We start from the raw sequence: 72,089 nt of genomic DNA, 5'->3' as shown, positions 1-72,089 counted from the left end.
AAGGCTATGAGGCAGCTAATGATGTTTATATAGGGGAAACCCCAAAATTAGGGTTTTCTTTATACATCACTGACTCGCCGAGTCAGGCCTTCCGACTCGCCGAGTCGGTCCCGATCCGTGACCGCGATTAAATGCCTCCACTCGACGAGTTGGACTCCCAACTCGCCGAGTCCATGCACCACAACCCTAAAAATTCAACCATCCCAATAATTCCTGGATCAGGTGTTACAAGTCTCCCCCACTTGAACTATACTTCATCCTCGAAGTCTGCTGACCCAAAAACACCCGAGTAATGCTCTCACATCACCTCTTTCTGCTCCCAAGCGATACACCACCTTGCCCATCCGGGCCGAGATCCTGAACGGCCTGTATACCGAGGCCCCATCTTACCTCTCTTCCGAAACCTGATAATCCCTTTCCAGGGAGACACCTTCAGCAACACGAAATCCAATAATGAACGACTTACTTGCAACCTGATCATATCTGCTTCATCTAACAGCTGAAGCCTCGGGGTGGTCTGTCTCCCTGATAGACTGCCCACATTGAATTATCAACGAACTGGTCCCACCAGAAAACCAGTCTAAATAGAATGCTTCCCACTTGCAGTTCCTTGAGGCTTCCTAACAACGAAATCACCGATCAACTGCGACTACCGAATAACAAGCAATTCCGCACACAGACCCCAAATCACTGAGGTCGCTCCTACCCCTCTTGCTGCCACATGGCTGTTTTCTAGAAGAACAACTGGGGACCTCCCAGGCCCCAACCTGTCTACCAACTGTCTGGGACACCGTACACCTACTCGATTGTTGAGCCAAACCACACTTAGCAGTCCCCTGCGACCTCTGAAGGATACCTCGTCTAACCATACTGCCCTATCTCCTTCAATCCATTTGATCCATATGATCTAGATAGGATAAAAACCTGTCGCCACTAAATCCGACGCAAAACGGTGAATACTACTAGAATAGCTGTAGTCTTACATCATACCCAATCTCCTTCGACCTACCATTTCTTGATTCCGACATGTCGTGGCTCTATTACAACTAGAGCCACTCGAGACACATCACAATGAATTAAACCATCATCAAACCAACCCGTTCACCAACCTGGAATTCTGCCCTCGATGCCCTTGTCATATAGATGCCCCACATCCGATCTCGCTGAAACAAAATCCTACACGAATTCCGATTTGGGTTCCTATCCAAATCCGAATTGTTACTCCGCTCCTATCAAGAGTTCCTCGAATCGGCATTTGCATAATTCCTCATGACTTCCCGTCATCCTTTACTCGACCAATTAATAAATACCCTTAGCCAATTCCTTGAGACTTCCAGTCTTGTACCCGGTCCAAATACCAGGTTATTATGAGATCCTATAACAGGGCTACCCAGCCGCAGCCCTACAGAAATGTTGAATCATGAAAAGTGACCCTCTTTATGAATCAACTTATGTGTATACTTGATATACCAATTGTTGTCATTTCCATTTCTTTACTTTTCCGCAACTAACTCTCTAACTATCTAAGTCTAACTTATTAATATTATTGTTGAGCTTTTAGATCCTTCGAGATAAACTATTCCGCAACTATACTTGGTCTAACGTTTGTTCAAGTGTGTCTCAAATTTTTTCTCTCAACAATTGGTATCAGAGCCATAGTGGTTGCTTTTTGAAAACAAAACTCTGATTTTCAAAGGGCCTTCTATACCATTGAATCTCATTTCTTAAAAAACTTAAAGAAAAAAAAACAAAGACAATTGGCACAATCGTTCGCTCAAAATGTTTCCAACAATGTTGGTGGTTCTAATCGAGCCCCAATACGGGTAGCAAATGAATACCATCATTGGTCTCAAAGAATGGAAAGATACTTAAGGAGACTTGGTAGAGATGTATGACGATCCGTAGAAGAAGGACCACATGTCCCAGTTCTTACACCAGTCCAAACTGACGGTGCTACAGCCAGACTAGGAGGAGGTCAACCAGTCATGAGCCGTCCCACCAAGGATGATCTCGATAAAATGGAAAATGATGCTGTTGCTTTTTATGAAATCTCTTGTGGAGTTGCTCCTGACAACTTCGACATTATAATAAATTGTCAATCCGCAAAAGAGATATGGGAAGTTCTCAAGAACTTGTACGAAGGCTCAGAACAAGCACAAGACAAGAAGCTGACAACCGCACTCAATGAGTTCAACAATTTCAAAGCTCACACTGGCGAAAGTCTAGAAGACTCCTTTAAAAGGTTCAACCTTATAGTCACCAAATTATCAAATGCTGGCACCATCCGCAGAAACCATGAAACAAATCTTCAGTTTCTTAATGGCTTGGGAAGTAGGGATGTCAACGGGACCAAACGGGAGCGGAAATGGTTGCCCCCGCCCCCGCTCCCGAAATCATTTGTTGCCCCCGCTCCCGGTCCCGCCCCCGTATCCATCGCTTACACAACCCCCGATCCCGCCCCTCGTTACCTCCATCGCCCCCGGTCCTGCCCCCGTTCCCCCGGTACTCCCGGTTTATAAACTTAAAAATGGATTTTTTTTGCTAAAAAATTGCTTTGTTTTAGGCTAAAAATACTATTTTTAATAACTTTTGTATATAAACAAACATGTAAGCCCTTGATAAATCAAGAATTGATCAAACATAAAACATCACTAAAGTTATAAATATATATATATATATATATATATATATATATATATATATATATATATATATATATATATATATATATATATATATATATATATATATATAAACGGGGCCCCCGCGGGAGTACGGGACGGAAATACTCACTCCCGCCCCCGGTCCCGAAAATAAACGGGAGTTAATATCGCCCCCGCCCCCGCTCCCGCTCCCGAATTTTTTAAAAAATTAGTCCCGTATGGTATCGGGGTCCCGCGGGGGTTTTTGACATCCCTATTGGGAAGACACTGGACTACGGCCAAGATGATAGTCCAAGGCGATAGAAAGATTCACTCTTTGTCTCTCTACAAGCTCTATGGAGAACTGCAAGCATAAGAATCCACCGTACTCAAAGACTGTGCTGACTTCGGAGGACCACTTGCTCTCATAGCACAAGCTCCACCCAATCAATCCTACTCTCCCTCGTATGACACTGCACCGCAGTCATACGAAACTGATTCAGATTATGATGGTGAAGAAGAATTTCAGAAGGCTATTGCTCTGGTTAGCCAACAGTTCAACCGTCTACCACCTCATTCTTTCCGCAAGAATCAACAGTTTAACAAACCTCCATTCAATCGTAACTTCAACCTGCAGAATAACCATCCTCGATATCCCAAAAGTTATCATCCACCACCGTAATCTCAGAATACTCAACCAAAGGAGGTACCGCAGTCTATCCAAACCATTGACTTCGGTACTCCATCAGAAAACAAAAGTGATATTGAAATTTGTCATAAGTGTAACAAAGAAAATCACTTTGCAAAAGGTTGCAAGGCCAATGTAGTAAAAGACAGAGCATTCTACCTTAGAATGGCTCAAGAACTGGAAGATAAAGAAAAAGCAAGGGCATACGTAGCCCATGTCAAAAGAGACCATCAAGTTTGGTCATCCGGAGATGAAGATGAAGCCATCAGCAGTATCAAAGGAAAAGGGAAAATCTGCATGCTGGCAACTGCGGATGATGATGGGGCTACAAAGGTGGAAAATAACTACTGCTACATGGCAAAGGATGGAACTCTAAGCATCGTCGAACAGGTAAAACTCATGATCCAAACTCTAAACTATAGCATGCATGACTGTCAACCTTTCATAGATAATCTTAATGACACATGTGCTGCCGTCCTTACAGACTATAACAAAGCCTTAGATGAGAAGAACATTGCGTCCCAAGAGATGTTCCATGCAAGAGGACGAATGGATAACAAAAGACTCAAAATGGCTATGTTAGAAAAGGACTTAGAGTTAGAAAAAGATGCAAGAATGTTGAGTGAAACACAATTAGAGATAGCTTTGAACCAGAGAGATTTAGCTCAGAGTGAAATTGTACGCTTAAATCTTTTAATCGAAAAATTGTTCAATGAAAGAGAAGCTATTGAAAATTTGGTAAATAATGGAACCGTGGACAACACATACAATTGGGGTTGGTCAAATGGATATCCTACCGCAATGGATTCCTCACCCCGGTTTAACAAAGACAGACTGTATGTCCCTCCAGACCGAGAATTTCATTTCCCATTCAATGACAAGACTTTTCCCGAAGACATCAGAACACACTTCGGTAGACTTCATAATCTAAGCAATAATTGTGTCATTGAGGAAATTGTGCCTGAGGTTTCGGGTCACACAAGTGATCAAATTCCTATCTGTGGCACCATCTACCCAAATTCTCAAACCTCATCCGAAGTTGATGAAGAAATTGTTGTTGAGGGTCCGTAAGTCTCGCAAAACTTTCCATCTCTGCCCTCAGACCGCAGTGTCACTCATTGTAGTCAAGAACCACAGAAGTCACACAAAAGTCCCACTGAAGTCCCAACTAAGACTTACTCTGCGGTAGTCAAATCATCCCTACCGCAGTCTTCGAACAAAAGTTCTGCAACTCTTCAACCAATTCATCACGAATTACCCATAGAAAACTTTGAAGTGGGTCAATGTTCTCAAATCCATGAATCTTCAAGTTCTGATGACTCAAGTCCGGGTTCCAGGAAACCGCAGTTGAACACCAAAGACTATGATTCCCCAAAGTCCTTAGCTAAAAAGGCTTTCAATAAGGAAATTCGATCTCGATGCACAAATAGACAAACTTTTTCGAAAAATAAGAAGCATGTCAGATTTCCAAAGTCCAAGAGTCCAGAAAAGTTTGTTTTCTCACACTATTTTTCGAAAAACTCTCCCATCAAGAAAACTTACAAAAAGGAATGTACAGTTTCAACAATCATTCCTAATTCATCTGACACAACCCAAAAAAGTGTAAAGTCTTTTCGAAACAATGGTTTTCAAGTCTATTCCTCAGATGATCCAAAATGGAAGGGTATCTTACCCACTCCAACACTTTTAAAGTCACATCAAAATTTTAACAAGTGGAAGGGTATTCTACCAAATCCAACAAAAAGGACTCAAAGATCTGCACGTGCTAAACCTTTTTCAAAACAAACTTTTTCAAAGTCCAACAACACTCATGTCAGATATTACCAACCTCGGACCAGTCACAAGTCCAACTCATCCTCTGGACCGCTGACCAAACATGGTGTCAGAACAAAAGACAAAATCTCAAACTGTAAATGTCAGTGTAGTTGCCAAAAAGATTCATCCTATGTCAAATCTAGTTGGAGTCAGAAACCTCGTAACTTTTCAAAAAATCACAACACTCCAAAACTGCACAAACACCCAGGAATAGGATTAAAAGTTGACAAGAAACCCGTCCCTGCAACCTCGGTTCATGCATCATTCATAAATTCACCTATTGCCCCAGGCTCCAAACTAGTTTGGATGCCTAAACTAAACGTGTAATTCTCAGGCTTTATGAAAGGAGGAACAAGAAGATGAATGGTTAATTGACAGTGCCTGCTCCTTGCACATGACCGGAAGGTTAGAATACCTTCGGGATTTCGGGCCAATTTGCAACGGTGGAAATTTCACATTCGGCAACAATGCGAATGAGGTCATCCGAGGTTATGGTGTTCTCACTACGGGCAACTTCTCTTTTCAAAAGGTTGCTTATGTAGAAGGCCTTAAACACAATCTCAACAGTGTTGGCCAACTATGTAAAGCAGGCCATCGAGTTGAATTTGATGATCAATTTTGCTATGTAATGACAAGTGATAGGAACACGTGTCTGATCAAATCTCGATCCGAAGGTACTATGTATCCTCTGGATGTCTCTCAGATCATAGGCAAACCGCAGTTGTGTTTCCTATCCAAAACCGTATCCGAAGTCAGCTGGCTATGACACCGCAAGCTAGCTCATCTCAACTTCAGGTACATCAACAATTTGGTCACCGAAGAACTAGTCATAGGACTCCCTATTCTCAAATTCAGCAATGATACTCTCTGTCCTGCATGTGAATGTGGAAAGCAATCTAAAGCAAGTCACCCCATGGTGATTGACTCTTCAATTTCTGAACCACTAGAGCTCTTGCACATTGATCTCTGCGGTCCATCCACCGTAGCCAGTCTCCATCAGAAGAAATACATACTGGTTATAGTAGATGACTTCACCCGCTTCACATGGGTTTTCTTCCTTAGACTCAAGTAAGAAACACCGCAGATTCTCATCAATTTCATCAAGGAAATAGAACTTCAGATCAAGTTACCAGTGCGACGTATCCGAAGTGACAATGGAACCGAGTTTACCAATCATCTTCTAAACAATTTCTTAATTTCAAAGGGCATCACTCACAACTTCTCCGCTCCCTACACACCGCAACAAAATGGGGTGGTAGAGAGAAGGAACCGCACTCTAGTAGAAGCAGCCAGATCCATGCTCAACTTCGCACACCTTCCTCTCTACTTCTAGGCTGAAGCAGTAGCAACCGCATGCTTTGTACAATTTCGAAGCATTGTGTGCAAACGTCTCAACAAAACACCGTATGAGGGCCTTAACAACCGCAAGCCAAATGTCCGCTTCTTTCATATCTTTGGGTGTAGATGTTTTGTGATCAACAACAGAGATCATCTTAACAAGTTTGCACCGAAGTCTGATGAAGGCATCTTCCTTGGTTATTCTACTAAGAAAGTTGCGTACAGGGTTCTCATTAGACGTACAAGGCTAATAATTGAAAGCTTCGATGTGAAATTTGATGACTATCACATCCGCAACACCCCTCCATCCACTGAAACCACAACAATCCTGGAAAGTGATATTCCTGCCTCTCTGGGTCCATTAAATCTAGTTGAAGTCAACTATGACGATCTCTTCGACCCTGTTGAAACAACGAAATTATCCGAAGTTCTTGTGTCTCCGGAAGCTCAACAGCAGCACGCTGATGTATCTGGTCCATCACTATCCGAAGTAGCATCTCTCAATACTTCCACCTCGCCGGTTGAGGGGGAAAGCTCTACTCCGGATCAAGCAACAACCATCGAGGTTCCAATACTTGATGTAGCTCAAGTTCCTATCCACAAAGAATCATTACCACCAAACGTATCTTTGGATTCGGATGATGAAAACATAGAGAACATTGACACAAGAACAGACCCAGGATTATCACTCTCCCAAACGTCTTTTTTACCTTATCCTTTTCACTTAGGGTAAAATCATTTACTGTTCAAATCCATCCCTATAAAACCCTTTCTTCTTCCCCAAGAACCGTTTACGCTGTCTGAACAATCTCTCTCAAACACTCTCACTTGCACTCTGCTTCTGCACTCTTTCTCTCAAACTCAACAATGGTGAAATCAGGCGTTTCGAAGAAAATCTCCAAGGTTTCTGGATCTGTGAACCCAACTGATTCTGATTCTGCAACTAGGAATCAAATGCCTACGATTGCTTCAAGCAATTTTAGGGCAGTATTCGAAGAGCATTCCTCCGACAATGCTCCTATCAAGCTCATGATCAAGTTCTTGAACAATCATCCCCTGTTTGGCCCCTTTGATGCATTCACATACGTTGTTCCTCTATCGACCCTGTTCAAGTGTTATAAACGATTCTTTGGTCATTCTGAACAAAGAAAAGTTCCTCAACACCATTAATCTACTGGTTCATCCTTCAACCAAGGTGTTCACTCCAAGTATGGCAGATATCCTCTCAGCCCTCTACCAAATGGGCTATCAGAAAAAGGTCAAGGGAATTGGCGAATTCAAGAAGAATCAGCTGCCTACGTTGTGGCAATTTGTTTGCCACTTCGTCATCCGCAGTCTGTCAGGCCGCACCGGAGGCACTGACAACATGGGTCTTAAACTTTTGGAATTAGTATGGAGCATTTTCACTGGCCATGATGTGAACTACGGCCAGATCTTGTGGGATGACTTTCTGCAATACATTCCCAAGGAGAGCCCAAGGGAGAACCCTACCGAACTCACTTTTGCAAGGTTCTGGTCCCTCTGCATCTCAGATCTTCATGCGGATGCAGGAATTAACATGGGCAATGACACCAACCTCTTCATCACCAAAGATCTCAAAAGGTACAATCCCTCCAAAGATCAATCTAACTTCGGTCCTATCAGACGACTACCTATTCACATTTTGACATCACTTGGACCTGAAACCCCTGATGTCACAGACCATATTGAGGCTACGGAAGGTATTAGCCCATACCTTTCTTCCCCGCCTCCACAAACCACATCCGCACTCACCTTTCCTGGTAGTACCGCAGTCCCATCTTCCACCACACTTTCATCTCAAAGACGGAAACAATTAGTCTCATCCCGTCAAGGCCCCCGCAACGTATCTAAGAAACAAAGAACCCCAAAGAAAGATGCTCCCAAACCAATTGAATCCTCAAAGAAACACAAAATCACCCAAACCGCACCCTCAAATGACGAATCCTCCTCAACTGATTCTGATGAGGATACACTTCCCATCTCCATCTTGAAGAAACAAAAAACCGATCCCACTGGCCATATGCGTGACCGGACAAATACCGCAACCTCTCAAAAGGCTCCGGTAGTCCTTGGGGTGGCCGCAGACCCATTCAACACCACTATCATCTTCCAATCAGACACAGAAAGTGTGTCTGATTCACCACATCGTGGAGACTCCCCTCCAGTTCACTCCCCAGTGGATGACACTGGTTCTCGCCCTAAGGTCTCCAGGGCTTCCCGAATCCATTTCTTTTCTCCTGAGGAGTTGAACTCCATCCTCTTGAATGTAACCCAAACACTTCAAACACCTTCCCAACCGCAGGGCACTTCTTCTTCCCTTGCCAGAACTGAGCCGAGGCCAGACTTGACTACGAGTCAAGGAGACCGAGGAAGCTCAGGAAATCCTACTCTGCTTACATCAGTAACAGGTGGTTTAGGCACGGTGAGCACAAATGTGCAAGCATCTGTGAACCCGAAGGACACTTCGGTGCGATACCAAGGATTTGACGGAGAAGAATCGAATGACTCATGGTTACACTACACTCCGGTGTCTGAATCAGATATCACGAAATATGCCACTTTCCGTAGGGCATTCCAAGCAAGAAAAGATCAGCAAATCAAGCAACAGCAGCAAAAGGAACAGGAAATCCAATCTGTGGCTAAGTATTGGGTAGACGCAATTAATAATGCCAATACCGTAGCCACCATCCTGAAAGTCCAAGATTGGATGTCTGAGATGGCTGAAACGATCCGTAAGGCTTAGTCCACTCATGAAGGTGCAGGTCCCTCCAAAGTCACTCCAACTCCAACTCCAACTCCAAATCCAATCCCAACTCCAACTGCTCGAGAATCACAAGAAGAAGGTACCGCAATCGAAGTCAGCTCAGCTCCCACATTCGGCTTCGATGACTTCGACATGAATGAGGTAAATCAACCCCCTCCCTCTGATGATGATTTAATGATTTTCGATGAAGATGAAGAATCGAGTGGTTCTCAACACTCAACTTCCAAGCCCAAAGCAAAAAAGAAGAAGAAGAAGAATGCGGTCACCAGAAAAGAATTCCTAAGTTTGCAAGCAAAGGTCGATCAGATTCTCGCTGCGGTCAAGCCAACACAACCGCAACCAGAAGACATTCCTGGACCACAGTCCCTGATTGAAAGGATAGAAAGATTGGAAACTCGTGAGAGATTGGCTGCTGAGCGCATCTCCCTCAAGGTTGAAATGGGAATCCGGTCCCTGGACATCAGTTGCCAAGCCGATCACAAGCAATTCCTGGATGCTACGGAACGCCTCATCTCTGAGGTATCCGCAATCAAAAAAGACTTACAAGCAGCCATTGTGGACCAATCCACCCAATCTCAAAAGCTAATAGCTGAGACTCACACTGCATATGAGTCCACTATCTCAGTTCTTCAAACTACAATCAACCGACTGCAATGATCCTTATCCTCCAATTTCCATGGTCCTGAAATTCTTCAACTCACTAAGGAAATTCACAGGCTGCTCTTCAACACCACCATCCCCAACAATCAACAACTGGCGGATGCTCTTAAAGCCTAGTTCCAGGAAGTGTATGCCAAGGTTGATGGTCTCAGACAATGGCTTGAGGATGCTCCTGTGTTGCATTCCTCAAGAGGGGGAAGTGAAGAAGAATACCATCACTCCAATCATTCCAACAGCATCTCACACCATCAAAGTCCCCCCATCATTACTGAAAAAGTTCCTTCACCACAACTTTCACCGCAGCCATCAGATCAGACTCCACCGCAAAAGGAGATCTCTCCTGAGCGACCAGAGACCCCTCCCCACTTCAAAAATCTTGCCTCAAACATGTCATCCGAACACTCTAATGACTCCCCCGCAACCGAACAAAGAAAGAAAGACTGGAAAGCAACAAAGTTCGCGGAGCTCATCTGGAGAGAGAACGGATTCGACATCACTATGGACGAGTCCTTGGTGAATTCTTGGATCAACCCCCACCGCGGACTCCTAGATGATGACTACAAACCCTACCTTACCTATGCTGAACCCCCCTCTGATGGTTATTGGGATGTTCCAATCTCTCCCAATGCCAAGTACTTTACGGTATTTGAGCCTTTCGACCGCAACCTGCCCGACCACAAGAGACTGTCTATGGAATTCGAAAGACTGAATCGGTTCTACGCCAAACATGCGTCTTCCATAGAGAAAATCTGGTCTAACGATAGACCATCCACAGTCAAAAACTACAAACCCCGGAAGTTCATGAAGGCTGACTTCATTCAATACACTCTCACAAGAAGGGAACACGACTATGTCCGCACCCAAGCAGACTTCCCTTGCATGAACCCTGAAGAAGTCTTCCTCATAGCCAAGGTGTTCCAGAACAAGTCGGAGAAGCATCCGATGATGAAGGTAGCGTTTGAAAAGGGAAGTACTTTTTTGAAGGAAACTGTCCGCGACTTTGCCAAAATTGATGTAGACATTTATCCTATCCTGGCCACAAAATTCGATCTTCCACCACTTGACCCCACACCCATGATCACTGAAGGATTCCAAGAAAGATCCTTAGGTGCTACAAACTTCCCAGACCTCAGAGTCATCTTCAAACGGAAAATCAACGATACAAAGTACTTCATTCCGTTGACTGCTATGAACCGCCTTACAAGGAAGCAGATCGAAGTTTGTAGAACCGCAGTTGAAAAATCAAAACATACAACTGCCGAGGTCAAGTTTGAGATATTGAGAAGGATCACCTGGTTAGAAAATATCAGGAAGTTTGGGTGGATACTGATCACGTTTTTGAAACTTGACAACTGAAGAGAAGTTAAAGAGGTCACTTAGGGGGAAATTGTTGAATCATGAAAAGTGACCCTGTTGAACTTCAGCTACCGCAGTCCACAAGGATCCGCAGTCAAGGCCTCATCAGCAACCTCAACCGAAGTTATCATCAACCGCAGTCTCTCTTAGTTACTAGATTACTTTACTTTGTCTACTTGTTGTAATACTCTCTATTGTCCAGTATGCCTTGCATGACTAGTCTTAGAGACGTAATCTAGTGTATTTCTTGAGACTCTATAAATAGAGCTCATTCGTTCTTATTCAAAACAACTCTGAAGCTATCTTTTCTATCTCTCTATCTGATTACGCATTTCTTCTTACTCTCAAACCTTACTAGAATATAACTGATTACAATCTCTCTTTGGAGCAAGTCTCTTGTGACTTAATCACTAAGTTTGATCTCACTTATTAACTTGGTTTGAATGCATTCCTCGTTATGAATCAACTTATGTGTATACTTGATATAACAATTGTTGTCATTTCCATTTCTTTACTTTTCCGCAACTAACTCTCTAACTATCTAACTCTAACTTATTAATATTATTGTTGAGCTTTTAGATCCTTCGAGATAAACTATTCCGCAACTATACTTGTTCTAACGTTTGTTCAAGCGTGTCTCAAAGTTTTTCTCTCAACAAGAAACATGCACTACTCGACCACAAGATCTTGTATCACAAGATCCAACCCTTAGCTCAACGGTCTCTACCGGTTCCAACCTGAACTCCCATACACGTCCAGGCTCGCCCCCGGATAACTGATCGATCAACCACCTCCGGTCCTGATCCTAACTAAGTTGTGGCTCTCCCACAACCCTGCGAACTAGCCTACCCTAGTCCAGATCACCTGAAAGAATCCGTGAATGCTACGGCTCCCCCGTAGTCTTACAATACTCTATACTGCTAGTGAATGCTACGTATCCCCCGTAGTCTTACAACACTATACCCTAACTGACCATTCGTTAATGTTACGGCTCCCCCGTAGTCTTATATCACTTTCACCCCTTGCTTCTGACCTGGATACCTGGGCGGTTCTCCCCCACTTAGATTCAACTAAGTCCGCCCTGCACACAAAAATTGAAGGATTCCCAATCCTCGTTACGTTCCAATGCTCACCTTGCTGATGACCGGTGCTTACCAAAGCTAGAACACCATGCCTAACCATTCCAAACAACACAATTCCCGAAAGCCTACTAACACATGTTGATTCCCAACACTGCCAATGACTCTAGCTGTTCACACTGATATCACACTCAGATCTCGGAGTCCAAAGGTCGGATTCTCCCAAAATACTTCAGCGACAGCTTCCCCCTCCCTCCCTCGGCAACTTCGAGAGGCTTTCCTAACATAATTGCTAAGGTTACTGAACCCAATCCAAATCCCCTCGCACGAACCCTTGAATCAACCCCAACCATACTCACAATGACACTCGAATGCTGGGAAAAAAATCCGCGATATATCAGGAGATGACCCCGTACTACTCCACCCAAATTCACAATATGCAGATGGCATATAACTCTTCTTGAAGGTGCGTATAACTCAACCACCAGCAGAGATAACAACCAACGATATGCCTATTCATGCTGATGGGAAATAATCGCTACTAAATACAGGTGACACTGTTGGGGAGGCAAAAAGGATACATACCTTGCACCCTTGTCTGCTGGAGTTCCGATCCCCTCCTCTCGTCCGATGGCGATCCTCAAAATATTCGGAGCGTATGCACTCACCGCTCCTCTCTGATTCTCAAACGATCGACCCCCTTGTCACCATTCTGATTGCAACAAATATAACGGGCTTGCCCCCTGTGGGCAATCCCTGAAAACGTGACCAAACCTGCTACACCCGTAGCAACTCAGATCACTGAACATAATCCGACAATGACTCGGAGCAATCACGGTATACGTGGATTCCGCTCCGCGTGGTACATTCGTCTGAAGATCTCTCAAATATTCCTCGACATGCTGAATGGCATCTGACAACCCTTGCTAACCTAGACAATAGCAGAAAGTCGACCCGAGATCCAACTTATCACGATACCCAAGTGATTCAATTACCCAATATCCACCGGAAGTGGCCGAAATAGCATATCCACAACATCCGAAGGAATCCTGACCTCCTCGTCCCGTGATACCTCGACCACCCTGAGAACAAGATGAAACACCTCATTCCAATCCTAATGACAATCTACACCCTTGGAACGAAACTTCATTGCGCAGTTCTGCAACCGTTGCACTGGATCCGACCTTGCTGGCCTCTCAAATGTGTTGGATTAATGTCTAAGTCCATAACTATATTTGGTATGTACTTGACCCGACCCGACATGGTCTATTTGGGTTGCACTTCACCGGCACAATTTATATGGATAGTCTTTTGAGAATAGTATATTTATGATTTATATTAATATATTATAAGTTCTAATATATTAATATGGAATCATATTATTTAATTAGTATTGATCAAGAATTAATTTAGAATTAATTAAGTGATCAAAAAGAACTAATTAAATATGGACTCTTATATATATGGAATGGGCCAAGTTCATTTAGGTTGGGCTAAGCTTTCATGGATGGTCCATGGAGCTTTTAACCCATGGATCCTATGTAAATGAAAGGTCATGGGTATTAGGGTTTACATGGATGTAACCCTAATCCTCCATAATATATAAAGGGGTCCTTGGCTCAAAAAATTGGCACAAGTGTGTGAAAATAAGAGTGGGCCGATTTTAGTGTGCATACATATTCTCTAAAGGTTTTCCAAGGTGTTTTGGTGATTTGTGATTCCATTTGAGGCTTCCACACTATTGGGGCTAAGCTCTTAAAGCTTGAAGACATCAAGCTACATCAAAAGGTATGTCATCTAACTAGAACTTTGTAGTATAGGTGCTTCATAATATGCTAGTTAGGATGAAACCTTGGAATAGTTAATATTTGCATGTATAATAGAGAAAACATAGATCCAAGGTTTATAGGGTTGCATGTACACCATAGGAGTGTTAGAATGCTCAAAACCCAACAGTGGTATCAGAGCCATGGGTTGTTTTCTGTTATATTGACGCAAATGTTTTATTTTCAAGTTGAAAAAAAAAGGAAAAAAAAAACATGACGTTTGTCAAATTTTAAGATAATTACTTGTTTTTGTGAAAAACTAATTATTTGTAAAATTTGAATCATTTGCTATATGAGTTGAATTAGGTCAAATTTAGTAAAAGATAAAATGATATGATTATTTTATTAGTTTTAAAAGTTTGATCTAAATAGTTTTTTGAAACCTCCATAAGTTATGGATATGAAAAGGTTTTTAAAAAAATTGATTCAAAGTTTTTTATGGAGTTACAAAACTTGGTCTTAATGTTTTAAAGAATTCCATAACTTGTTCTTAAGTTATGGAACATGAAAAGTTTCATCATAAAACAAGTATTTAACTCCATAAGTTATGGAATCCAAAAGTTTTCAAGAGTTACAAAACTTGCCCTCAAGTTTTGGAATTTGGAAAAAGTTTTTTATGATAAAAAAAAGAATTGAATTCTAAAACTCTTGGGTTCATAACTTAAACAATTATTTAAATGGTTTTAATTTTGAATTTAATAATTGGAATTATGATGTTTTTATTGAATAATTCAATTAACTCTTATGGACTTTATTAATAGATAATTAAAATGTTTAATTAAAAGAGAATTAATAATTCCATAATGACATGGTTTAAATTTAATTAAATTATGAGTATAGTTTAATTAATAGATTACACCACCAAGTACTTTAAATGTCTAAAATACACCCTTATACTATTATAATATTAAACGTTTAATATATTATATGTATAAGAGCAAGTCGTCTTACCATTAGTAGGCCTCATTCACGAAGCCGGTCCATAAGGGGGGTATAAGGTTACTGCCTATAAAATGGCAGTTTAATGGGTGTCCACTCTCACCCACCGCTTCCTTGACTGGTGGAGGGTCGTTAGCCGAACAGGTAGGACAAGGACTATAATTATCCCTTCATTATAAGTATAATGATAAATACTAAGTAACTAAACACTTATAAATTCCCAATCTTAGTTACTTAGGAAAATGTGAATAAGGTGCTAATCCATGAAATTACACTTTGCACTTTGTTTAAGTTGTTAGTGGAGCGTGTGTGGTTAACCAGCACACTAACCTGGACTTAACAAGGTAGGCAAAGGGTAACTTAATGTTTATCATAGTATCGTTGGAGCGTGTGTGGTTAACCGGCACATCGATTGAGGGGTAAATATTAAGGGTACCAAGTATATTTGCATGGTTACTTCACACCTTGTTTTGTGATCCTCGGCATCCCAGTCACAAAACCTGAAGGGCACACTCGAGATTGAAACATGCCATTGAAAAGTTCAATGAATCTCAAAAGAATCTAGGAGTTTCAAAACCAATTAAAACCTAATAATACATTTCGTTTATCTTGGTGGAAATTGGTGAATCGTCATTCACCTACCTTCAAATATTTTATAGCTTGGATTACGGCATCCCTCTTCCAAGTTATAAAATAGTTTGTTGGGTCCTAGCCTTAATATATCATATTGGATGTTATATTAAGGACTTAAATCAACTTTACGTGAATTTCTCCCATTATTGATGTCTGGTTTAGACAACAATGATCTTCCCAAACCAAGCTTTCCTAATGAATATGACTTCCCGAGTTTGGCTCATGGAAGTCATACTTCTCTTCCTCCACCTCCTCCAATTATTCTCCCTAACCAACAAGTTTAAGGTCACTCAAGCCCTAATGGCAAACAAGGTCTATGTGTGATCACATCTTAGAGATGAAGTCACATATTGACAAGCCGGGAGAGTTGGGTGTCAAAGTCTTGAGAAAGTTGGATGTTCAATCACTTTCTAAGTCACATAGTGAGTTCCTTTGGGACTACTATGAAACAGACTATGACATGAACCTTAATGATCATATCTATTTGCTTGTTGCTGCTGAATCAGCAATGATTTGGAACGATAGTAAAGCAAATTTGATTAGAAGATCAACTTCCCAAAAATTTTATGGACAGTGACAATGGTGACACTGGAAATCCAGAAAAAGCATTCTCTTCCCAATGGAAAGGGATTGGCCATAGTCAACCCGGTTGACCAAATGGTAAAGAGAAAGGCTAAGTCTGAGATAGTCCGATTACCAAAGGGTCCATATGTTTATTTTGCCAAAGGAAGGGGCGTTGATTGCAAAGCTGCCAAATTTACCTAAGGATGTTAAAGTCAATAAGTTTGACTCTACATCAGGTAGAGCCCATTATCTAACTCTGTTAAGTTCTATTCTGAGATCCTCATTACATGATGTGACTGGGTCACATGTTGATGTTTTAAGAATCAAAGAATAGAGAGAAATCTTAAAGGAAGTATATGCTGATTCTGATCGCCAAGGTGGATTTCGATCGCATCAGAATTTTGAGCAGTTGCTTAAGAAGTTATGATATATTGCTAAGGAATAGATAACAACAATTTTCTATGTGAATTGTAAGGATAAGTTTTTCCGCAAAGTTTTAAAATAAAAGAAAATTGTTTAATTTTATTTATTTGAAGTATCCTTACAATGGCATTTGTGGAAAATTGTTGCTTATATGATTCCACTGACAGCAATATTGGAAAATGGATTTGATTCTTTCATTTGTGGTAGTGTCTAAATTTACCAAATCAGGAAAGTTCCTCATCGCCCAAGTTTCAATTGGACCGAAACTTGGAATCATGCAAGTTGAATAGTATGATGAATGAGAACTTTCAAGCATTGGAAAATCAAGACTAATTACTTGTTCACATGGATGTGTGAGTCAAGTGAAGGACTAAAGGGATCGAGTACACATTCTTGTGCACTGGTCATGTCCACCACAAAGCTCGTTAAGACTATTTGATTTACTAAAGTTTAGTAAATATGGTTATACTTACAAGTTTAAGTATAATTCTAAAACATTGGAAAAGTCTCAATGTATGGCAGAACGAATGGGAAGAATCAAATTAGGCAGAAAGATAAAAGTTTCTCAAATCTGAAAAGATGGGAGAGTACTTTAGTATCATGTTTGTGATCATCTTAATGATTTAGAAATCATATCACAATTAGTCCTCTAAAGGTCATCTTAGTGCATTCTTATGACTAAGAAGAGGAGTCATGAATTGTTGAAATGGTTAGATCAGGAAGATGAGTCATACTTCGTTCCAAAACAATTCTTAGAGTCATACTCCAAGATTGTAACTTGAGTGACATATCTTAAAGAAAGGTTTAAAACACTTGTCAAATGTAAGAGTAAAAGTGTCCTACTCTTGTACATTTGAAATTGGTAAGTTGTGATGTTTTGGATAAAACAAAGACCAACTAAGGCCAATTGTGTGAAGTGTTTGTCTTGATAAAGAATCCGTACTATCTCTTGAATATTTGGCAAGATAGTCTTATATGTCAAGAGGATAGTGGGAGTCTTAAAGATCCTAAAAAGAATTTCAAGAACTAATCAAGAATAAAACCTGAGGTTCTTCACTAGCACACGACTTGAGGTTTATAACCTATCGTGTTGACATATTCTGTGCCCATTCCAGTTAAAGTTGGCTTTGCATAGGAGTTCTGAAAGTTCTCAATTGGTTGCATAACAACTTGGAAGCAATGGCAGGCCCTGTACTGCCAGGTGGCAAGAAGTTAAGATTGCATAAGTTCAGTCCATATGAGTTTGGATTTGTCATTATCCTTGTCTTATGACTATGGTTTTGACGAATCACATGGATAAGAACACATACACCATAAAATCTAAGGGTCATAAGGTTTCTCTCCGATTCATGAAAATGATGGTGAGGAAACACTTCCACCAAGTAGATTTGAAGCAGATGGCAAAAGGTCTAAACAATTGAGACTATGATTACGGCATCCCTTTTCATAGTTCTGAAATTGTTTAGACACACATGCATGCTATCTAAGGAAAGTTGTATGATTTTGATAAAGTTTTATCAAAGCATCTCGTATCAGAAATCTGAACTTTGGTAAGAAAGTCAATAAAGTATTGATTTCTAGAAGTCCAGCTGATTTCTGAGTACATGTCAAAGCTAGTGGGAGCATAAGTGTTATGCTAATAATCATCATGTTAGTGGGAGCATGATAATTATTGTTAGTGTTGCAAGTTAGCAATGTTAATTATAGAAAATAAAAGTTTCAATTCGTGAGGCTGCAGGGATTGAAAAAGTTGTTTTGCTATAATTAAGGGAGAGGATATACTTCATTTCAGTTCTAAAGGCTTAGATTGAGACCTTAATCATCTTTAGTCAAGAATATATATATGAATTTCATGTTGGATTGGTTCAACTTAAGGAAATTCTATATATTGCGTTCTCAAAATTCGATTATGATTACGACATCCCTCTTCATAGTCAAATTTTGAAAACATGGCAAATAAAAATATTGTAGCAAAAGACTGGTCTAGAATCTTGTCTTTATGTGAGACATCATGAATCGTGTACCATTTGCTTTGGGTACAGGATCGATTGCATGTGCTATAATATTTGTCATTTCTAAATTTTTCCAAATGCCCAGAGGAATTAAGAAGGGAAAAGGTCTAGAATTGGATATGACTAAAATGATTAAGCAATGTCGAGGACAATCTGAGGTTTACCAAAGATTGGTTGCTCAGGGACAGTTGGAAGTATAGTGCTAATTTTAGAAGGACCATATTGACATATTCTGAAAAGAGGCATCTCTTATTCAGAAGTGATAGTCAAAATGAGAATATGGAGTTGTCTCCATAGGTGGAAGTTATCTGTGTAAGATTAAAAAACTTAATGCAAGAAGCATGTCCAAAGCAATGTACTTTGAATATGAGACTTAGTTTCCATGGAGTTGATCTCCATTGGAATACCTTATAATGACTGTTGACAAGACTTTGTGACTTTGTACATATTCATTACAGGAGGGTCAGTGCATATAAGTTTAAAATCTAAACAGATTTCGATAAATGATAGGAATTTGAAATTCTCACATTTTTCGATAAGGATTTGGGAGTGTGAAATTAGAATCATTGAAATTATGTTCAATTGGTTTATTTCACAAAGTAAGGATCATAGACAAACATAGAGTGCATACTTGGTGTATGGCAAATCTATTGTTTAAGAAAAACATAGTGTACATGCTTGGAGCATGGGACAACTAGTGTTTTTAATTCAAGTATAAAGTTGATAAAACCAAAACAATGAATAATGAGTAATCAGTATGGTGATAAATAAAAGTGTTTATTTATATTCATAGGGTTTGATACCATATTTGATTAATTTATTCTTGTGTTTCACTTTGCATGTTTTGACTTCCAGAATAACTAAGTCGCTCTTCCTGAATGATTAAGTTATTCAAACCATCCACAGTCGGTCATATGTTGGAAGTAGATATGAATCAAGACTGTCATGGGTTGGTTTGTAGAGGTCCAAGTTGGTGGACAAAGTGGTGCTACAACACTCATGAGTGCTCATAAGTTCTGAGTATTGGATTCAACCCACGCTCATTTGAATCACTTCATGGATTTTATCACGAGTGATCATGAGACGATAATATCTTATATTCTTAAAACCTAGAGATATGAGTTGTTACTATGAGTTGGTTATACATTGATTGCACGAAAACGCATTGGTAACTCGATGTTATAAAACGTGCCTTTGTGTATGATTCAACAAGTAGTAGAACAAGCCATATGAGTCGAAGTTTATCCATTCCTTTTACCTTCGGGATAAAAGCGATATCTGTGGGCCCCTCGATGATTTAGCGATGACACATGTGAGTGCTTGGCCAAGCCAGGACTGATTTGATTTGTTCAATCAGTCAGTCATCATAAATCGAAAATCGGGAAACAACAAATGGACAGAGAATGATTATAATCCATGTCTCAGTCCATATGATATCTAGAATGGAGGAATATATGATCCCTTATCTAATAGACAAGTCATTGACAAGGTCAGAGTTCGACAGCGGCTTTAAGAGCTACGATTGCCAGTTAGGTTTTGAAGTCATACTCAATAATAGTTTTAGACTTATCCAAGTGGGAGACTGTTGGATTAATGTCTAAGTCCATAACTATATTTGGTATGTACTTGACCCGACCCGGCATGGTCCATTTCGGTTGCACTTCACCGGCACAATTTATATGGATAGTGTTTTGAGAATAGTATATTTATGATTTATATTAATATATTATAAGTTCTAATATATTAATATGGAATCATATTATTTAATTAGTATTGATCAAGAGTTAATTTAGAATTAATTAAGTGATCAAAAAGAACTAATTAAATATGGACTCTTATATATATGGAATGGGCCAAGTTCATTTAGGTTGGGCTAAGCTTTCATGGATGGTCCATGGAGCTTTTAACCCATGGATCCTATGTAAATGAAAGGTCATGGGTATTATGGTTTACATGGATGTAACCCTAGTCCTCCATAATATATAAAGGAGTCCTTGGCTCACAAAATTGGCACAAGTGTGTGAAAATAAGAGTGGGCCGATTTTAGTGTGCATACATATTCTCTAAAGGTTTTCCAAGGTGTTTTGGTGATTTGTGATTCCATTTGAGGCTTCCACACTATTGGGGCTAAGCTCTTAAAGCTTGAAGACATCAAGCTACATCAAAAGGTATGTCATCTAACTAGAACTTTGTAGTATAGGTGCTTCATAATATGCTAGTTAGGATGTAACCTTGGAATAGTTAATATTTGAATGTATAATAGAGAAAACATAGATCCAAGGTTTATAGGGTTGCATGTACACCATAGGAGTGTTAGAATGCTCAAAACCCAACAAAATGTTGGTCCAAACTTCTGGATCTCTTCCCGAGACCCTCCACTAAATTCATGACCTGAAACTCTCTACTCTAGGTACTCCTAATACATCTTCCGCTGTCGGTCTCTGGAATTCATATCATCCCGGGTCTCGCACCTTGACCCACTCACTAGCTCAATCATCACAACTATACTGCAATAATTGGAGCAACCTCTGCTCTCGGGCTACAACTATTCCCTAGACATAGTTTCGAATCCTAAAACGCAATAAATCGCACGATCCACCCTTGCCGCCTGATACAAGAGATCCAAGGCGAACTCGAAATCCTGGCAGTCCTTCCACTAACTGGCTCACCACCGGAGCTGGGACCAAACCCTGGTCCCATCCCTGCGTGCTCATCCTCATTCTGCAAAGCGGCTATTCCCACGGTCAAAGCTTAATCAATAATTCTCCTTCCCATAAGCTTCTCAGATTCTCCAAGACTCTCACCGATTCGAGTATGGATCCTGTGCTTTCAGTAGTACGGGCCCAATACTACCTTCCACACCTATCCATACTTTCCTCAGTAATCCTCCTGAATCCTCTGAGTCACTTACTCCCATGATGTACTAAATTTCTGCTAAACAACAGCACAATATCCACCGAAGCACCTCCTAGGTTCCCAACCCACCCAGTCCTCAGTTGCTGAAAGATTCCCAGTAATGTCAACTAGCTACCTTATGAATATAGCCACATGTAGCAGAGATCAGATAATCCTTCAAGTAAAAGACTTAATCCTAGAACGGTTAGACTCAAACAAGAGTTGCGCAATAGGGCCAAATCCATCACTCTGAGATTATCCAGCCTGTGCCACATGTGCCCTAGCATATTCACTTAGTAGCTAGCTCACATTGCTAGAAGTCCCACAAAGCACAAAGCAAGCAGCATTCGGACAACGGAAAGCTAACCGACATAATCCAGTCAAACAATTCTATCTATACTTCTAATTCACAATCAGGTGACTCATGTCACTAGTCTCATCCTGGGCTTACCCTAAGGTAATCTCTGACCCACAACTATCATAGAACATTCGGCCCATATACCACAACCCATGCTGTCCACATCCACCCTCGCCGTCGGCTGCCTTATGCATGCAAATTTTACACAGAACCGGATCTAATAGACCGTCGAATAATAGACTCTACCCTAAGACCACAGGAAATAAGGTCAAATCAGCTATTCTAAGGCTATAAGATCCTAACCTTATACAATTCTCAAAACATACACATTGGAGTTACAAATACCAATTATCATTCTCATTCTAGCATGTCATCAAATATTCTCATGGCTACAAGCACCACATATCAGGCCAACCTATTTCTGATTACTCAACACTAGCATGCAAGTCTACCAGCTCATACAACATATACATGCATCTCCCCTATCCCTAACTAGCATGTGATTCACAGATTCATAATCAAATCATAACAGATAACAAATGTGGGTATTCTGGGGAAACTTACTTGAGCTCGGCTGATTGCATGCACCACACCCTTTCTTGTCTTAGAAATTCTTTACTTAAAAAAACATTTTTCTTTTGAAAACTTTACAGATCCTCAGTTTGAGTTCAGACTCACCCGAAAGTATGTCTGAATCCCTCAAACCAAGGCTCTGATACCAACTTGTAACGACCCAAAAATCAAGGGTAAAAATTTCATTTTTAGTATGGCTAAAACATTGATACCATTTATCTCAAACATTTCAATCATCCATAAGTAAAACATTTATCAGAGTTTATCCCAACTCGCTGAGTCGGTCCCGATCCGTGACCGCGATTAAATGCCTCCACTCGATGAGTTGGACTCCCAACTCGCCGAGTCCATGCACCACAACCCTAAAAATTCAACCAGCCCAATAATTTCTGGATCAGATGTTACAGAAAGATATGTATATATCTATACGGGGCAGACACCCCACCTTCAGTTGCTAGCTACAACCATGGCGATAAGTCACAGAGGCATAACTTCTTAAACAAAGGCGACGTTTGATGAAGCGTCGCTTCCGGGAAAGCAACATCATAACTCGATTATAGAAGTCCATCATAACAATGTTAGCCTAAACCAATTAAAAACTACTAATTGGAATAAGCCTAAGAAGTGGCAAACTCATAACAAACTCATAGAAGCGAGTTTAGGGCATTAAGAATTAATACAGTAAAAACTCTACAAAAACAATTCAAAACATACAAACCTATGAACTCACCAACATTATGTTGACATTTCAAAACCCCATGTATTCTCAGAAGAATGAATGTTGGAGGTGGCGAGCGTATCCCTGAGAGAGCAACTGGAAGTATCTGTGTCCTGATGGTTTATTTTGTTTTTATCCTATATTTGTACCTTGAACAATTGTGTAACCTACTTATCGTAATAAATAAAAAAATAATAATTATGTGTTAAGATTTGGTGTGTTGATCTATATTTGTCGTCTGCGATCTGACATTCTAACATCGCGCAGCCCGGCGATTCGTCGGCGGCCGGCGGTGTGACACTTCAAGACTTGATAACTATATATCTTGAAAGTTTAAACAATTCATTGTCGTTACTCACAATTCGAAATATGAAGATGGATGTTGTAATCATATTGTAAATTTGAGAATGCAATTAATACAACCAATATCCATATTGATCTTTATCAGATCTTTAAAATCGATTAGCAGAAGTATTTCCTCATAATCATTTTCATGAATTAGAGAGAAACCTTTAACATTTAGATTTAAAGGTGCATACATTCCTATCCATGTGGGTCTTTCATCTCCAACCTAAAGTCATAAGACAAGGTTTAGGACAAACCAAAATCAGGCTTAGTTTTCCTTCATGGACCGAACTTTGCTATTCTTAATTTCTTGCCTCTTTGGCAGCTCAGGGCCTACCAGTGCTTATGTATCATTAGCAACTCAACCATATTAACTAGTGTACTTTCACCGACCAACGCGCTTTGCTTTTGCATTTAAATGAAAAACATAGAACTCACAAGCATTATCAACTTAACTAGAAGTGCATAGAAATAAGAATGTGTCAACTGAAATACAACGGGTTTTCAACCTCAGGTCGCGTGCTAGTGATAACTAAAAGGTTTATTGTTGGTTGACTCTTGAAACTCTCAAGATCAATACGAATCCCATTGGATTCTTGACATATGAGTTTTCTCTCAAGGAACATTCCTTGACGAGATAAAACAAATATTCAAAAGTGTATGCGGATTCCCGACAAAAAAACACTTCATAAAATTGGACTCGATTTATCTTTTGTTTCTCGATCAACGAAAACATCGAAACTCTAATTTTAAATGTACTAGAGTAAGAAAATAATTATTACTCCACATATTATGAAATCTTATCAACCTTCTTAGTTCTAAATGAGTTTCAATATATGATTTATAGTTACTTGAGCACAACTCTAAAACTTGATTGGAACGAAACGTGACTCATCTATGGTCGAACCGTTTCAAAAAATGTTTGATTCTTCTTCTTAGTCATATAATTGCACTAAGATGGTCTTTTTGAGGATGAATTATGATATAATTTCACAATTAACAAGATGATCATAAAATAGGATACTAAAGTACTCTCCTTTACTTTAAGATTGGAGAATCTTTTATCTTTCTTCCTAATATATTCTTTTATTCGTTCTGCTACTCTTTGAACCTTTTTCAAAAGTATTAGATGATGTTTAATCTTATAAACAACACCATATTTACTGAAGCATTAGTAAATCATGAGGAATAGAGTTATCGTCCCTTGTGGTGGACCTAAAGATTCCATTTCAACATGTACTAGATCCATTAGTCCTTCACTTGCATCACATAAACATGCGAACAATTAATTAGTCATAATTATCCAAAGAACAAGATTCTCATGCACCATGCAATTCAAATTGTATGACTCCAAGTTTCTGCTCAATTGAAACTTGGTGATAAGATTTCTTTTCACTTGGTTAATTATGACAATACCACAAGCGATATCATAAGAATCAAACCCGTAATTAATATTGCTATTATTAGAAACATGATCAACACATTCATTAATGTCATTGCAAAGATATATAAAATCAGTGTAACGTCCCAAAATTTAAGACCAAAAGTTTCATTTCAGTATTAATAAAACCATCATCCAAAACGTGTTCATAAAATCATAAAAGAAAATCAAAGTATGTTAATAATAATCCATGTACATCAAATCACCAAAATGCAGAACAACATAGTGTGTGCGATGCGATCATCTTGAGCCCTTCCCCTTCGATCCGGAAGTACCTGAAACATAAACTGAAAACTGTAAGCACAAAGCTTAGTATGTTCCCCAAAATACTTCATACCATACATATCAAACATATAATGGTCCATGCCTAACAACCATCAGGCCCCGCTCGACATCGAGCCCCACTCAGAACAGATCTGTCAATAACATAAGATGGGCCCTGACTCATCACAGTCATTAGGCCGCCTGGCATCGGGCCCCGCCCGGAATTCATACAACCACATAAAACACATGCAAGAATCACTGATATAAACAACATACATTACACTCATCAGACCCCGCCCGACATCGGACCCCGCCTGGTATACATATCACATACTACACATGCAAGAGTCATACATACAACTAGCATCCTAATCATAATAAATCAGGGGATAGAATTGGTGCCTTGGACCCACTAAAACCTGTGAGGAGACTCACCTGACACCACTGAAAATCAGATAAATGCTCGGACTGCTGATCCGGAAAATCCCCACGCTAATCAATCAAACAATACCCTAATTAATAATTGGTTCATATTCATAACCGGGGTCCTCGACCCAACACCCTCAGCCTCAAGGTTAAAAGACTATTCTACCTTTTCCCCTTATTGGGCCCGACTAGCTTGGCCCCATAACCCTATAGTGGTCGAAGGCCCAATAATGGCCCAATCCATAAACCTAAGGTCCAACTATAACCCAACAGATACAAGGCCCAAAAGTCTAAAGGGATTCCGAGTCCAAAAGAAGGCCCAAAACAAAGAAGCCCAAGACCAGGCATGGTACGCTGCACGTACTAGGTGTAACCCCTGCGTATTAGGCAACAATGTGTGATCGCTGATACATGCATGCACACACAACATACTCTTGCGTACGCCCAACGCACGCGCCTATTAAGCACTTTTTCCTTAAGTGCTGAATACTTGCATTCCAACATCCAAATTCCAGATCCAAGTCTATAGGAACGTCTTAATCCATAAAGTCATGAACTTGGAGCCTTTGCATGGCTCAAAAGAACCCAAACCTTACTTTAGCATTCTACTTTCACCAAATGGACCTAAACACATGCATGGTTGATCCATAACCATCAAGATGCAAACTTTATGGACTAGAGACCTTAAAAACATCAAGAGAAGCAACTCCTAACTTCTGGAGTGGAAGAAACCCACTATATCTCATCATAGGACTAAAAAGGGACCAAAACTTCATAAAGACTAGATCTTTGCATACAAGGAGCAAGTTCCAAGCTTTATACCTCAATGAAGCTGGAAATGATGTGTGAGATTTGAATCTACAAGTTCTCCTTTGATCAAGGCTCCTTCTTCCAAGCTCTTCTTCCTTAAATCTCACCAACACACACTAAAAACACACACACGAGGGTCAAATCTCTTTAAGAGGGGCTAGGGTTTCGAAATGGGATTCAACTGGTAATGGTGGCTGAGAAATGAGAGGATCATGGGTCATTAAGGAATTTAAATAGGGTCCAAACCCTAAAATTTAGGGTTTGTCCCCTGGGTGCGTATGCCCTGTGTACGAGAAGTACACCCTGTATACTCTAATATTCTGAAATTGGAAAAATTGCCCCATAGGGACTAAATCTAAAAAATATTTACATACCAAGGGTCAAAATGAAAATTATCTTGAATCAGGTGTTACAATAAGGCAACCATATAAAACAAAACTTCACTTTTATTGAAATAAAACGAAAATTGGAAGTTGTCCTTACAATGCATGAAAAATTGAAAATATATGTTTCTAGACATCTCTGAACAGTAATAACAATGTATTAAATTATCCTAACTCCTTAGTAGTAGCTCCAAATTCTGACCATCGAACCATGCGATAAAAATCCATTTCCCATAATCAGATTTAGCTCACCTTTGCTTAAGCTTCCTTCTTTCTATTAGATCCTGCAATACCATCAAAATACGATTATCATATCATGTATTAAGAGTCTATGAATAGGAATGGAGTTAGATAATGGATTTACCTAAAGTAGAGTCACACGAATTAACGTTACCATCTTCAAGATTCTTCAGGTATTTTGGGCAGCTCGCTTCCAATGTCCCTTCAGTTGGCAGTAGAAACAAATGGACTCATTAGGGTCAACATTGGGAATGATCTTGGAACCAAACTTTCTCTTTATCATATGATTATACATTTTGACCTCGGTCGATCCCTTTCGATCGGGAAGAAAAAAATTTCCTTGATCACAAATTTTACCATTGTCAATGTCCATGGAAACCTTGGGATTAGACCTTATAAGTATTTCTGCTTCAACAATTATCAACATCTCGGTCAGATCAGTTAGGGTTACATCGATATTTCTCATATGAAAGTTCTAAATATGACTTAGGAAGTGAGATAAGAACCAAATCAATAGATTTATCCTTTGGTAATTCTTTCCAATTTGTCAATGTATGATTTCATTTTCAGAACATGTGCACACAAAGAATTTCCATCTTCGTGTTTACAGGCCAATAGTGTTGGTGATTTTATATCATCAATATTATTTAAGTGTAATAGGATTAAATTTGTTGACCAAAAGTGATCTTGTTGAATATTGAACAAGTTAGGATGGTGTAGGAGTGCACACTTGTTCAAGTTTTTCAAGATTCAAAGTATATTGTTATTTAGGGGCGAAGCCCCTAAACGAACGGGGGTCCGGGGGCAGCAGCCGCTGGCAGGGTCCAAGGGGCAGAGCCCCTGGCTGGGATCGAGCTGTGTTGCTATATTAAAACATGCATCAAAAATACAATTTTAGAAAGTTGACCCTTTTTCCCTGAGATCCGTTTAATGACAGGTTTGGTAGTTTTATGACAGTTTGTAACTGTCTATTGACAGTTTTCAGACAGGAATGATATATCCATTTTTGGTCATTTTTCTGGTACATCTTGAAGAACATTTTCACATACATTCTCAGATTTCATTCTCTGAATTTCATCCAATTGAGTGTTCGATCTGTACCGTCGAACTACTTCAATTTGATAGTGAATCACGACTTTCAGAGAATCCAAGAAATCTATTCATCCCCTATTTTCTAACAAATAGGGATTGAGTAGTTTTATATCTTTCAACTTGAGGAAAACGTGATGTTGGGAAAGTCACGGGAGGATGATGTGGAAGAGTTGAAGGAGGACGATGTCCAATTCCACCATTACCCAAAGAAGGGAAGACATTTTGACCTTGATCAGAATGGGAAGACCTGAAGGTTTTTATCGATCGGATACACTTCAAGTGTAAAGATGAAAGTAAAACTTAATATAAGAAAATAAAGAATAGAAAGTAAATGACACAGAGAGTTCTCCAAATTCTTATTTCACCAAGAAAGAGTTTTGTCTTCACCAAGAAGACGGGTTGTCACAAAGACGATAGACACAAATCCAAACTCTCTCTACATTAGGTTTTACCCTAATATAGATTATATACTAATCTATACATATCAATCCCATGATTTAAGGGATTGTATCTTATCTATACTAAGAACCGATATTAATAACAAAGATATCGGATATGCTATCTATTCTATATTTATCTATATCATTGCCTAATATACAAAAGATTACAATAGAATAACTATACTATGTGCTGACGCTGATAAGCTTGATATGATGGCATTGGTAGTTGACAATATGCTGATGCTGATAGATAGTGTAGAGTGTTTGACTCATCATATCATAAGATGTGAAATTACAATCTCCCCCTATCTGATGATGTCAAAAATAATCTTCTTTAGAGTCATCAGAAGAACCATTATAGAACTTGTCAGCTTCTTTCAAGATCTCAGGCTTGACCCATCTGAATTGATCAATTTTAAGTTCATCCAGTCTTCTAATAAGCTCTAAAGATATCATCAAGCGATATCCTCTTTCCAGTTCACAGTGACCAAGTCCTTCCATGCGAAGATGAAACAAATGTTCAGTGGGAACAGAAGGAAAATCATCAATGCGTTGAAAGAACATTTGATTCTGACTGTGAAGATAAAATATACCATGCTCTGGTTCTGTAATAAACATATATTGGATTGGTTCAACACTCGCTGGTAATTCATTGTTGATATACCAAGTTCCATAAGGAAGAAGAAACTTGGTATTCTTGGAATGTCTGGGAGCACTTGTTCTTCTTAAGGATGACAGTCTAGATGGACTAGCTGATGGTACAAGGTTCAACTTCTTGACTTTGTTGAGAAGCTGCTGAAATTCCAACTTCACTTCCTGAGCATAAATACACTTGTGTTTGTCAATGATTTCTTGAATTTGCATGCACTCGTTGTAGCCAAATTTGACTTGTTCACGAGAAAAAACAACTTCAGTGTATTCATATTTTATATTCTTTCTAACCAAGTGAAGCTTCAGGGACTCATTTCTTGGTTTAGTTCATCTCACTTTGACAATAGGACCAGACTTAGATCTGCGAGTAAGAACGTCTCCAAACTTCTTCCTGTCGATCTGGTCATCCAGGTCTGAAACTATATGTTGTTTATCCATATTATTATTGAAGTTTTTCTTGAACTGATTATGAGTGCTTTTAACATTAGCACTCTCATCAGCGGAAGCAAGAGCTTGAACAAGTTTGGCAGACATATGTTCTTTCTTTTTCTTGTTTCTTTTGTCAAATAGCAACATTATATTCTAACATGATTTCTCTATTTTCCTTAATAGGTAACCTCCATGTTTCTGCAAATTCATTTTGATCAAACATGAGCTTGGTTTTCTTTTTAGGAGGAGGTGTTGAAGGATCACCAGCAACAGCAGAAGAGCTTCCAGCTTCAGCGTCATGATCCCCCCCTGAGAAGGAAGCATTCCTCTTTCGAGGATTGAGCTGATCATCATGATATTCAATGACACTATTAGTTCCTTGAGGAACCTCTTGAGAAATCTCCCCCTAAAAGTAAGAATTAGGGTAGAAAACATTTAAAGGAACAGCAGGAACAACAACTTGTGGCATGAAACCAAGATCCAGAAATGCTTCAAAGTCATCGTTCTCTGATTGGTCACCAGTGTCTGGAATGGGTTGATCAGTTGTTGTATCAGCGTATGGAATATCAAAAACAACAATATACTTTTGAGGATCAACTTCAGCTTCAACCCTTCCAGTCATCTCAAGATGAGATGAAGTTAGTACAATCATCACCTGCATTTGCATTGGATGAGAACCCCATTGATGATTCTCCCCCTTTTTGGCAGAATCAGATTGGGGAGGAGAGCTAGGAGGTGGTGGAGGATTATCACCTGGAGAGTTTGGTGGAGTGTCATCAACAACCATATCATCATTATCATCATCATCACCCAAAGCCATAAGTTGCTTCATTGTAGCCACATCCCTTTTAATTTTACTCAACCTATTTCCTATAGATTGAGAAATCTACACAATTAGAGAAAGCTGGGAAAGCACAGTAGGCTGAAAGTTTGCGTTGGATTCTTCCTGATTTTCTTGATACAAGTCAGAAATCATGATAGGAGTTGGCATAGAAGGAACAGTCTCAGATTAAGGAGAAGGAGGCGCTGACTTGTCTTGGATCATTGGTTCAGCAGTTTCCACAATAGGGGGGTTGATCCATGTTTTGCAGCATCATCTACAGAAGGAGTGGATGAGGAAGTAGATAAAAATTGATTGTGCTTGTTTATCCGAAGAGGAGAGTTCATTCTCTGAGAAGAGTCTTCTCCCTTATCAGTGGCTGATTCTTATTTATCTTTAGCAGTGTCTTCTTCGTAATTAGCTCATTTTTTTATTATCGGAGCCTTCTTCATAAGCATCCTCACTATTCTCTTACCAGCGTCTTTATCAGTGTCTTCTTTATCATCATCCTCATCAGAATCTGAGGATTCAACCATATAGGGTTTTTCGATCCATTTTTGCATTCTTAGAGTAATAGGAAAGTCACCTTTAGATGGATTGACATTGATAATCTTTGAATAAAGGGCATGAATTGGAATGATAAGCCCATGATTCACAACATATATGTCTTTACGCGATAGAATCAGTGCAAGCCAACATTGATAAGGAACATAAGCTAGCTTCTTGTTCCCAGTGAAGCAGTCAATCACTCGATCAAGAAACAGTCGAGCAAAATCTAGTCTTTTGTTGTTTACTATGGAAAATAAAATCCTTTACTCAAAAAGATTCAGCTGATCCAAGATCCCAATCTTGTGTCCAAGACATTTTCCAAACACACTGGTTAAATACTTCCATCTTACATTAAAACACTGATGAAGAGTGTTCTTTTATGGATCATGAGTGAGGCCCTTAAGTTTGAAATTATACCCTAATTTTTCACGAACATATTTATAACTTTCTTCTAAAGGAGGTTCAGATTAATTTTCAAATCGAAGAAGACGAAGAGCAGTTCTAAAGGATTCCACATCAATAATAACCCTAAATTGACCATCTCCAATAGTTTCAGTAACAGTTCGAGCAGAGTATCAACAAAGCACGAGTAGTAGAACTCACATATTTATTTAGGGTAGAATGAGTCTGGAAAGTCGCACGATGCATATTGAAGGCGACCGCTCTTAACGTAGTATATAATGTCTTCGATTCCTGAGTTTGCGAACTGCTTTGGGATTTCATCGGTGAACGCCACATTGTTCGCTTGAATGATAAGAGAGACAGGGGCATGAGGACCTTTGATGAGATTGGCATTGGGGACAAAATCGTACAGTGGTTTTGACATGGTGAAAGCTTTGAGGAAGATGAAGATCGGGAGTTTTTTAGAAAGAAAGAGATTAATTGCTTTAATAGCTTGTAAAAGTGACCTAGGATGAAGAATTCACAATATATACCCAAAAAGTTTCTTCCCTTTTACGTAATCATGAATGACGATATATGTGCCGTAAAAATATTGTATCCCAAGATAATGGTGGATTTTTCAGTCGTCATCCACAAAGTTATTGTTAAAACAGGTGACATGTCATAAAGGTAATGAACATCAGCATAAACGATCAGCGAGTGCCTTGAAATGTTAAGTTTGTGATGTCTCCTGATAGTGTGGGTTTGAACTACCATTCTCTAGCATAGTATTGCGAGATCTCATCAATGTGTAGTTTTATACGCTGAATCGTTAATCATTTTTATTAAAAGAAAAGGGCAAGAGTGGTATAATGCATGTGATAAGTTGTGGTGTTTTAGCTTAACCATCGACATAGATATGTCAAACTCTCATCAGCATATGGTACATTACATTGAATCATAAAATTTTAAAGAATAATGTAAGGGCAAGAATGGATTGGTGTGTGTGATAGTCTTTGGTACATAGACTAACCATTGGCACAGAGTTTCAAACTTTTATCGGTGTGTGGTATAACACAGTGAATCATTAAGTTTTATTAAGAAGATAAATGAAAGAATGGATTGTTTCAATCATGCTGAGGTGAAATCAACGTGAATCATAAACAGTTTAACTCATCAACAAGTGGTTTAGACTTTCGTATCATAAAGTAATTTGCATTCTAGAATCAAAAATTCACCGTTAACTCATAATGGTACCATGTCATACCTTAGACTAGGAGGTCAGGGATATGAACAACCCTTTTTCATTTAAGAACCAGACATGTAACTATTACGCTGATGACTATGCAATCATGGTAAGCCATGGGGTTATGCTTAATGTTTCAGTAGAACATGAGAGTTGATGCATACGTAAAGCATGCTTCTAGGGACATAGTCAGGTAAAAATGATTAATTAAAAATAAATACCCCATCCTTTCTATAGAATTTTTTATTTGGACCAAACAATCTCACTTTGAAAGTTTAGACAATGCTACACAATCATCATGAGGGGGTTACTCAATGGTCTCAGCAGTTGGTCTCGCTGATGAGAAACTTAGAGAAATTTAGTCACATACAACAGCATGCTTCTAGGGACGATAATTTGTTAAAATTTGCCTACTAGGCTTAGAATTTCCACCATCTGATCCCTTTAAGAAAATGGTACAAAATATTGAATAATATAAGAATACAAACAAAAGAGTTAGTCAAAAAATAAAATAGTTTAAATAGAAAAATATGTGCGACTTTTTCAGAAAAGGTGATAAAGACTCGTTCCATCAAAACTTTGGAATTGAATGGTCATAAATGCACTTCTATTTTCCAAGATATCTACCACTTGAAATTTTAGCTATAACAGAGAACAAACAAGATCAACGATATCACATAAAAACAACACAATTCATAGTAATCAAAGAAAGAGAATGCCTTTAATCGTTGATATTCTGCAGATTAATTTCAAGCTTCATGTTCACCAAGAACAAAAGAAGAAGACAATCTAGTGTTTGTAACCAATGAGTTAGAGGGATATAGTCTTTGTAACCTTCGAGTTATGAGAGTCACCAAGACAACACTCGAAGGTTCCATTCATTGTGATCCATGAAGGAAGAGAATGTGGGATCACTATCTTGTTGAATACGCCTTTGGATCTTTGAGGTGATGAAGTTGCAGTGACAGCGTCTCTGGAACTTAGGCACGCCATGTCACGAAACTTCACTTCATCTCAATGCAACCAAAATAGGTTATTCAAGGCAGAAGAGATATGTGTCCAGAAGAACACCTGGTGGCACATGTATCCCCCATCTGGTCTCATCAGCATAAGCATCAACTTCAGTGAGAGGGCAGTTGGTGTTGAAGAAAAGATGCAAAGTCAGCGTCTACTAGCTCTTTCAAGGAGATTGATGCATTCAAGGAATGACGTTGATCCCTCCAAAGTATACTTAGTCAGATAAGGTCATTATCGATAGATAAGAACATGTAAGCAATGTTAGTAGAAAATGTACAATGTATACTCCTTTGGTAAGATAATAAAAGAAAATTTTAATGCACAAAAGCAAAAATAAATGAAAATTGTAGCAACTTATGTTCAGAAATTCGATATTAGCAACAAATGAAGCAAAAACAAAATAAAGTATCAATGTCTAAACCAATAAAATCAAATCATATAAATATTGTTGTACCTTAGTGCAGAAAGCACGATTTTGTTTTCAGAATCAAACACTTTTCCCTCATGACCGTTGAAAAGAAATTTGTAACCAGTGTCATAAAGTTTACTGATGGAGGTGAAGTTAACTTTCAGATCCTCGACATAAAACACGTCCTCCAGCTTAATCGTCCTGCATTCAAAAGTTCCAACACCTATAACAGCTCTTCCGCTATTGTCACTAAAAGTTACCTATGGACCATCATTCTCTACAAAATTTGTTAAGATGGAATTGTAACCGGTTATGTGTCTAGAGCTTCCACTGTCTAGGTACCAAGTATTTCCTATATTTGGACTTGATCCTTTGACAGCATGAGAACTATCAGCATCACATATGCCATCATGGGAATCATTGATAAGTTCCATAAGACCGTTAACATTCAACCCATCATCTTCATATGTCTCCTCTTTTTCCATCCATTCTTCATGATCCTCTTGTTTAATGAAGGATTTCGGCAGAGAGATGTTTTCCTTCTTCATATGGGATACAAGCCTCTTGTACAAAACTTCATAATTCTCCAGACTTTAAGCTTCATTATTCTCCTTGCAATCCCTGGCAAAATGATCATGGATTCCACAATTAAAACAATTACCTGAGTTTCTCTTCTCTAGAGGATCTCCTTGCTGAACTGTTTTCTTTAGACTAAGCTCTTCGAACCCCGTTTGATCTACTTTCTTCATAGCTTTTGACAATAAGAGCAGGGCCGAAAACAAGTTCATTAGTGATATCTTCATCACTTTTCTCACCCTGATATGAATTGGCTGATTTGCTGATGTGCTTCATTGCTTCCTTTCAAGACACTAGAGCAACAGACTTTTCCTTGCTTGATTCATTCATGATTTCTTTACGAATAGCCTTGGTATCTTCATAATTTTGTAGATTACCAAACAAGTTCAGATCCATGATATCGATCTTTTCACCGTTCTTAAGAACACTAACGTGATGTTCCCAGCTTTTCCCAAGAGAATCAAGAAACTTCAGAACCAACTGAGATAAGTGTTTGATGATTCCCATCATACGCATATCATTAACCAAGAAGTTAAACCTATTAAAGCTTTAGGTAAGTGTCTCACCTTGTTGAGCAAATAAATGCTCATATCTCCGATTGAGGTTGTTGATGGTTATGGCCTGGACTTCCACGGTACCTTCATAAGCCACTATTAGCGTATCCATCATCTTTTGAGCCGATTCATAATTTTGTACGAGATGATATACGTGGTAGGGAAGAGAGTTTCCAATAGTAGCCATGGATTTTACATCAAGACTAAGCAGTCTCTTGTCATCGTCATCATAACTCGTCTCTGGCTTTTGCTTCAGGAGGCCAACGGGAGCATTGTTGGCAATGGGTTGGTACATAGGAACATGGGGACCTTTTTCAACAATATTTTTCGCCTAATAGTAAATGGTTTCAAGAACAACCATGGATTTTGTCTTCCACATAGCGAAATTGTTATCATAAATGGGAGGAATTTTGTTGAGACCAAAGGATTTAGGATTCGACATGATTACTCGCGTGTATCACAAACCTGATCTAATACCAATTAAGGTTTGTATCGATGGGATACACTTGAAGTATAAATATGAAAGTAAAACTTAATCTAAGAAAATAAAGAATAGAAAGTAAATGGAACAGAGAGTTCTACAAATTGTTCTTTCACCAAGAAAGAGTTTTGTCTTCACCAAGAAGATGGGTTGTCACAAAGACGACTGACACAAAGCCAACTCTATTTACATTAGGGTTTATCCTAATGTAGATTATATATTAATATATAGATATCAATCCCATGATTTAAGGTATTGTATCTTATCTATACTAAGAACCGATCTTAATAACAAAGATACCGGATCTGCTATCTATTCTATACTTATCTATATCATTACATAATATATAAAAAATTACAATATAATAACTATACTATGTGCCGACACTGATAAGCTTGATACGTTAGCACTGGTAGTTGACAATACGTTGACATTGACAGATAGTGTAGAGTGTTTGATTCATCAGATCATAGAGTGTAACCTTATAAGACCATCTCCAGAAGATTGAGGAAAACCATTTCCATAAGAACGAGGAAGACCATTATTATCTTGATTTGACGTCTAAAAAGTGGGAAAAGAGAGAATTCAAGTTAGTTGATTTTAATCCTTAATTATTAACCCAAAAATTTAAATTAAGGCTAGGATCCATATTTTCATTTTGTAATATGAAGAGGGATGCCGTAGTCATATCACGAAACTATTTTAGGTAGGTAGAACCATTTCACCAATATCAATCACATGAAACTTCTAGATCTTTTGATATTTTCATTGAAACGTCAATGACATGTTTAATATCATATTATGCTCTTACCAATTGTGACTGGGGTGCCGAGGATCACAATTAAAATGTGAATAACCATGTAAACATGTTCAAACACTCCCGATCCATTTATAATCTCTCATTGATATGTCGGTTAACCACACACGCTCCATCAACAATTATAAACACGAGTTGTTTCATCATTTCATCTTTATAGTCCCACATTAGTTTGTCAGTTAACCACACATGCTCCACTAACGACTTATAAAGAAACGATACACGTTTTCATGGATTAGCATACAACTTCACATTTTTCCTAAAGTAACTAGAGTGGGATTTTAGAAGATTCTGTTACTTTATAACGTTATACTTTTAATATGATTATGTCCTATTGAACCCGTTCGGCTAACGACCCTCCACCACACAAAGAAGCAGTGGGTGAAAAGGACACTCATTCAACGGTCATTTTATAGGCTGTTTCCTTATACCCATATTATAGTATGGCTTCGTGAATGATGCCTACTATTGATTCAACTGACTTTTTTTTTTATAAAAATAGTAATTAACCATTTAATATATATATATATATATATATATATATATATATATATATATATATATATATATATATATATATATATAAGGTGTATTTTAAAACTTTTTTAAACCACAAGGTTTAAATATTAATTATCTAAATTAATCTTATAATTAAATGTACTATTAAATCCATAAGAATAACTCAATTCAATTAATCTTACAACTAAAAATTATGTATTCCAAGATTATCTTCTAATATATAGGGTTTTTTATTTAGTTATATAAGGCATTCAAAATTTGGATATCAACATAATCAAAACCAGATGATTAGTAAAATTAACCCTACTAATTAGATTAGGTAGAAAAATCCTGAAAAACGAATTTATAATGTTCTCACGTCGTAACAGAAGGCATGTCACATCGTGAGAAACTAGAGTGTCAGATTTTTTTTTCCAATTCAACTCATGTACAATCAATGTTAGGCACATCAAGGATCCGATACCAGTGATGAGTTTTATAGGTTATAACCAAGGTTGTAAAAACGCTCGACGTTAGTTAGTCGGTGGACCGGGGTCAAGGGATTAATCGTCTAGGCGGAGATTAATCGGGGACCATTAATTGCTAATTTGTTGAATTTTAAAAAATTAAATATGACTAATATCATATCAAAGTTCGTAAATACTACTAATATGATAACAAAATAGGTTCATATGATTAATACAACACTAATCATGCCTAAAATAGTTTCCATTGAGATAAAATTTCTTCAAAATATTAAAATTTGATCGTTTTATAATGTTTCACTCATTAGGTATGCAGTGATTAATCGCCTAGTAGCGCCTAGGGATTAATCAAAGAATAATCGGGACCTAGTCGGGATTTTTACAACAGTGGTTATAACAAACATGTACTTGCAGAAAATCATTTAACAATTAAAGGGCATATGCAACCTATAAGGATCTATGTCATAACACTTTGAAGATAACACAATGAAGAAAAAAACCAAACATAAACCCTAATGTAAACCTAGTTAGGGTTACGTACTTTTTGATTTGTTGTAGTAAACAAATCACTTCAATCCCTTATAGTTTTTGGTCTTGGAAAGCTTAGCACCAAAAGGATGATGCTTCTAATGGCTCACACCTAAAACCTAGAACTAGAAGACAAGAGAGGAGAGAGAGGATGAGTGATGTGTGATATATATATTAATTTCTCAAGTTTTAAATTTATAAAACTGATTTTATTGCATCCGGACAAACACACACTAGGCAGTTAACCTATTGGTGTAATAATATAGTTGTGGTAAGAACAGGTGTCGAACACAAGGGGAACGGTGGTGAATTAATTTGGAGTTTTTGATTATATGTTACACGAAAGCAGCAAAGAAGGGTTATTTGGAATTAAATCTCAAACAAACGGCTAAACAACAAATCTCGATAAACTGACCGAAGACAAATCTCTTGAGGTACTTTGGTTTAGACGAATTACATCTTAAAATCAAAGATAATTGCACACACATATTTATTTATTCTTGTTCACTGATTCCTAAAGTGACTAGCATCTTGGTCACGCTACTAATCCTTTGAGTTCAACACAACTATTAATTCATTGATCAGGTGAACAAACAATCATGCAAATTAGAATTAGTCCGTATTAAGAAATATTTGATCTTATTTAACCCTATTGGTCATAGGAATTAAATCATGTATAGATTGGTCATCTACTCATGCATACATATTAATGTTCATCATTTATTTCCAAACCCTAGGTTTTTTTTCAAAACTCTAGTGGACAACTTTGATTCAAATTAACACAGTCAGATGGTTATCTAAAATCTATCAATTCAGCAATAAGGAATAAGTAACAATCTTAAAACATATGGATCTTGCAATCAAACTTGACAAAATAAATTAAACACGAATAAACAATCCAAATGGCAATTAATCCTCAAATTCAAGGATTCATCCAATCATAAACACAAAGCAAAGGGTTTTAACACCCAAATCAGAAAGTAAACGCATAAAAAAATCACATTGGAATGCTAATCATGGTCAGAACAACAAACCAAATAATTTCTGGCATGAATCCTCTCTCCAATCCTTCATATCTTTGCTCGTGTCAGCTTAACGGCCTTCCGGCCGCCTTCTAGACCCTCAAAACGGCTTCTTGGGGGTTTATAATCGCATGAATCGATCTAGGGTTTAAGATATGGGATTAGGGATAATTTTCGGCTTTATTTATAGGTTTCAGCGTCAACACGACATGCTAAATGGCCAACACGTCGTGTTCTTCATTAAAATCTCGTATTCTCTAAGTCAGCGTCAAGAATTATGAATATTCCATTCACCACGGCATGTTTGTTGGGAATCAACATTTTCTCAAAACCTGAAAGCCGTCCAAAATTCATTCTAGTTTTCAGAACATTTTGAATCTCATCAATCGGAGTTACGAGTCATAAGATATGACCAAAACACTGACGAGGGGTCAAGCTGTCCAGCAACATCCTTTTTGCGTCTTTTTAGCTCGTTTCTCCTCCTTTTGCATTCCAGCTCCGATTTTAACTATAATTGAACATTTCCAAGCGTATTAAGTATCTTTTAGTTCTGAATAACATAAAAACATAGTATAAAATAATAAGAAAACATCATAAATATATGCATAAAATAGACGTTATCAATCTACCCCACACTAGTCTTTTGCTTTCCCTCAAGCAAAATTGAATTTATTATTATCATATCAAGACTTTAGCTACCAACATTGCACAAGACAATCCATTTTGAGCATCTCCATTACTCCAAGACTGTAATGCATGTATTTATGTCTAATTTTCCTAAGAACCTCCCTAATCCTAAATACTCACAATCTTCATAAACACTTGCCCACTTCTTTTGAACAACGCTCATTTTATGCATCCCTCCGAATCCATCCCCAGAAAAATTTCTTAACCTCAAGGTATTTTTGGTTAAACCCCCAAGTATACATATGGAAAAATAACCTAGAAAATAAAAAATACAATAAATAACTTGGCAAATTTCGCCTTATTCTTGAGTCTTCGATAATTCAGAGCTTTTCTTCATGATATTTCTTGATCTTCATAGCTTTGTAGACTCTTATTCTCTCAAACTTTTACAACTTTTTTACTTTCAATTGGTTTTTTTTACTCTTTTTTTTTCTTTTTTTTTCTTTTCTCATTTTTATTCACTCAAAAACTAAAGATCCTAAAAAAATATGCTTAAGCAAGGGAACTTAACTTCAACTCTTATTAGTTAGAGATATTAGGGTGCGTTTGGTACGTAGAAATGGAATTGTTGCAGAGAATGGAAATGCAGAGAAAAAGAATTAAGCTGGAGAAAGAGAATTGACTCCCCTGTTTGCTAGAACTGAGAATTCACTTGATAAATGTTTTTGAGAATCATTTCTCTTGTTTGGTTGTATTAATCAATGAAATGAAAATGAGTTTTTTTTACCTTGTTTATTCATTTTCAAAAAACATCCTTTTATAAAAATGTGTTATAATGTATATCTTAATTAATCAAAATATGCATCTTTTATGTTTTTAATTTTTTTATTTTAATATTAATTGTTACTAGATAATTCATTTTCTAATTAATTAATATTATTTTTTATATATCTTGTATTGGAAAACATATTTCTAATTTGAAAGAATAACATACAAATAGATTTTAAAGAAATATGACAATCATATTATTCAAAAACTATATCCAATGTAAGATATGCAAAAAATATAATTCAATATTCCTAACAACTAAAAAAACATAACTATGTCTAATACAGAATGCGCAAAGAGTCAACTTCAATATTCGTAAAAAAGCATAACTTAAAATAACCTAATCATGATATTGAGCCATCCACAATCATTTCCATGTAACAAATCTTTTCTACTTCTGTATTCTTAAAAAACGCCCGGGCGCGAAATTGAACTTTGCTAAACATGTCAATCGCCTTAATTCGCTGTTTGACATTGATATTTGGCATGCGTTGTATATCTTCGATAACTTTATATATCATATCACATGCTTCCTTATTTTCTTGCATTCCTATATTTTATATTGTTTCATTAAGTTTTTCACCAACCTCCTTGAAAGTCTCTTTCATTTCTTTCGCAGCTTCCTTATAAGAGCTTTCAGTTTCATCTGTTGGAGGCCTTTTGCGTTTACTATTGCCACGAGCAATTTGTTGTGTCTATTCAAAAATATCTTCCATCCCTTCCACATCAACAGGTAAGCTTCTTTGTGTCTCTTCAGTCACATCTTCTCCAAGATTAGTAGCTCCATGACCAGTAGCTCTGTCCTTACCGAAGATTTTACATAGGTTATTGAATTGGGGAAATGGTTTATCGCGAAAACATGCAGCACCTTTATGACTCTACAAGAATGGCACAAAATTAATTGGTTACTATTCATTTACAATATGTTTTAATGACAAAAAATACTACAAACATAATCATTATAGTACCTTTATGTACTCAACCCAAACTTCAGCGTCGGCGGTAACACAACAATTATCCGTATCCGAGCCGAATCCACTCGTGTTTGTTCTGTATACCATGTCGTGCACAATGTTGAAATGGTTTTTCCATGTCTTCATCCTCAATTTAATATGAGGCTCTGCTTTCAAACCCGAGTTAGGAAGACTTACATCTAGTAATTGTTGCACTGCCTTTAAATAACCGGGTTTGAATCCGTTATCGACGCCACCATACTTTCCAGATACATGTAACTCCAAAAATGCTTCAATTAACTTTGTATCTTCTTCAGTAGTCCATGTGTGTTTGTTTCGTCCAGCCATGACTACAAATTTTTTTACAGTCCTAACATTAAACATAATATTATCATACCACAATGAATACAAAATATTATAAAACAATCCTAACAGCCCCTGTTTGGGGCTGTATAACTCAACCAAAACTTAATCAATTAACCTATTTTTTGATGCTAAAACATAGACAAGACAAAGGAGTACAATCTGGAAAAAAATTACATCATTCCGAGCTGGTATGAAGCTTTTATGATGGTTCAAAGTTGAACAAAATTTATAAAAAGTGTTGAATTACTATGTAACAATCATAACAGCCCCTGTTTGGGGCTGTATAAGTCAACCAAAACATAACCAATTAAACTATTGTTTGATGCTAAAACATAGACAAGACAGAGGAGTGAAATCTGGAAAAAATCGCATCATTCCGAGCTGGTATGAAGCTTTTATTATGGTTCAAAGTTTGACAAAATTTATGAAAAGTGCAAAATTATTATGCACCAATCATAACAGTCCCTATTTAGGGCTCTATAACTCAACCAAAACATAACCAATTAAGGTTTAAACTTAGGGTGATTTGATAGCTTCATTTTATTTACTTATTTTCATAGTTTATTTAAGCACATTTCATTCGCATTTTAGTTAATTTCCATGCATATTTTCCTTTTTGTTATTTTATGACCATTTCGGGTACTTTCTAGTTTCTTGAGCATTATTGCAGATTTTTTTTGGAGACTAGCGGAGCGGGATTTTTGGGAGGCGATTGACTAGAAGGGCAATGGGGATTTCGAGCTTGATGGCTATGGAGGTGATTCATGGAGTGGGCTTGTCAATTATTTGAAGGCTTGGAAGAATTAAACTTTAAATTTGCAACATGCGGGGGGGGGGGGGGGGGGGGGGTTTCGAGTGTGCGGAGGCTGATGATCGGGAGATTACAAGAGCTTTGGAGGATTTGGAAAAGTCAAATTAGGATCAAATTGAAGAGAACTTGAAGAAAAATGGGCTAGAAGCTGATCGGAATCGAATTGGGCCAATGGAATAGCTGTGGGAGCCCAAAACTTGAAGAAGCCCAAAAACCCCGTCATAGTCACGCGGCCCGCGTAAGAATCCACGCGGCCCGCGTGGGTTCCTGCTGGGGCAATTTCGGGATTTCATTTGGAGCTCTATATTGGGAAGGTTGGTGTGCCTCTTCAGCCTTATCTTTTACATCCGATTTGGATGCATTCTCTCTGGAGTTTTGGAGCATTTTGAAGGCCAATAACCCTCAAGAACTTCATATTTTCTCCTCTTGATTCTTGTCAAATGTTTGGTACAAACTTATCTAACTTTGTTTCCTTGAGTTTAGCCATGCTTGGCTAAAGAAAAATTGGTTGACTATTGGTGAAATCCTTTGACTTTTTGTTGAATGTTGAAGATTACATGAACTTGTTCTTGAATCTTTATGAGAATGTTTTGTGTTTTAACATATTATCACTACTTTTATGTTTTTATTCATGAGTTTAAATGTGTTTGTGGTGATTAGTTGACTAATTTCTTGATTAAGTAAAGGATCTTCAAATTAGCAAGCAACAAGTGATTCTTGTGTTAGTTTTACTTCACACAATCATAAAAACATTTTCTCCAACATGGTAGTGGAAGCTTTTGACTCCTCTTGGATTTGGTGACTTTTGGTTCTTAATGCTAGTTGACTTTCACTAATTACATGCTTATTGGAATTAGTGACTTTAACTAAGGAAATTGTTATGAGCTTCTCTAACCATTTCAACAACTAAGAAAAGTCTAGGTAATCTCAAGCTCCTTGGATTACTATAGCCAAATTAAGGGTTTAAATCAAGTATTACACCATTGGAGTCTAATGATATGTTCATCAAAAGTCAAAGTGAGGAAACCTTAAGTCAACCATCTTTCTCTTATTGATTTCACATCAAATTCTTATTTTTGCCAAATTGTTCATTTAAGTTCTAGTTTAATTCTAGTTTTAATTTAAGTATTTCAAAAAGAACAAAACCCCCATTTTTATTTTATTGTCATTTTACAAGTACTTTTGCAAAGAGATTTTCCATAGAGTTATAAATTGAACCAATCTCCGTGGATCGATCCCTTTACCACTATACACTATTTTAGTGTAAAAGATTTAGGGTTGTTTATTTTTGTTGGCCTCGACAACCACCAAATTTTGGCGCCGTTGCCGGGGATTGGTTTATTTTTAATCAATTTGTTTCTCTATGCCCAGATCTCAACATACACGTGCTTTGATTTATAATCCGGAAATTGAAAAAGAAGAAAGACGTTTGGCGAAGGAAAAGAGAATAGAACGTGGTCAAACTTCTAATCCTCACGGGGATTCGGAGGTCGAAACCGCTTCATCAAGCGACACGGAACCCGATTCAAGTCCCGACCCTCACCAAGAAATTCCTGAAACACCACCTCTACAACAAAATCCACCCATTATCGAACCAATTGCAATGGCAGACGGAGGAGAAGTTCCCGAAAGAACCTTAAGGCAAATGATGGAAACTGATGTTACCCAAACTCCAACAGGTATCAATTACCCCGTATTGGAAGGAGGTTCGGAATTGAAGTCAAGTTTAGTTCATCACCTTCCAACTTTTCATGGATTGGAGAATGAAGACCCTCATAAGCATTTGAAGATGTTCCACATTATTTGCACTAGTATGAAGCCACAAGGGTCAACCGATAACCAAATCAAGCTAAGGGCATTCCCCTTTTCATTGGTCGATAGAGCAAAAGATTGGTTATTTTATCTTCCACCGGGGTCAATCAACTCATGGACCGATATGGCAAGAGCTTTTCTTGATAAGTTCTATCCCGCTTCAAGAGTCTCAAGTCTTAGAAATGAGATTTGTGGAATCCGCCAAGGTCAAAATGAGACTTTTCATGATTATTGGGAGAGGTTCAACAACATGTGTTATAGTTGCCCACAACACCAAATTCCAGAACAACTCCTCATTCAACACTTCTGTGAGGGATTGTTGCCAATGGAAAGAAGACTAGTTGATGCCTCAAGCGGTGGTGATGTCTTTAGTAAAACTCCACAACAAACAAGACAACTCTTCAACACCATAGCTGCAAACTCCCAACATTTTGGCCCGCGCCAAGATATGAAGAGAGAGATACAACACAAATTCAATGAAGTGGGAACATCAAACCTAGAGTCTCAAATCAAAGATCTAACCTCCGTTGTCCAAAAGCTAGCCATGGGACAAACTCCACAAGTTATGGTTTCTGGAATATGTGCAACAATGGGACATCCTACGGATATGTGTCCCATTCTTCAAGAAGATGCGGAACATGTAAATGCCATAGGAGAGTTCCAAAATTACCACAACAAGCCATCCGGTTACCAAAATACATATAATTCAAGTTGGAAGCCAAATCCCAACATGAGCTACAACCCAAGACCATTGACTCAAAATGCATTGGTTAGACCTTCCTATCCACCACCACAACCTCACTACCAACACCCGCAGCGACACTATCAATCCAAACCACACCCTCCACATCACCAACAACCTCCTCAATCCCAACCAAGTAGCTCCGGAATGTCTCTTGAAGAATTGTCAAATCCCTAGCCACTAGTACCCAACAACTTTAAAAAGGGACAAGAACTAGTATCTCCAACCTTGAAGCACAAATGGAAGATATAGTTACATCTATAAGCAAGTTGGAGTCCTATGGAAAAATCCTTTCTCAAATCGAAAAGAACCCAAATGTCAATGTGGTGACCTTGAGAAGTGGCAAACAAACCGGGGAAAGTAGTTCAAAGAAGAAGCCAAGGGATGAAGAGGAAGAAATAGAAGTCATTCCCATTGAAGAATCTATAGTCAAGAATGTTGCACAAGCCGTAGTTCCAAAGAAGACTACCCCTCTAGTGACACCAATAGCCACTCAACCGCCATTCCCCTCCTGACTTGCAACTTCAAAGAAGAAAATGGAGGAGAAAGAGATTTTGGACACCTTACGAAAGGTGGAAGTAAACATTCCTTTACTTGATGCAATCAAACAAATTCCTAGATATGCAAAATTCTTGAAGGAGCTTTGCACCAACAATAGAAAATTGAAGGGAAATGAGAAAATCTCAATGAACGAAAATGCATCTGCGGTTTTACAAAGGAAGCTTCCACCTAAGTGCAAAGATCCGGGAATGTTTACGGTTCCTTGCAAGATAGGAGACGTCACTTTTAGTAGTGCTATGCTTGATCTTGGTGCTTCTATCGATGTAATGCCCTATTCGGTGTATGAATCGTTGAATGTTGGACCTCTAAGTGAAACCGGTGTCATAATTTCTCTTTCGGACAAATCAAGTGTCTTCCCTAGAGGTGTTCTAGAAGATGTTTTGGTGCAAGTAAATCAATTGGTTTTTCCGGCAGATTTTTATGTGATTGATCTAGATGAACAAGTGTCCTCCAAATCGGCTTTAATCTTACTTGGGAGACCATTTTTGAAAACGACTAGAACAAAGATTGATGTATATGCGGGAAGTTTGACAATGGAGTTTGATGGTGAAACAATAAGCTTTAATATCTATGATTCTATGAGATATCCTAGTGATGTTTCATCTTTGTACTTTGTAGATGTTGTTGAGCCACTAACCCAAGAATTGTTCGAGTTGTCTAATGGTGTGTTGGAAATGATTTTAAGCAAAGGATTCGATTATGGGAAGCTAGCCGAGCAATTAAAGTTTTATTCTTTGGATCCGGAAGTCGAGAGATTGGTCAATAACTTAGAGGTGAAGAAATCCACAAGATTTAATGTCAAGCAAATTGAGTTGCCCTCGACCCACACAAAGTTGTCGGAATCCCTTATTCAACCACTCGAATTGGAATTGAAGGTCCTCCCTCAACATTTGAAGTATGCATACTTGGGCAAAAATGAGACGCTTCCGGTTATCATAGCGACCCATCTAACTGAATTTGAAGAAGAGCAACTCCTTAAGGTGTTAAAGGAGCATAAAAAAGCCATGGGTTGGACGATTGCGGATATCAAAGGGTTGAGTCCCTCCAAAGAAGACGGGAATCACGGTAGTCGAGAACAACAAAGGTATGATGTTCCCCACCCGCGTGCAAAACGGGTGGAGAGTATGTATTGACTACCGCAAACTCAATGCAAGCACACGAAAAGTTCATTTTCCATTGCCTTTCATTGACCAAATGTTAGAAAGGTTGGCCGGAAAATCTCACTATTGTTGTCTCGACGGGTATTCCCGTTTTCACCAAATCTCGGTGGCGCAGGAAGACCAAGAAAAGACAACTTTTACGTGTCCATTTGGCACTTTCGCATACCGTAGAATGCCATTTGGATTATGTAATGCTCCGGCCACTTTCCAATGTTGTATGGTTAGTATCTTTTCGGAATATGTTGAAAATATAATTGAAGTTTTCATGGACGATTTTACGGTATATGGCAACTCCTTTCAAGAGTGTTTGACCAATCTCACCAAAATTTTGAAAAGATGCATTAAAACAAATTTGGTTTTAAACTTTGAAAAATGTCGTTTTATGGTGAGTCAAGGTCTTATTTTGGGTCACATTGTGTCAAAGAAAGGAATTGAGGTAGATAAGGCCAAGATTGATGTTATTCAAAGCTTACCTTACCCGACTTGTGTTCGGGAAGTTCGTTCCTTTTTTGGGCCATGCAGGTTTCTACCGACGATTCATCAAGGACTTTTCAAAGATAATAAGATCGATGTGCCAACTCTTGCAAAAGGAGGTCAATTTCGAGTTCAATGAGGCGTGCAAAGAAGCTTTCGACAAGCTCAAGGAATTGCTTACATCATCCCCCATCATAAAAGCACCAAATTGGGATCTCCCCTTCGAGATCATGCGTGATGCAAGCAATTATGCTATTGGCGCCGTTTTGGGTCAAAAGAATGGAAGAGCCTCCCATGTGATCTATTATGCATCAAGGACACTAGACAATGCTCAAAGCAACTACTCTACCATGGAGAAGGAGCTATTGGCCATGGTGTTTGCTTTGGAGAAGTTTAGGCAATACCTACTTGGTACCAAAGTCATAGTGTATTCGGATCATGTGGCTCTCAAGTACTTGATGACAAAGAAAGATGCAAAGCCAAGACTCATCCGGTGGATCTTATTGTTACAAGAATTTGACTTGCAGATTCGGGACAAGAGTGGATGCGAGAACCTTGTTGCCGACCACCTAAGCCGGATCATTTCAAATGAAACTCCTCTCCCGTTGCGGGACGAGATTCCGGATGAGCATCTCTTTTCCCTTATTTAATCTACTCTTTGGTATGCTGATATCGTTAACTTTTTGGTCACAAAAAAGTGTCCCGACACATTCTCACGTGCTCAAAAAGAGAAATTAAAAAGTGATGCAAAGTATTATGTGTGGGATGAACCTTATTTGTGGAAACATTGTCCTGATCAAATCATTACACGGTGTGTGCCCCAACAAGAGCATCAATCCATTTTGCAGTTTTGTCATGAATTTGCTTGTGGGGGACACTTCGGGCCTAGCCGAACTTTGAGAAAAGTTCTTGAGTGTGGACTATTTGGGCCAACCATGTCACGCGATTGTTACATGTTTTGTAAAAGCTGTGAACGGTGCCAAAGGAAGGGAAACATTTCACAAAAAAATCAAATGCCACAAAATCCAATCCTTGTTTGTGAAAATTTTGACGTATGGGGGATTGATTTCATGGGCCCATTTCCCGTTTCGTTTGGCAACGTTTACATATTGCTCGCGGTTGACTATGTTTCTAAGTGGGTTGAAGCCAAAGCCACAAGATCGGATGATGCCAAAACCGTTATCGACTTTTTAAAATCTAATGTCTTTGTGAGGTTTGGTGTGCCTAGGGCTTTGATTAGTAATCGAGGTATGCATTTTTGCAATAAGATGATGGAGGCCTTGTTGAAAAAGTACAATGTGACCCATCGTGTCTCTACCGCCTACCACCCTCAAACGAACGGTCAAGCGGAAGTCTCAAATCGTGAGGTGAAGGGTATTCGAGAGAAAACAATGAATCCGACAAGGAAAGATTGGAGTTTAAGGCTTGATGATGCCTTATGGGCCTATCGGACCGCTTACAAGACCCCGATAGGAATGTCGCCCTTTAGGTTGGTTTTCGGAAAGCCATGTCATCTACCCGTCGAATTAGAGCATCGTACATTTTGGGCGGTCAAGCAATGTAATTACAATATTGATGAGGCGGGGAGACATAGGAAGCTTCAACTCCAAGAGCTAGAAGAATTGAGAAACAACTCCTATGAAAACTCAAGAATTTACAAGGAGAAAACGAAGCTCTTCCACGACAAGTCCATCACCCGGAAGCATTTTGAACCGGGGCATAGGGTCTTACTTTACCATTCACGATTGAAGTTATTTCTGGGCAAGTTAAGGTCAATATGGATTGGACTTTTTGTTGTGATAAGGACCTTTGACCATGGGGCGGTGGAAGTTCAAAGTGAAAAGATGGGACAAAGTTTCAAAGTCAATGGGCATCGTTTGAAGCCATTCTATGAAGGTTTCAATGCCAATGCTCTTGAAATCATCCATTTGGATGTCCCGATGTGTTGAAGCAATCAAGGAAGACGTCTCGCCAAAGATGTTAAAGAAGGGCATTTTTGGAAAGCTATGCTTTCATCCTTTTTCCAAATCCAATAAAGTATTTTAAAAGATTTTTTGGGATTTTGAAAAATAATTTTTTTGAAAGATTTCACCTTCCATCCCCGTTTTATTCCAAACTTTTGCCAAAATTTTGAAACTGGGCTTTGCAGGAATCATTTTGGCCAAAAATCAAGTTTTTTAGAAAAATTTCAAATTTTGAAGTGCAGGAAGTTGTGCGGGTTCCACGAGGCCCGCGTAACCCTTCATGCGGGTTCCATGCGGCCCGCGTAGATCCTAGAATTTTTTTGTGTTCAGCTCATGCGACCACCATGCGGGTTCTACGCGGCCCGCACAGATTTTCGATACTTAGCATTTTTTGATGTTCAGCACATGCGGCCAGCCCGCGGCCCGCGCGAGAAAACAGAAGATTCACTGGGTTTTCGAGAAACTAGACGCGGCCAGCACGCGGCCCGCGCCTAGCCCGCGTGTTGGTCATTGACTGAGATTTTTGGACTGTTGACTTGTTTGACTTTCTTTGACCAGATGTTTAATGAGTTGACCAAACATTGACCGACTGTTGACCTCATTTGACCAAGGATTGAAACTCTCCTGCCTTCTTCTTCTTCATTCTAACCCTACCACACTCCACCATTTTCTCTCTAGAAGCTTAAGAACACATAACCCACTTCCCACAAAAATCCAATTTCTTGGAGTTCTACCAGTCGGAATCTCGTGAAACTACCGCCATTCTCTCCCATTTTCCAAGCTCTACAAACCCCACCCAAAATTCGGCCCGATCTGTGACCAGAATTCCGGGCGCCACCACCACCCACCACCACCTTTTTTCGCATTTTCCGACCAACTCCGACCACCATTGGAGATTTCGAGCATAGGGTTTTGCTTCTCTCATCAAGAGCTTTCTAACCATAGCAATTTTCCTCCGAAAACTCACAAAAAAAATTTCGCCCAATTCCAAGTGCCGCCACTCTAGTCGCCAGAAAATCATCTTGAAGCTCGTTTGTGGGGTTGTTTTAGCAATTCAAGCGGCAAATACGGAGCAAAATCATAAGCTTGGGGTGTGTCTTGGAGAATCTCTTTGGTGGCTCTCATTCCGCTTCCACCATTTGTCCCGGGTTTAAGCAAATTGGGTATCCTCGTTCCTTTAACTTGATTATTTGTTTGTTAAATACCCATTTGTTGTTGGAATTGTCTAGTCACATGTGTGGTCTTTGGTGTGATTTGAAGATTATTGTTGCCAACTTTTTGTCCCGAGTCAATGTCTAAGCGTGCCAAATCATCCATTTGTTGTTGGAATTGTCCCCCACTTCAGCTCCTTCTCTCCACCCTTCCGTTTGAAAAGGCGTCCGAACCCTCTAGCCTTGAGATCCTTGCACTCCGGCGGATGCAAATCATCCGTGAATCAGTTGATGGTCACATTTGGAACCTTGATAATCAACCATACCTCATTCTTCCTCACGAGTTTATAGGGTGTTTCGAACCAACCGACCCCGAACAATGGGTCATTCCACCGACTACCCTCCTCCTGTGGATGATGAAGATGACCAATTTCAACCCCCACAACATTTTGCCCAGCCTCAATATCAGCCACAACAGCAGGGGGACACGAGATCCCTCCATATTTCCCCCTAACTTCTTCGACCAATTCGCCATGATGTTCTCCACGGTTCAACGCATCGATACTCAGACGCAGGAGAACACCCGAGCTATCCAGTCCGTGGCGGCCCGTGTCGATCAGCTGGAGCAGTCCTTCCAACCCACTTCTCGCCAGGTCCAGGATGTGTGGGGTTACCACTATCGCCACAGACATTTCCCACCGCCCGACCCTCCGATTTAGGTCATTTCTACCCTTTCCTTAAGCATTGAGGACAATGCTTGTTCTTAAGCTTGGGGTGGGGCACTTCCATTTTGCTTTTACTTTTTCATGCATTTTTCTTAGTTAGGTTTCATTTCATTTTAGTTTTAAGCTAATTTGCATTCATTTTTTTTATTTTTTATAAAATTCAAAAAAGATTTTATTTTCTTCTTTTCTACTTTTTATTTTTTGCATAACATTTAGCTTAGGGCATTAGCATTCATGCATTTTTGTTATCTGTTTATTCTCACCCCCTTAGATGCCATGGAACAGGTTCACAATTATTGTATCATTATTGGTCCAAGATCTTGTTGCTATCTCACCCATCGAATCGGGACCACTAGCTGTAGTTTGGGACTTCATACTTGGGATCAGATGTTGGAAGCTTAAAGGGGTAGGTGATCATGGCCAGGTAGCTTTCATGAAGAATTATGCATGCACTACTAACAACTTTAGGATATACTATAGCAATGGATGTTCTTAGCCTTGCGGTCACTACCACCGAGAGGATCACACTTGATCATGTTTGAACCGTTAGGATGAAGCACTGGTGCTTGTCCCCGAGTAGAATCCATATCCGGTCTCTTTACATCACCATATTATTTTTTGCGATTTACTTAGGATTTTAGTGAGTCTTTTAGCGCACATTAGGGCATTTTCTTTATTTATGAAAAACCAAAAGTTCGAAAAGGAGCTTGCATATTTACGCTCCACACATGGTCATTTTCACACTTAGACCATTCGGATTATATTACTACCCTCTCGGTTCCACTTACATACTTTTGGGAACCAAATTATGTTCTAAAAATAAATAAATAAATAAATATATAAAAAAACAAGAAAGAAAAAAAAATCAAGCTGCAATTATCTTAGATAGGTGACCGGTTCAATTATTGGACAAACTTTCCCACATTTTGGTCACCCGACGTTTGATATCCATTTATTTAGGTTTGTCTTATTGTATATAGATCGAGTTGTTTATTTTCGCAAATTGGTGATGTTAGAAAGACTGTTGAGTCGGATACTACGGGAGGTTTGGGCCAATACTAAGTGAACTGATTCCTACAATGGTGCCCGAGCGATGAACCCAATCACATTTGAGAGTGGCCAACAGACGTGAGATCACGCAACTTTCGTGATAAGAGTGTGCACTTAAAGAAGAGCTCCACACGAGCCATCCAACTGCTTTCTCCCTACTACAGATGTTCTTCATTGTATGCATGCTCCATTGGGGCTGCAACTGACCATCCCTCCTTACTCACCTAAAAGGGTTGTCCTAGCTGTGGTTTATGGTCCCATTGTCATCGGATGAAAAAGTAATGAGATAATAGCAAGATCAATTCTGACCATGTTGACTAACGGTGATCAGGTTCCGCGACTCTATCCATTCTTTTTATTTTTCTTAGGATAGTTCATCCCGAGTTCATTTTAGTCTTGTCTTACTTGAGGACAAGTAAGGTTTAAGCATGGGGTGATTTGATAGCTTCATTTTATTTACTTCTTTTCATAGTTTATTTAAGCACATTTCATTCGCATTTTAGTTATGCATATTTTCCTTTTTGTTATTTTATGACCATTTCGGGTACTTTCTAGTTTCTTGAGCATTATTGCAGATTTTTTTTGGAGACTAGCGGAGCGGGATTTTTGGGAGGCGATTGACTAGAAGGGCAATGGGGATTTCGAGCTTGATGGCTATGGAGGTGATTCATGGAGTGGGCTTGACAAAATAATGCATCTTTTCTTCTTAAGGGCTTAGGACCATTCCCGAACTCTAATTTCTGTAGAATTCCTTCAAAACTCTTTTCTTCATCAAGTAGGGAACCCCACACTTATTCAAAAATATAGTCTTTAATTGTAGTCTTCAAAAATCACATGGCTTTATTCTCGTGACAAATCAACATTCAACCCCAATTGTTGAAATTTCTGAAAGCATCCGAAGGACAAAAAATTCTGCAAAGATCTGAAACATTAGGAGCATCAACATGGACAACAAAATTTACACAAACTAAAAATTAAAAATAAAATAAAATAAATCACACTAAAATAACTAAAAAGATTAGCAAACCAAAATAACTAAAAAGGATATCACGATCACTCATCTTCGTCGAAATCAAGCTACAATTATTGATTAAATCCCTTGCATGCAAAATGTAACATCCCAAAAATTACGACCAAAAATCATTCTTAAATAAACAATTATAAAACCATTTGTCTAAAAACAACCATAGTATCAACTCATATCAAATCCAAAGTATTAATAGTCAAACATGTCATGATAAAACAACATCAGAGTAACAATCCCAAAGATATCCGGTGCGGAAAATGTAGTGTGATGCGTTGCGATCATGCCGACTCCTTTCCTTTCGAAGAGGAAGTACCTGAAGCCAAAACTGAAAACCGTAAGCACAAAACTTAGTGAGTTCCCCCATCATACCACATAAACATACTGTCCAACATATTTGGGTGCCCGACCTACCGTGTCGGTCCTAACGACCGATAACGGGGTCTATCTCACCCCTCCTACCACTATCACATAATATCATAACATACTAGCACATAACACATAACAGATAGTGGCATACCAGACAATTATCACAAATAAAATCATCTCAACTATAATCAACTACTAGTGGGCTGACCTTGGTGCCTTCGACCCACTTCTACTGGAAGGTAACTCACCTCAAATGTTGTGAATTAGTTGAACTGTCCTCGACTTTGAAATCAACCCCACTCAAACTCCTACACATAAAAGATTTCCTTTAATTACCCTTTTCATACTCATAACCCCTTAAGGGTCAACTTTGGTCAAAGTCAAAGTCAACGCCCTGGTCAAAGTCAACATTCCGAGTTGACCCATCAACTCGCCGAGTTCCATAAATCATAAAACTCTGAAACCGCGATCCAACTCGTCGAGTTCCTCCTAGCCACAAAATCGGGACTTTCCCACTCAACTCGTCGAGACCGTCCTTGAACTCGTCGAGTCTTCCTTTTACAGAATCGGGGCCCTTCGACCCAACTCGTCGGGTTCATCTATGAACTCGTCGAGTTCTTCAGTCTGTTAAGCTATCTTAATATATTAAGCTTCTATCCTTCAGATCTAAGGTCCATACTTCATATGAATACAGAAAATGTCCTTTTAAGGATAAAGTTTCCACCTTTACCCGTTAATACTCTTCCTTAATGGATTTAGCTCAAACCCTAACTCTTTAAGACCTAGATCTTTATCCAAAAGCCATTAATACTTCAAGCTAAGGAATACAAATTGAGATCTAGACCCTAGACACCACTTGAACATGTAAAGTCTCTGCCTTTCCCTCCATGCATGGCCTTTTGGGGCTTAAAATGCCAAAATGACATCCTAAAGTTTGCATGGGGCTCCAATGGCCATAAAGTTTGCACCTTCATGCCATGACAACCCTACTAGGTCCTAGATCTGGAAGTATACTCACTTGGGACGTCCATTTCCCAAAGGACCATGCTACTTGGACCAAAACCCCATAAAAGTGACAATGAAGAGATCTAACAAATAAATAGTCGAGGAATCGACTTTATACCTCCAAATGGTTGCTAAAACACTGAGGATCCTAGATCTAAGCTCCTCCTTTCGACCTTGCACCACCAACTTCACACTCCTTCAAGAAAAGCACCAAAGAACACTCTTAAGGCTCACTCACACACAAAAAAGGGAAAGAGGCACGATTAGGGTTTGCTCTGGACTGAGGGGACGACAAGGGAGGCCACAATGAAGCATTAAGGCCTTTAAATAGGGTGAAAAACCCTGAAAATTAGGGTTTCATTTCTGCCAGCCTACTCGTCGAGTAGGTTTCTTAACCCACGTCCCAAATAATTCCTACTCGATGTGTTTGGGCTCCCAAATCATCGATTTCCTCTATAAAAATGCATAAATTATGATTTTATATACATACCAGGAACTAGACATTACACAAAAGGTGGTTTGTGAAAACAAAAACTTTCGGGACCTGTCAGACTATTTCCTTTATTTTCTTTGCACCATTAACTAATAAGTAGAACAAAACTTCACCCAACTAGTCAAGAGTAGCAAGAGTTCGGTTTTCCACTTAACCACCTCTATACGACTTGCTATACTATGCCTCATGGATTGAGTTAGACAAATACCCAAAGTAGCAGACTAAACAAGTCAAGAATTTCCTAATCGCTTGCAATCTCGAAACCCATGCAAAAAGTAAAACCAAGAAATGCGTATGATCACGAATTCCTGCAAATAACAACAAAACCTTCCCGAAAAGTGACATGATATCAACGAAAATAAAATAAAACTAAAAAATTAAAAACAAATAATGAATAATCAAACAAACTAAATTAATTGAAAACCGCTTCACGGCAACGGCGCCAAAAACTTGATGTGTGATATATATATATATATATATATATATATATATATATATATATATATATATATATATATATATATATATATATATATATATATATATATATGTTCTGATATGTCGGAGAGGGTTGAATTGAAGTTGAGGGTGAGAATTGTGCTAGTTCCTTCTCCTGATATCACAGTACAAAAGGGAAAGAAGATCGTTAGTCGAAGTCCGGGAGGATTCCCAGGACGAAGCTCCGACGATCAAGTTAGAATGGATTTGAGAGAAGTAGGTGTAAATCTGAAGGAAAAAGATTTTGTCCCCTCTTCATAAAGAAGAAGGGTCCCTTTATACCAGATTATGAGACGTGTGCCTCATAACTGATTCTATTGTGCATTCCCTCATGAGGCGCGACGTGGCGGATCCGTATTGAAGGATCTCCTGTCATGTCTTTTTGCCTTTTCCCCTTATTAGCTAGAGAGGAATATTTGATATTATGATCATCGTAGCTGTCGTCAGATGGACAAGTGGAACTCTTTGATTAGTCCCACGTTCGTCGGGGTGTTATTTTTAGGAGTAGAGGGCAAGGCGCAGTTATGCCCATTAACCGTCATACTAGTGGCTCCGCATTGGCGAAGTCCCGGACTTGGCCTCAGACCGGGCATTATTAGGTTCTACCCAAGCCGATCAACGTTAGTTTTACTTCTCATTTTTTGATCTTCTCCCTAAGGGGTACGTTAACTATATATATATATATATATATATATATATATATATATATATATATATATATATATTATTTTTATTTGCTCAAGTTTTAAATTTATAAAACTGATTTTATCACAACCGGACAAACACACACACTAGGCAGTGAACCTAATCGTGTAATAGTATAGATGTGCTAAGAACAGGTGTCGAACACAAGGGGAACGGTGGTGAATTAAGTAAAGAAGGGTTATTTGGAATTAAATCTCAAACAAACGACTAAACAACAAATCTCGATAAACTGACCAAAGACAAATCTCTTTAGATACTTTGGTTTAGACGAATTACATCTTAAAATCATAGATAATTGCACACACATAATTATTTATTCTTGTTCACCGATTCCTAAAGTGACTAGCATCTTGGTCACGCTAATAATCCTTTGATTTCAACACAACTATTAATTCATTGATCAGGTGAACAAACAATCATGCAAATCAGTATTTAGTTCGTAATAAGAAAGATTTGATCTTATTTAACCCTATTGGTCATATGAATTAAATCATACATAGATTGGTCGTCTACTCATGCATACGTATTAAAGTTCATCACTAATTTCCAAACCCTAGGTTTTGGTCAAAACTCTAGTGGACAACTTTGATTCAAATTAACACGGTCAGATGGTCATCTAAACTCTATCAATTCAGTAATAAGGAATAAGTAACAATATTACCACATATGGATCTTGCAATCAAACTTGACAAAATAAATTAAACACGAATAAACAATCCAAATGGCAATTAATCCACAAATTCAAGGATTCATCCAATTATAAACACAAATCAAAGGGTTTAACACCCAAATCAGAAAGTAAACACATAAAAAATCACATTGGAATGCTAATTGTGGTCAGAACAACAAACCAAATAATTTCTGGCATGAATCCACTCTCCAATCCTTCAGATCTTCACTCCTGTCAGCTTAACGACCTTCCGACCGCCTTCTAGACCCTCAAAACGGCTTCTTGGGGGTTTATAATTGCAGGAATCAATCTAGGGTTTAAGTGTAACATTCATAAAATTTTCATAAAATTTAAACTTCTCAAAACAACCCTTTTTCTATAGAAGTGTTTACAAAACCCATTAATTTCAAAACATTATTTTAAAATCAAAACCTTTCTCAACATAGTTTTCAAAAAGTTCACATTATCAGAGTTTCCAAGAAATCATAAGTCCAAAACGCGAGGATGTGTACGGTCATGCCTTCACCTTTCCACGATCCACTGAAATACCTAAAACCATAAACCAAAACTGTAAGCACGAAGCTTAGTGAGTTCCCCCAAAGTACCAACAACCAACAGATAACATTTACAAATAACAGCACGCATACTGAGCCTTCAGCTTGACTGGAACGCCTCGCAGGGCCTACAGCCTATTTAGACCGCTCTCGAGCCTTCAGCATGATTGGATCGCCTCGCAGGGCCTACAGCCTATCCGGACCGCTCGTCAGGACTTCGGCCTAACTGGACCGTCTCGTAGGCCTTCAGTCTATCCGGGGCGCCCTGGGTCTGTTAGCCTTCAGCACACAGCAGGACCGCCTCAACCTAACCACACACATATATTTCGACATATATATAGCAATTAAACACATAACTAGTCAACAGACAAACAGGCAGATCTTACAGATCACTAAGCATGACATCATCCTATCTATCATGATACAGATCTAACACATCATAACAGCATAGCAACATCCTACCTACTAGGATACCGATCTAAAAAATCATAACTACACTCAATCATAAGATAAACCAGGATAGAAATCCAAAAGGGTCGACATTGCTGCCTTCGACCCATAAGTACAGTGAGGAAAACTCACCTCGCACCACCGAATACACAGACGATCTCTGGCTGCTGGCTGCCAGATCCCCGAATCGCCAGCATCAAGACAGCACCCCATCAACAACTGATTCCATGAACAATCTCCGACTACAGATCCATCATCACACGCGCGCTAGCAATTACCAAAATAACAATCCATTAACATCTAGCCACTAACTCAAACTATGAGTCCAATTCAGGGTAAAAGACCTTTTTACCCTTCCTCAAGCATGGTCCAAAGCCAAGGCTCAACTAATGACAAAAGGCTCAACATCAAAATAAACTCCTTATGTCCAATTATGGCCCAATTTTCCAAATTGGGCCTGACTCATTTCATGGCCTTCACTCAAGAAGATCCAGCAATCCAAAAGCCCAAACCATAAAATCCCAGACGAACCAACACAACCCAATACCCGAAGCGCAAAGCAAAGGAGCCCAAAATAGTCGCATACGAGGGGCGTACGCCGGAGGTACGCTCAGTGTATACGAGACCTCACATTGAACAAGATACGGGGAGGCTGACCAAGTATGCGGCGCATACTCCTCCCTACGCGGGGCGTACCCTCGCAGATTCAAAAGTCCAATATGTGCTTAATGACTTAAGCACTTAAGCCAAAATTACAGATCCATGTTCCAAATGCACAATAAAGTCATAAAGTCTCCAACTTTATGTATTTAGAAGTCTAAAAGTTCTTAATACAATGTCTTAATCCATTAAGACCTTTCTACCAAATGCATGGGACACTTCTAGTAATTGGAACCTTATTTTTATGATTAAGGACCCCTCCAAGGGTCTGAAAGGACAACTCAAATCATCCAGAACATGCCATGTTCAAAATGGAGCATTTAGGACCAAAAAGAAGCATAAAAGAACCCAATAAGAGATCTAGCAAAACAATCATAAAGGTATGAACTTTATACCTTTGGATGATAGAAAAGGGAGCCTAAACTCCAAATCCAAGCCCTGCTTCACGTTCCCAAGCTTCTTGATGCAACTTCTTACTCTTCAAACACACAAGGATCACTTCTTAGCTCACAACACACACTTATGGAGGTTAGGGTTTTGCCAAAACGACCCAAGAACTTGGAGGATGGAAAGAGATGGGAGAAATGGTCCATAAGATGCTTAAATACTCCACAAACCCTATGGTTTAGGGTTTTCACCCAGACACACGTACACCCGGCGTACATATGCATACACCCAGCGTACTCACATGTATGCCCATCATACAACTCCTGCTCCATAAATTACCATTTTGCCACTAAGGCTTCCCATGGCCACTTCATTCCAATCCAAGGACAAAAAGTGACATAATTAAAACTCAAGGGATGGATTTGAAATTACTTAAAAACTGGGGTGTTACATTAAGATATGTCATTAGGACTAATTTTCGGTCCTATTTATCGGTTTCAGTGTCAGCACATCATGGTAAATGGCCAACACGCCGTGTTCTTCATTAAAATCTCATATTCTCCAAGTCAGCGTCAAGAATCGCAAAGATTCCATTAACCACGGCCTGTTTTTTATCACCATGACGTGTTATTTAGGAATCAACAATTTCTCAAAACACGAAAGTCGTCCAAATTCTTTCTAGTTTTCAGAAACTTTTGAATCTCATCAATCGGAGTTACGAGTCATGAGATATGGTCAAAACACCGACGAGGGGTCAAGTTGTCCAACAACATCCTTTTTGCGTCTTTTTAGCTGCTTTCTCTTCCTTTTACATTCCAACTCCCCTTTTAACTGTAATTGAACAATTCAAAGCGTCTTAATTATCTTGTAGTTCTGAATAACATAAAAACATATTATAAAATAATAAGAAATCATCATAAATATATGCATAAAATTGACGTTATCAATGAGTTATTTTTTTGCCAAAGTATCCTCTTGTGAATATGGTGAACGAAAATTACAAGCCTTAGGGTCTTATTTATAGTGAGGATGACATAAGGGAAAACCTAGATTTGAATAATAAAATATTCAAATTTAATCTATTCAAATATGGTGTCTTTATCAGCTTTAGGAATATTCCAGAAACCCTAGAATACTTCATAAAACCATCCACTGCTATTAGGGCTCTAGAATTTTCATTCCTTACACAATTAAGAACAATTACAATTCAACCCTTAGACCTTTAATTATTTATAAGTAATCCCAAATTAATTAGAGATTTATTCAGATTGATAATTAATTAATTTTTATTAATTTCTTATTAATTTATTAATCATATAAATTAATAAATCAATCATTTAACTATTGATCTCATATTAATTTATTAATCACATAATAAATTAACAAATCAACTATTTATTTCCAATTAATATATTAATCATATAATATATTAACAAATCATTTATTACAATTTATTAATCATATAATAAACTAAGAAATTTATCCTCTCTCTACAAATGTCATTTTAACTAATAGCTAGTTATGAAGGCAATCCAAAAAGGACTTTACTTCTAATTACAAGAATATACCAATTTAGTTATGAGGTTTGACGCCTTAATCCAACATGGATGAGTCTCCCTGATGTATATGTTAGAGTAGGGATTTTGTGGCAGATACCCTCGACATCCAGTTCAGGATGAATAACTTACACTCATATCTGATTTGGATGAGTTTAATAGGTATAAGAGTTTAATAGGTATAAAGTTATTTATATTATATCAAATGATTCTTTTAACTTATAGTTATTAAATAAAATTGTTGACATAGGTACCTATTGAGAAGAGCAATATAGGGCTTGACATACAAACAATCGTCTTTTGTTTTTGATAAGATTGAGGAGCATGTGAATCCCAACCATCTAAGACTCGACAGTAGACTTACATATTTTGTGCATGGATTGTTTATGCATTTAAGATATGTTCACTATGTTTCATAATAATTTTTATGCAAAAAAGTATTGTAACATTATTATGTTAGTTAGTTTTTTGACATTTTAATTTTGTAAATTTGGATCATGGAGACATTTCCCAACATTATGATAACTGGTACCCCTGCACCGAGTGTGATCCTCAGAGTTGTATACCCTAGGATGATGTGTTTACCGGTTGATGATTGTGCACGTATTCTTGATGTTAGAAATGTATGTATCTTATTTCACCTTATAATCTATAACTTGCTATGAGATAATTAGATATCATTAACCTTTATTTATTGTTTTATGCAGCCTACTTTACAAGAGTGTGCTGCTTTGTGGTGGTCTAAGAGTTGGCCATGGATAGAGACTACATATTTACTTGACATATGATTGTTGTGTTTGTGTATGTTTTAAACAATTTCCTTACAATGACGTAGCAAAAACAAGTTTATCTGACCAAACAACAATTTTTTTTATTTTTAGAATTTTCTAATTTGGTACAAACATTACTTCGAGTAAATTAGATCAACATTATCATACTCTTGACTATGTTTTTAACTAGTTTTGACATTAAATCTACTCTTAGACTTACCCTTACTTTTGATACTTGACTTTGTACTACTTGAAGATTCATATTTTTTGTTGAATCTACTATACAACACATATTAAATTCATAACAGAATAATAACATAAAAGAAGTGTTTTCACGTTCTCAGTTTATTTATTGTTCTCATTTAAACTTAACCATATATATATATATATATATATATATATATATATATATATATATATATATATATATATATATATATATATATATATATATGTTTAGGTTCTTTGGAAAACAAAAAAAGCCCTAAAAATCATAAAAATGCATAAAAAACTACTTAGAGATCACAAATCTTTTTTTTTTTGACTTTATATTCTTAAAAATAGCAACTTTTTATATAATTTCGCTGATTTTTTTTTGAAAAAAAACCCAAAAAATATAATAATAAAAATAAAAAAATCGATTTTTTTCAGCGAATTTATAAAAAAAAAGCTGCAATTTTTAAGAATATAAAATAAAAAAAAAAGATTTGTGATCTCTAAGAATTTTTTTATTATTTTTAGGGTGTTTTTTTTCCATATATATATATATATATATATATATATATATATATATATATATATATATATATATATATATAGGCTTAAGTTATTCTATTCAAAGTAATTATTGTGTTATTGTATGCATAAATGTGGGCCAATCAATTTTACTTATTTTAAGAAAGTGATTAATATATATTTTGAATTAAATATAATTGAAAAATGTCATCTAATTTAATTACAAGGGTATTTTAGTCAATTAATATATATTTAATAAAGGAAAATCGCATATTTTAAGGGATCATAGATTCTATTAATTTTAAAAATCCGATTTTACGAATTATAATTCTTTTAATTCGGACATTCTGACAGAATATGTTTATGAGTATATTCAAAAATAAAAATATTCTTGAACCATAAATAATAAAAATATTCTTGAACCTATTTTTTGATCATGACTTTAACAACTTCTTGTAGAATAACAAATTCTTGAACAATCAATTGAAGAATAAAAACAAAAAATACATAATTTCTTATAGAATACGGGTAACAATTGTTAAGAATTACATGAGAATGTTACACTTATTAATAACAAAAAAACACAATATATAAATCATTCTACCAGAATATACTATTACATATATTTTTTTCAATACATTGTATATTATTATGGTAGAATAATCCATTTTTTGGAAGATTAGTGGTCATTGTTCATCTTCATCCCATACAATGTTCATCTTCAAGATTCTATCATGACAGAATCAGAATTCAAGATTCCATTCCAATAGAATTGGAATTCGTGATTCTATCCCAATAGAACTGCAATCGTAGAAAATACACAAATCACAAAGGAAATATCGATATTTAATTCCCACAGAATCGGAATTCGCCACCATTTGTAGCAGTGCAAATATGATTAAGTTCTTCCAACTTGCTCTTTACTCGATTCCTCTGAAATTAAACAGCAGCAAATAATAAGATTTGAAACTAAAAGATCTAAGCATTACCAAAAAAACATACAAGGATATTGTATCCTGAAAGCAATAGTCTAAGAAAAGAATCTGACACTTTACGACAAATAAATTATTTCTCTGAGACAAATCGTCAAACACCTGGTGCTCACACACCTACACATCATATTAATAACTATATCACCATTCAAAAGATTGTAATTTACTTATCTTGAACAAATCAAGAACTTATATAGAAACACACCTGTTGCATACGACCAAGCTTGCTCCACACCTCTCTCGTGAAAGAAAATTGTAAAGGGTATATGCGTATGAAGATTTGTGGTATCAGCTGCAAAAGCAGATAAAAATTCAAAACTGAAACAAATGTCATACCACAGCTAACCAACAATACAGCAAGAGAGACAAATTTAATCCCAGTTGATAGTTTTTTCATCTCAGGGAGAACAAATCTTGTTGAAATCGTGTTGTCGACCCCACCAAAAGCTGTCAATTTAAATGCTTGATTGAAACGATAAGTAGTTGTACATTGTGTCTACAAACAACCCCAATCAATAGGTTAAAACAAACCAAAGATTTTTGTTTGAAAATAGTAGAATCGAATCATTGAGATACCAATTTGGCAATTCCTAGAGAAAAAAAAACTAAAAATTACCTGATAGAGAAGTTGTGTTGCCGTTGAAGTCGCAGAGGGGACAGATGGAGAATTGGGGTTTGATCGAGAGCGAATGGGGTTAGGGTTAAAGGGGAAAAGGGACGGTAGATCTGAAGATAAGATAGAAGGAACTAATAAGAGATGAGAAGGATGTTGAAGGCGTCTCCGGCTAGGTGGAAGAAGGGGAAGATAGCGGAGATGATGAAGCACTCACCGGAAAATGTTGAAATCGCCGCTCCTTTCCTCCTATCACTTGTCGTCCTATACTTCATATGTTTTGGAGCTTGGTTAGGCCGTTAGAGAGGATCATCCTAATTTTGAATAAGATAAAATACATTAGTTGTTGGTTGTTTTAAAAAAGGATAAAGCTAGGTCAAAGTAATTACCATAATTATAGGAGTGTATTTGTAGAAATAATTTATCAAATTACTAAATTACCCTTATTTATTTGTTTGATTATTTATTTATTTTTTAAATTTTGATTGGTCCACAATCAACCATACAATAACACAATAATTACTTTAAACATCTGAACCTAGCTCTATATATATATATATATATATATATATATATATATATATATATATATATATATATATATATATATATATATATATATATATATATATATATATATATGGCTCTCAACATGTCGTGACCAATTTAAATGCTCATAAATGGTCATAAATATTGTTTTAAGAAAATTTAACTGAATATTTTAATATTGCAAATATTATTATCGACTACCTTAATAAAAATAGAAATTGACTTATCTGGGTAATTACCTTTTCGTTTTGTTCATATTTGGGTAACTTTTTTTTGTACACATCTAGGTAACAAACTTGTTAAAGTGTTCACATATGACCGTTATGACCGGATGTAACCTACTACCGTCGATCATAATGGACATATGTGAACATTTCCATCAAGTTCATTACCTAGATGTATACAAAAAATAGTTCCAGATGTAAACAAACTGAAAAGTTAATTACCTTAATAAGTCAATTTCCCAAAAAAATATGGTTTACTTTTATGATATTAGTACGTAACATATATATATATATATATATATATATATATATATATATATATATATAGAGAGAGAGAGAGAGAGAGAGAGAGAAAAGTAAAAGATCAAATGGGAACTACTAAAGGTTAGGAACCCTGAGAACCACTAATTTAACTAATAACTAAGGCTATATGTTTATTTTCTAGTATTTCGATTTCTTTTTCTTTTTATAAAGATCAAAAAAGTAATCAGGGTACTATAGTCAATATTCATATAAAATAGGTATAGCTACTAAATATCATATTTTCTTTCTCCCCTACTTCTCTCCTAAGATACTAGCATATTTGTCAAGTGTCGGCTACCTCCGACCACCACTATTCGCCACCGGCCACCAGCTCGACCACCACCTCCTCCCTCCCCATCGATGTCTCTTCCCTTTCCCATCATTTATGGCTGTTCAACTCCATTTATTCTCTGTAATCTACATGAAAACCACCAGATTTGTTCAAATCCGGTGCACTATTGCCACCACAAACCTCTGACGACTTTACACCAACCTTCGTCGCATCAGATTTGTTACACGACCGCCACCTCCATTAATGTCACCAGATCTGACCTTTTACACCTTCAAATTTGGAACTTCTGGTGACTCTAAGCCAAATCTGACCTTCTACACCTTTAAATCTGTTATGAACCGCAACTATCACCATCAAAAACACTATATATGACCTTCTACACCTTCAGATCTGTGAACTGTGCTTCGTCTCTGACCTTCGACCTTGCCAAAACACCAGAAAATGATGGTTATTGTTGTTCTATCTTTTCTCCGGTACTCTAATACCAATGACCGCTTTTCTCCAGATCTACAACTCTAACGAGCAGTGAGGATCTACCAAAAATTGTCTTCCTCTGGATCTGCTTTGTCTGTGATTGCTCTAAATCTTATTTGTCTCTGACCACCTCCAACTATCTTGTTCGCCTCTGACCACCAAGGGCCTTCATACGTCGCAACTTATGCTCATATCGATGCCTTTCCCACTATCTTCATTGTTGCACGTGTTCTCGACCTCTCCTGATCTGAAATTATGTCCTTCAAGACGAGCATTCCTTAAATCAATGAAGTTTCAGTCAAATCGAGGTAACATGACTTCAGATTTGCTAATGTGCTTGAATTTTTTTCTGTTCTGATGCATATTTTGAACATAGAGTTATGATTTTGCTTTACTAGTGGTTTTATATATTAGGATATGCATTTAGCGAAAAAATAGTTTTTTTCCCATGAAATTGTGTCTAGGTGTTTGACTTTTATGAATTGATTGTGCATCATATCTCTATGATATAATTTTTTTTATCGTCTTTCTTTATGTTAATGTGTGAATTTGATGTTTTAATCTCCTATTTTTCGTATACTTTTGTTAATCTTAGTTTTAACTGCAGTTAAGTTACAAATGTATAATTTTTTTGAATTAAATTAAGAATTTATTGTATCAAGCTGAGAATTTTGTGTATTAAAGTGTGAATTGACTGTATTAAGAGTTTTAATTTGATAATATGACTGTGAATGCGTACTTTTTGTGCACTAAACTATTCATTTATTGTATTAGGCTATGATTTTTGTATTTTAAACTGTAAATTGACTGCATTAGGCTGTGAATTTTCTATTTAAACTTTGAATTGACCATAATATGTTATGAATTTTGTGTATTAAAATGCGAATTTATTGCATTAAGCTGTGAATTTTGTGTATTAAACTGTAAAATTACTGTATTAAGAGTTTTAAGTTTATAATATAGCTGTGAATATATATTTTTTTATATTAAACAATGAACTTATTGTATAACCTGTGAATTTTGTGTATTAAGTTGTGATTTTTTTTGTGTTAAACTATGAATTAGCTGCATTAAACTGTGAAATTTTTGTTTGAATTGTGAATTAACTATATTAAGCTATGAATTTTGTGTATTTTAACTATTCTTTTTATGTTTTAAACTGTGAATTGACTGCATTAAACTATGAGTTTTATTTTTAAACTATGAAATGATTGTATTAAGCTGTAAATTTATAATGAATTTTGTGTTAAAATAAGAATGATTTATGTATGAATGTTTGCATTAATTTTCTCATGATTATATTTATTTTTTGTGTTATATAAATATGTAAGAATGTATTATTTTTTATAATTATTTTGCATTAAACATTAAATAAGTGAACTAATTGGTTTATTAAATTGTGAATATAATATTTAATCTATCAACTAATGATTTCATGTACATATTTGATTTAGATGGAAGGCTGATTGTGACTCTGACATGTGTTGTTGGTGTTGGTGTATGGTATTTGGTGGTAGAGTTTTGATTTTACTTCTTTAAATATGTGAATTAGTGTATAATGGATTGTATTATGTTATGTTGTGAATTTTATCTATTAAACTAAAATGCACTATATTAAGTTGTATAATTTATATAAATTTTGTATTAAAAAACGAGTGAAGATATGCATGAAAATATTAAAGTGTGTATTAGTGAATTGATACGTTTATTAAACTCTAAATATGGTATTTTAAATTGTAAATAAATCTTCTACCCGATGTATTTTTATAAAGAAATCTATAATTAAGAAAAGAGAAAAATGAATTTGTCAAGGCATAATTTTATTTTATTTTTTAAAATTTTGTATATTTGGCTGCAAAAATGAAATGATTTGTTTTAAAAAGTATTACCAATGAAATGAGAACTACAATGTCTGTTCGATTAAGCTATTAATACGACCAGAAAATAGCCACTGAATTTGGTGTATCCGGTGGTGGTCCGACGGCGGTTCAACAATACGTGATAACTGGTTGTAATATAGGGTATGAAAAAGTTTGTTTAATATAATATTAATTTTTTATTGGTCCTAAATACCTTCCTTGAAAAAATTTAAAAAAAAATCTTACTAAGTTTCTTAACATTCTTTAGTTCTCGTTTGATGCTCTTCATATATATATATATATATATATATATATATATATATATATATATATATATATATATATATATATATATATATATATATATATATATAGGTAAGTTCAATTGATAAAATAAAAAATACTGAGAGTGGAGAAATCATTCTCAGTCAATCGTTTGTTTTTGCCGCAAAACGATTCGTTGTACCAGCACGACGAATGAAGAATGTTTATATATGAATATAAATGTAAGTGTATTCATATATTAATTCACCACCTCCCCTTTGCCACTAACCCCAGCACCTCCGCCACCAACCACCAACCATCGTCGCCGTATTCATATATGAATAATCGCTTTCTCTATATGTATTTATATATAAAGATACGTATTCCAGTTGAATACACTTATATATATATATATATATATATATATATATATATATATATATATATATTATACTATATATAAAGCATATTAGTCATATCTTAAATTTTATGAGGTAGAATATACAAAGTTTTTTGTACAAATCAATTATGCATAAAAAACCATTAATACTTACCAAAATATTGTTAACTTGAATTAAGTAAGGTTATTAAAAAATTAATTTGGAACAAAATAACAATTTTAAAATATTAAATTTATCAATATAAGTTAATTTACATTTCTAAAACTAGATACATATAATAATTAATTTATATCAAATGTATAAACATACAATATAAATATAAGTTCTAAACATAAATATTTTAATTAAAAGATATAATTTTTCTTATTACATAATAACTAATAACAAAATCTAATAATTATTTTCCCGTAAGAAAACTATCCGCCAAAAAAACTGTTTATCGTCGCTGCTTTGCGCGGACACACATCTAGCTTATATATATATATATATATATATATATATATATATATATATATATATATATATATATATATATATATATATATATATAGTTGGAATGCTTAAACGGCAGATTCGAAATGAGTGGTTTAGATTCATTCACTTCTTCTCAATATTTTTTTCTCAATTGAACTCTCTCTCTCTCTCTCTCTCTCTCTCTCTCTCTATATATATATATATATATATATATATATATATATATATATATATATATATATATATATATATGGAAATGATCAAATGAGAACACCTAAAAGGTTGAGAACGTGAAAACAAATATATTCATTTGTGATTCCATATATTCATTTGTGGAGAAATGATAAATTTTTACGCAGAATCAACATGAATATGCTTTTTCTCTTCAATTGAAATTAAAAGCGTAAAAATTTATCATTTCTCCACAAATGAATACATGAAATCGCAAATGAATATACTTTGTTCTCGCGTTCTCAACTTTTTTGGTGTTCTCATTTGATCCTACTTTTATATATATATATATATATATATATATATATATATATATATATATATATATATATATATATATATATATATAATATGTATTTAGTTCACCAAATTTGGGGTTTTTTAATGTACAATACGTGTATACATTAAAGTATTTATATGTAAAATCTCATATTTATTTCTAAAAGTATTTTATTTAAATTTAAAATTTTTGATATAATAGATACTGTTAGGTTGATTATATTTTTATTTAGCAAGTAAATATATATATAAAAAAACCTATAATAGCCTATTATAGTATTGGTTTGTAGACAATATAAAAAAATTAATGATAAAACATATAAAAAAAATTAATAGTTAACTTTATATACGGAGCAAAGCTACTTAAATTTGTAACTTTTTAACCCTTAAATATAATATTTGTTATCAAATGATGTCGATGATATTGATAAAAACAATACATCTGATTAGCGTTGTCCATTAAATGATTTCTACCTAGAATTAAGGGAAAGTTTGAAATAAATATCTATAAGTAGGCATGTTTAATATTATTTCTTTAGATCGTAATTTATTGCCGAAAAGCTAGAGAATATGAAGAAACATAAACTATTCCCTATCGAAGAAAATATAATTTTTATTTAGTGGACTCGTTTATAGCAAGTTTTCCGCGAACTTTATAAAAGAATTTGGATTAAGCAACTTCAAAAATAAAATATTTTATAAGAAATTATCATAGTATGCCGCCTTGATTATATATGTCTCACTTCCGTAGTTTATGTGAAGAGTTTAGTAGTTTATGTGAAGAGTTTTGACTTAAATGATCACGCAACTCTCGATTTCGATTAGATTTAGCCATTAAATATCTCATAATGCTAAATTAGACTATAAACTCTTGAACTCCCTTGCAAGTGGTATAAGATTTGTTTGAAGAACCAACACAGAAAGCTACATGATTGTCATTGTGGCCTAAATGCTTAAGGGGTGACATTAAAGCATGGTTGAGGAAGGAAAGGGATGAGGTGCAACAAAAGAACTTTGAAATATAAGTAGAACTTATTGAAATAGGTTCTATCATAAAGCATAATGTCAATATCCATCTTCATTATTGACCAAAGGTTTGACCTCTCGATTTCCTCACCATAATTCCACAAAATAGAGTAATGTTCCTTTAATGACCCTTCTAACTCGTTAATTGCATGCTTCCTAGCCCTCCTATATCGGGACATGCTCACTTTGGTGTTTAGCTTCTTTGTTATCTTACATTTAAGTTCCCTTACAGACATGTTTCTAGTGGTAAAAAACTCTTTTTTAAAATGATTACCAAACCATTTATAAGTAAGAATGGTGCCGATATTGAATTGTATAGAACAATGATGTGTGGAATTCAGAGACTTGATTTGGAATTCCTCTTCATTCCCATTGGTCCAAGATACCCAAAGCCTAAAGGGACATTGGTCCTCAATCTCATCAACATATTTACCAAATCTCACTAACAACCTAGTATGCTTAATATGTTGAAACCACATGGGATAACCATAAGAACCCAAAATTAAGAGAGATTTGACTTTTAGTAAAATATTGACCAAAAGGGAAAAATGGCCATTTAGAGGAATTTGATAAGTTCATGAAGTTGTAACTTCATGAAAATGGTCAAGATAAATTTAAGTCACTAAGATGAGGTTAGATGAGTAAATTCATGAGAAGAAATGCATGAGAACATGCATTTTGGGCAAAGGGTAAAATGGATATTTTATGCTTTTTAGGTCATGTTTGTGACTTAATAGATTAATACTTTTATTAAGTCAGTGATAAATGACTTAATAGAATTGTAGAGTATGTTTTCACATTCGTGTGGATATAAAGATCACAGAAAACGGGTATAGAATGAAGAATTTGTGCGCGTTAAAAGTTGAGGAAAAGTTGTCCCCAAAGCTGGAATGGAATCAACAATGCACTTTGTTGATCTCTAGTTACCGCGGCGCGGTAAATAAGTCATCGCGATGCGATGCGTGATGACAAGGAGTCAGACGAATTTCTTCCCGTCTTAAGAGAAAGGCAACCAACTTTACGCCAGGGCGTGGTGAATGGGCACCATGACGCGGTGATCAAAGTAGGATGTTGTTGTGGAAAGGCACCACAACTCGGCAAGAGGCTGACCCGCAACCAACTTACACGCACCATAGTATAGTAAATAGATGACCACGACGTGTTCTTGAGGATTTAAAGACAGATTCTAACCTGTTAGAGCCTCATTTTCGAACCAAAGCTCCCTAAATCGATTGGCAACCCAATGATGGCGATTTTGGTGTAGAAATGCAGGTAAGAGAATTTAGAGATGGAGCTTAACAAGGATTTTCATCCTCTCTCCATTAAAGTAAAGATTTCTCCATTTTATGAAAATTGTTAATTTGTGTAGATTGGTTGAATTGGACAACCTATAGCTTGATTATAATGTAGATGATAGTGTTTATATGCTTTAATCAAGCTTATAAAGTGATTTACATGTTGGAATCAATCCAATGAGAGTTACGGTTTGAAACCCTAACTGGTGATTAGTGAATTGATACATTAGATATAGATTATAATGAATTAAGTAGTATGAGATGCTTAATTCATTGGTTGGGTGAGATTAGAAGAAGAAAATGAGAAGTTAGAATATTGATCCATTAAGCGGTCATTTTGACCATAATAGTGATAAAGCTCTTAATAGGCTAAGACAAGTATTAAGAAACTTGTATATGTGTATGAATAGGCCTAAGATCAAAGAAGATGGACCAAGATGCATCAATGGAATAATTGAAGAAAAAGGATTAGTTAGTCTTCATTAAATAACAAGGCGAGTTATTA

At 37.0% G+C, this 72,089-nt stretch overlaps 2 protein-coding genes across 2 annotated transcripts; one reads left to right on the top strand and one right to left on the bottom strand.

Annotated features, from left to right (window-relative positions):
* Nucleotides 1-41,358: 41,358 nt before the first annotated feature.
* LOC145106968 (uncharacterized) lies at nt 41,359-41,964 on the bottom strand. The gene is made up of 2 exons (XM_079043879.1): nt 41,632-41,964; nt 41,359-41,541 (listed from the first exon to the last, which is right to left on the bottom strand). The coding sequence occupies exons 1-2, from the start codon at nt 41,962-41,964 to the stop codon at nt 41,359-41,361; spliced, it is 516 nt and encodes a 171-aa protein (XP_078900005.1).
* A 3,919-nt stretch (nt 41,965-45,883) lies between these two features.
* LOC145106967 (uncharacterized) lies at nt 45,884-47,041 on the top strand. Its single transcript, XM_079043878.1, has one exon. It carries the CDS (start codon nt 45,884-45,886, stop codon nt 47,039-47,041), a length of 1,158 nt encoding a protein of 385 aa, XP_078900004.1.
* Nucleotides 47,042-72,089: the final 25,048 nt, after the last annotated feature.

This window comes from Lactuca virosa, chromosome 4 (genome assembly GCF_052849685.1).
Source record: "Lactuca virosa cultivar CGN04683 chromosome 4, Lactuca_virosa_CGN04683_v6, whole genome shotgun sequence".
Classification (NCBI taxonomy): Eukaryota; Viridiplantae; Streptophyta; class Magnoliopsida; order Asterales; family Asteraceae; genus Lactuca; species Lactuca virosa.
This window is presented reverse-complemented; position numbering and strand designations above follow the sequence as displayed.

Excerpts from the sequence above, each read along its gene's own strand:
- LOC145106968 (XM_079043879.1), bottom strand. The coding sequence starts at position 41,964 with ATGGCTGGACGAAACAAACACACATGGACTACTGAAGAAGATACAAAG. Across the intron at positions 41,542-41,631 it reads TTTGGGTTGAGTACATAAAG|AGTCATAAAGGTGCTGCATG; the intron begins GTACTATAATGA and ends CCATTCTTGTAG.
- LOC145106967 (XM_079043878.1), top strand. The coding sequence starts at position 45,884 with ATGGAGGAGAAAGAGATTTTGGACACCTTACGAAAGGTGGAAGTAAAC.